The 70,434-nt window shown below is 50.9% G+C and overlaps 1 protein-coding gene across 1 annotated transcript; it reads left to right on the top strand.

Moving 5' to 3' along the window:
• Nucleotides 1-13,513: 13,513 nt before the first annotated feature.
• Trpv4 (transient receptor potential cation channel subfamily V member 4) lies at nucleotides 13,514-69,667 on the top strand. Its single transcript, XM_045132780.1, has 16 exons — nucleotides 13,514-13,525; nucleotides 28,582-28,999; nucleotides 34,403-34,575; nucleotides 41,209-41,361; nucleotides 43,788-43,928; nucleotides 46,101-46,399; nucleotides 52,070-52,249; nucleotides 54,405-54,563; nucleotides 54,841-54,933; nucleotides 55,192-55,265; nucleotides 56,499-56,664; nucleotides 56,866-56,932; nucleotides 61,014-61,330; nucleotides 66,070-66,197; nucleotides 68,188-68,309; nucleotides 69,069-69,667. The coding sequence occupies exons 2-16, from the start codon at nucleotides 28,614-28,616 to the stop codon at nucleotides 69,224-69,226; spliced, it is 2,616 nt and encodes an 871-aa protein (XP_044988715.1). The 5' UTR covers nucleotides 13,514-13,525; nucleotides 28,582-28,613; the 3' UTR covers nucleotides 69,227-69,667.
• The last annotated feature ends 767 nt before the right edge of the window (nucleotides 69,668-70,434 follow it).

The following is a 70,434-nucleotide window of genomic DNA, read 5'->3' as shown; positions in this document are numbered from 1 at the left end:
AAGCTCTAATTGCTTTTGAGGATTTTCCCTTTGGACTTCTTAGAAATAACAAAATTCTGCTAGTACAATAAGAGCTGTCGCTTCTTCCTTTCTTCCTTCCTACCTCCAATGTACTTTTTTTTTTTTTTCTTTTGGCTTTTTCAAGGTAGGGTTTCTGCTCTAGCTCAGGCTGACCTGGAATGCACTATGTAGTCCTAGGGTGGCCTTGAACTCACGGCGATCTTCCTACCTCTGCCTCCTGAGTGCTGGGATTAAAGGTGTGCACCACCACGCCCGGCTCTGTAATGTGCTGTGGTGAGATCTGGAGGGGACTTTTTCTTTTTTCCCTAAAAGGGAGTTTCCTTCACTCCAGGTGCCTGCTGGCACCAGGGACATTTGAGGTTTTGAATCCAGTAACTAAGCCTGCAAGTATGTCTGTATTTCCCTAGCTTGTCCTCACCAGAGTAGGGACTACATTCTGTCTGTGGCCGGGAAGAAAGAGTACACAGTGGTGCTGGGCGTGGAGGCGCACGCCTTTAATCCCAGCACTCAGGAGGCAGAGGTAGGAGGATCGCCGTGAGTTCAAGGCCACCCTGAGACTACATAGTGAATTCCAGGTCTGCATAGTGGGCACTGGTTGTGTACCAAGCAAAAGAACTTTAACCTCACCAGCCCAGGTATATGAGGGCATCAGGTGCTCCACTTAGCAGAGGGGAAACTGAACCCCGGAGGTGTGGCTCTTCTCCAGGGGAGGGGACTCGCCCAGCGTGACCCAGCCCGATGTGCCCCAGGGCTTCTCATCTGACTCGACCCCTCAGCTGCATCTGCTCTTCCTGCTGGTGTCGAGTCCATGGCCCTGGCACCCCTCCTACAGGGACTGACCCCCCACACTGCCTAGAAGCCCAAATGAACCCAAAGTTTGGCCAAGATTCACTCACTGAGCCCATGGGACACCATCTCAAACTCCGTCCACTCAATCTAAGTGACAAACCTTGCCGATACAGAGCCTCAGCTTCCTTGCCTTAACACAGAGGACTTGACAGCACCCACCCCACCCGGCTGCTTTTAGGTTCCCATTGAACTCTGCGGTGTTCATAAAGCAAGCAGGACAGTGTTTGAAGCGAAGGGGCTGCCCAGTAAGTGATGAGATTTAACGTGGGGGGAGTGTGTGGGGCTGGGATCATAATTACTAATCCAGTGGCCTTGAACAGGTCACTTTCCCTCTTTGGACTTCAGTTATTCAGCCATACGATGGGATATCAGCAGATCCGGGCTTGCAGACTCAATGGAACCACACAAACTTTTATTTTTATTTTTTCATTTTTTGATGTAGGGTCTCACTCTAGCCCAGGCTGACCTGGAATTCACTATGTAGTCTCAGGGTGGCCTCGAACTCCCGGAGATCCTCCTGAGGGCTGGGGATTAAAGGCGAGCACCTTGCAGAAGGTTCTAACCCAGCAGGAGTCCATATTCTCCCAAATTTACAGCAGGATGGTGCGCCTGCAGTTCCGCAGGTCCCTGTAGGTGGCGCTGCCGCACACACATGGAAGCCTCGTTCAGTGTGTGTATCAGCAAGCTGGGGTTGTGTCCCAGGGCGGGAGGGGGAGCCACCTTGAGCGCCTGGCAAAGACTGCAGCTCCTCCAAGCAGGTGCTTTGGGGTTCTGACTGCAGGCTGTCATACCCATGTGCCCTGTTGCTTCTACTACTACTGTTCCTGCCACCAGCGCCATTGGCACCTAGCTGTTCCTGGATTCAAGTCTGGATTATGTGACTTTGTAGCTACGTGATCCAGGGCAAATCAGTGCACCTCTAAGAGCCTCAGTTTCCCCATGGGCACAATGAGACCAGAGCACCTCTCCTTCCAGGATTATAGAAAACACTATGTGTAAAATGCCTGATACAGGGCTGGAGTGATGGCTTAGCGGATAAGGCGCTTGCCTGCAAAGCCAAAGGACCTCGGTTCGATATCCCAGGACCCATGTAAACCAGATGCACAAGGGGGCACATGAATCAAGTTCATTTGCAGGGGCTGGAAGCCCTGGCACGCCCATTCTCTCTCCTTCTCTCTCTCCCTCTGCCTCTTTCCCTCTCTCAAATAATAAATAAAAATAAGAAGCCGGGCGTGGTGGCGCACGCCTTTAATCCCAGCACTTGGGAGGCAGAGGTAGGAGGATCGCCGTGAGTTCGAGGCCACCCTGAGACTCCATAGTGAATTCCAGGTCAGCTTGGGCTAGAATGAGACCCTACCTTGAAAAATAAAAAATAAAATAAAATAAAATATTAAAAAATTTAAAAAATGCCTGGAGTGGTGGCGCACGCCTTTAATTCCAGCACTCAGGAGACAGAGGTAGGAGGATCACTATGAGATCAAGGCCATCCTGAGACTACATAGTGAATTCCAGGTCAGCCTGGGCTAGAGTGAGACCCTACCTCGAAAAACCAAAAAATAAAAAGTAAAAATAAATAAATAAATAAAAATGCTTGATACATGAAAAATACTTTTCTTTTTCGTGGTAATTAAAGGTATGTGCTACCACGCCCCATGAAAAGTATTTTTGTTAGTAGTGCATTTGTGGTGAGGCTGCCACAGCCCCTGATGCGATTAGCTAAACCACAGCATGTTCAAACACAGAGAGAATATATGGGCACACAGGGACTCTTGCCACTGCAAATGAACTTCAGATGTACACGTCACTTTGTGTACACATGATACTGAGGAATCGAACCCAGGCCAACCCAGGCTGATAGGCTTTGCAAGCAAGAGCCTTTAACCACCAAACTGTCTCCCCAGCCCATGTTCAGTTATTCTTTTATTTTTATTTTTTGTTTATTCTTATTTATTTATTTGAGAGCGACAGACAGAGAGAAAAGAGGCAGATAAGAGAGAGAGAGAATGGGCAGGCCAGGGCTTTCAGCCACTGCAAATGACGTGTGCGCCCTCTTGTGCATCTGGCTAATGGGTCCTGGGGAATCGAGCCTCGACCCGGGGTCCTTAGGCTTCACAGGCAAATGCTTAACCACTAAGCCATCTCTCCATCCCACTTATTCTTAAAGACACAGCAGAAACCATGGCAACATACCAATGAGGAACACATTCTGCAATCTGGCTGCTCTTGCTCACTCTGCCCCGATGTGTTGTGTGACTCTGGTTAACTCACTTCTCTCTGGGCCTTGGTTTTGTTATCCTTATTTATTTATTTAATCTTTTGTTTTTTATTTAGTTATTTGAGAGCAACTAACAGAGAAAGAGGCAGAGAGAGAGAGAGGGAGAGGGAAAGAGAGGGCGCACCAGGGCCTCCAGCCACTAGAAACGGACTCCAGATGCATGCACCACCTTGCGCATCTGGCTTTCATGGGTCCTGGGGAATTGAGCCTCGAACCGGGGTTTTTTGGCTTTGCAGGCAAGTGCCTTAATTGCTAAGCCATCCCTCCAGGCCCCATCTTTGTTTTTGTTTAATATTTATTTATTTATTTGACAGAGGAAGGGACAATGAGAGAATGGGCGTGCCAGGACCTCCAGCCACTGCAAACGAACTCCGACATGTGTGCCCCCTTGTGCATCTGGCTAACATGGATCCTGCAGAATCGAACCTGGGTCTTTTGGCTTTGCAGGTAAACACCTTAACCACTAAGCCATCCCTCAAACCCTTTTTCAAAAAATATATTTTAATTTATTTATTTGCAAGTAGAGAGAGACAGAGATGGATGGCCTCCAGCCTCTGCAAATGAACATCAGATGAATGCGCCACTTTTTGCATCTGGCTTTACATGGGTACTAGGTAATTAAACTCTGGTCATTAGGATTTGCAGGCAAGCTCATTAACTGCTAAGTCATCTCTTCAGCCCGGTTTTGTTATCTTTAAAACCAGGGCCTGGGCTGGAGAGATGGCTTAGCAGTTAAGACACTTCCCTGTGAAGCCTAAGGACTCTGGTTCGATTCCCCAGGACCCACATAAGCCAGATGCACAAAGTGGTACATGCATCTGGAGTTCATTTGCAGTGGCTGGAAGCCCTGGCATGCCCATTCTCTTTCTCTCTCTCTGCCTCTTTCTCTTTCTCAAGTAAATAAATGAATAAAATACATACATTAAAAAAACAACAATAGGGGCTTAGGTGTGTGTGGTGTGCCTGCTCAGCTCTAACAAGATGGACACTTTTAAGCTCTGCCATTAGCCTCTAGTTTGTCCTCCACACAGGGACAGCGGCCTTCTGCTTGTGGCAGGAGATGGGAACACACATGCAAAGCTCTCAGCACAGTCTTGGAGCCTAGTGGGGTCTGACAGTCCCCGCCCCTTGGTGATTAACCTTACATTAGCCTATGCTCTAAAATGACTGGGGCTGGAGAGATGGCTTAGCGGTTAAGGCGTTTGCCTGCAAAGCCAAAGGATCCCCTGGTTTGACTCTCCAGGGCCCACGTAAGCCAGATGCACAAGGGGCCACATGAAGCTGGAGTTGGTTTGCAGTGGTTGGAGGCCCTGGCATGCTCATTCTCTCTCTCTCTCTCTCTCTCTCTCTCAAATGAATAAATAAAATATATTTAAAATGACTGTCTGGAAGACAGAGTCCATCAGTTCCTGTTTGCTGAACACCTAGTATGTGTAAGGCTCCAGACACATAAAACCACCACTCTAAGGCCCAAAGGAGGAGATGTGTAATGGATCTAGAGACTGACGTGAGTTGGCGGAGAGGGAAGAATGATGGTAATAATTAATGGGGCCCTGATTTAGGCTGGGGGCTTGGACAAAGAGGAGTTCTCTGAAGAGGTGACATTAGAGCTGAGATCTGAAGGAACAGAGAGCAGGCTATGCAGAGAAGTTGGCTACAGCTAGGGAAGAGGGCCCGAGGAAGGGGAGGAAACAGAATCTTTGCTTTGTGGTCCTGGGATCAAACCTAGAACCTGCAGCAGTTAAAGGCACTTGCTTGCAAAGACTTCTAGCCAGGGTTCAATTCCCCAGTATCCCCATAAAGCCAGGTGTACAATGTGGCACTTGTGTCTGGAATCTGCAGCTTCAAGAAGCCCTGGTGTGTCCATACTCATTCATTTTCTCTCTCTTCCTCTCAAATAAATAAATCAATATTAAAAAAAAACCAGCCAGGTATGGTGACATACATCTTTAATCCCAGCACTTGGGAAGCAGAGATAGGAGGATCGCTGTGAGTTTGAAACCAACATGGCACTACAGAGTGAGTTCCAGGTCAGCCTGGAAAGCAAAACAAAACAAAACAAAAAACGTAAACAAACAAACAAACAAAAAACAAGAGAAAAACTAGAGCTGGGTGCTCTTACGTGCACCCACTGGACCACACTGCCCACGTGGGAAATCATATGTTTTTTTAAAATATTATTTATTTATTTATTTGAGAGCAACAGACACAGAGAGAAAGACAGATAGAGGGAGAGAGAGAGAGAATGTGTGCGCCAGGGCTTCCAGCCTCTGCAAACGAACTCCAGACGCGTGCGCCCCCTTGTGCATCTGGCTAACGTGGGACCTGGGGAACCGAGCCTCAAACCGGGGTCCTTAGGCTTCACAGGCAAGCGCTTAACTGCTAAGCCATCTGTCCAGCCCCATATGTTTTAAGTACAAAAAGAAGCTTAGAGAGCAAGGCAAGATGTAGCCTAGATCAGCAAGGTTAGCAGGAGTTTGACTTCTGTTTTTTTTTTTTTTTTTAAATTTTTATTTATTTGAGAGCAACAGACACAGAGAGAAGGACAGATAGAGGGAGAGAGAGAGAGAGAATGGGTACGCCAGGGCTTCCAGCCTCTTCAAACGAACTCCAGACGCGTGCGCCCCCTTGTGCATCTGGCTAACGTGGGACCTGGGGAACCGAGCCTCGAACCGGGGTCCTTAGGCTTCACAGGCAAGCGCTTAACCACTAAGCCATCTCTCCAGCCCTTGACTTCTGTTTTTGATATATTTTAATTTTATTTCTTTACTTGAGAGAGAGGAAAAGTCAGCTACAGAGAATGGGCATGCCAGGGCCTTTGGCCGTTGCAAACAAACTCCAGACATATGCGCCACCTTGTGCATCTGGTTTACATGGGTCTTGGGGAATTGAACCTGGGTCCTTTGGCTTTGCAGGCAAATGCTTTAACCACTAAGCTCCCTTTCCAGCCCCGGTTTCTGTTCTACAATAAAATCACAGTCCCTCCTGAGCAGATGGTGATAAAAGCAGTTCACAGTTTAAGAAGATGTTGTCCCTGGGCAAGTGTGAGGACCTGAGTTCAGGACCCCAAGACCCCCATGAATGCCCAAGCATAGTGGTGTGCACCTGCAATTCCAGTGCTGGGGAGGCAGAGGTAGGTGCATCCCTGGAGTAAGCTAGCTGGCTAGACTGGCTGAACTGGGGAGCTCTGGATTTAGTGAAGGACCGCCTCAATCATTAAGGTGGACAGCGATAGGGGAAGATCTGCAACATCAACCTGTGGTCTCCACACACACGTGCCTACACACAAAATTGTGCCCACACATGTATGAACACACATATACATGCATGTAGACCACATACGCATATACATATACATAAAAAGGAAATTAACTGAGCTGGGCGTGGTGGTGCACACCTTTAATCCCAGCACTCAGGAGGCAGAGGTAGGAGGATCACCGTGAGTCCGAGGCCACCCTGAGACTACATAGTGAATTCCAGGTCAGCCTGAGCTAGAGTGAGACCCTACTTTGAAAAAACAACAACAACAACAACAACAAAAATCAGCCAAAACAAACAAAAAAATTAACTGTTAGTTAGGATCTCAAGGGTCCCTTTTGCGAACTCAGAGAAGACATTGTGCCCTTCCTTATTCCAACCTGCTGAGAAGGGAGAATGTAACCACCTGCCTTCATGGCCAGACCCAGTAGGGACAGGGAGGTATCTTTCAGGTCATGCTCCTTGCTTCAAAGAGGGCTCATTCAGGGCCAGAGAGATGGCTTAGTGGTTAAGCACTTGCCTGTGAAGCCTAAGGGCCCAGGTTCAATTCTCCAGTACCCACATAAGCCAGATGCATAAGATGGCACATGTATCAGGAGTTCATTTGTAATGGCTAGACACCCTGGTGTGCCTATTCTCTTTCTTTCTATCTACTTCTTTCTCTCTCTCTGTAATAAGTAAATCAAAAAAAATATATATATTTTTTTTGTTTTTTGAAGTAGGGTCTCATTCTAGCTCAGGCTGACCTGGAATTCACTATGGAGTCTCAGGGTGGCCTCAAACTCACGGTGATCCTCCTACCTCTGCCTCCCGAGTGCTGGGATTAAAGGCATGCGCCACCACGCCCGGCTAGTAAATCAATTTTTAAAAAGTGTTGATTCATACTTCACACAGCGTCTGCAGTCTTCCCCACAGAACAGTGGCCCACCCGGAGACCCCCCACATGGAAGGCCCTGAAGTCCTCTGTTCTCACCAAGCCAAGGCTCAGACGCCCTTCCTCCCTGTTGTACAGCCTTCCAAAGACACCACCTTTGAAGTGTCCCTGGCCAGCTGTGGTGCAGACACACCCACAAGCTGCCAGGCCAGCTGCCCAAAGGAATGGAGTCACAGCCAGTGGCTAAGCCCTGAGAGTGGCTGTGCCCATGGCAACGGTCATCTGAGGAGAAGGGCTTCCACCCCACCTGGCCTCAGGTTTCTGCCCTAGGGAGAATTCCAGAAGAGCCTCATTGAAGCTTAGGTCCTTTCGGTCCTTGGCAGGGTTGGGCCTCTGGTCTCTGGGACCAAGGCCAGCTCTTTCTAAGACCAAGGTATACAAACCAACTCATTGTCTCCAACCTCCTTGTATGCTGTCTCCATGGCTTCTCAGAAAGGGGGAGATGACTTCATGGGGAGCCTGCTGGTCACTCTAGCTGAGGACGTCCACCTGCCCCCATCCCTTCTCAGGACAGGTGTCTTCCTCTGTCTGAGCATGCTTCCTCTCTTGTAGCTTGGCGGCATTCATGAAGTCAAAAGCTTCCTGGCACACAGCAAGTGCAGCATAAATGCATACTTGCAGCCTGGAGTGATGGCTCAGTGGTTAAGCTGCTTTGACTGCAAAGCCTAAAGACCCGAATTTGATTCCCCAGAACCCACAAAAAGCCAGATGCACAAAGTAGTGCATGCATCTCTAGTTCATTTTCAGTGGCTAGAGACCCTGGGACACCTGTTCTCCCTGTCTGTCTTCTCTCTCTTTCTGCTTGCAAATAAATAAAAATCTTTTTTTAAAAATTTTTTATTTTTAAATTAAAAAAAATTTTTTGTTGTTATTTTATTTATTTTAGAGCAACAGACAGAGAGAAAGAGGCAGAGATAGAGAGAATGGGCTTGCCAGGGCCTCCAGCCACTGCAAACGAACTCCAGACGCGTGTGTCCCCTTGTGCATCTGGATAACGTGGGTCCTGGGGAATCAAGCCTCGAACCGGGGTCCTTAGGCTTCACAGACAAGCGCTTAACCGCTAAGCCATCTCTCCAGCCCAAAATCTTTTATTAAAACTTTTTTTTTTTAAAGCTGGGAATGGTGGTGCATGCTTTTAATCTCATCACTAGGGAGGCAGAGGTAGGAGGATCGCCGTGAGTTCAAGGCCACCCTGAGACTCCATAGTGAATTCCAGGTCAGCCTGGGCCAGATTGAGACTCTACCTCGACAAACAAAACAAAACAAACAATACAAAAAAAGTAAAAATATATGAGCTAGTTTACTTATTCCTCTCAAAGAGTTTGTTTTTATAAATGTCATTGTACTGTGGTTTTATGAGGTACATTGTTTAGATTTAGGGATGAGAGAGGAGTCCTAATGTGATGAAACTCAAGGTTGCAAACATGCTAACTCTAAGTAAACACAGTTCTTTTATTGTTTTTAAGGACCTTATTTTGAGGCGTCTTTAGGAAAACACAAATTGCCTCTGCAGGCAGCTTGGGCTTTTTCAGTTGTTCAAGTTTCTTGACTCGGGCAACAGAAAAGTAGAACTGGATCCTGGGGTGAGAGGTTTCTTTCCATTCTCATGCGCCCTGAATTTCCCCTGCATTTCTTTTTCTTTTAAGTATTTTATTTATTTATTTGCTTATTTTGAGAGAGAGACATACACACACACACACACACACACAGGGAGAGAGAGAGAAAGAAAGAAAGAGAGTGCTTATCAGGGCCTGCAGCCACTGCAAAAGAATTCCAGACGCATGCACCGCCTTGTGCATCTGGTTTACATGAGTCCTGAGGAATCAAACCCGGGTCCTTTGGCTTTGCAGGCAAGAGCCTTAACCGCTAAGCCATCCCTCCAGCCTGTCTCTATCCTGCCTTAGTTCTGGCTATGTCCATAATTCCGGGAACTATTCCAGGCCCCCAGGCACTTGGTCACAGACCTCTGGTCCCAGTGTGGGGCTCCTGCTGGGCTGAGGGGTGCTGGGGAGGGACAAGGAAAGAGCAGGGCAGAGTAGCAGGGGACGAGAGAAAGGGTTCTGCTTGGGAAGAGGGTCGGCCATGTTTGCTGTCTTCCGAACTTGCCAGTTCACATCTGGACAACGGGGAGTTTAAGGCCAACGGCACAAGGTCGCTGGGAAGGATAGCGTTGAGCTGTGTCAGAAAGGGCCTTCTTATGGAATGCAGAGCTGGGTTCCCCCCTTGTAACCCAATGCCATTCCCAGTCACCAAAGACCATGACACAAAGGTTGTTCTTCCCGCCGCCTCTCGTCCTTCCAGGGTAGAGGTGGTGGGGGGCGGGAGGGGGGGCTTGTCAGCAATCAGACCAGGCAGCCCCATCCTAGGTAGGATTTAGTGACCCTGTCTTGTTTGCTCTTCCAACTCACTGATGTGGACAGATCTTCTTTCAGTTGACCCAGCCCTCCCCAGTTTTTATTTATTGTGGTAAAAATACCCATTCTCTACCTGAGGAAGCAGAGGCACTGAGAGACGAGCTTGCTTGATCCATCTCTAGCAACGAAGTGGAGTACAAGATAGGTGTCCTCCCTGCGTGGCGGGCGGGTACTCGGCCACCTAGTCTGAGAGGGGGTCCTCTGAGTGATTGTGATAGAGGACTCATGTCCCTTCCCCTGACAGTGAGTCCTCAGTCTCCACCCTGGCTCATCCCCCCCACCTGTAGCTGGCCAAGGTCCCCCGCTCCCGCTGCAGCAGGTTTTGCATCATGAAGGTGAGTCTGTGTGGGTGTGCACTCTGCTCCCCCGTCAAAGCTGTTGTCACTCTGCTGGAGGCCCTGTCACCCAGAGGGCAGCAGCCCATGCTCCTCTCCGGGCCTCAGTTTCCCACCTGAAGGTGGGCCCAGATGTCCTGACCTCAGACTTGGTAGGGAAGGAACTTTTACTTGACAAAGACACCATCAGCCCTGCTCAGGAATTTATTAAGATTCCTTTCTTTCCTTCCTTCTCTTCTTCCCTCCCTTCCTCCCTCCCTTTCTTCCTTCCTTCAATTTTGGCACACACCTTTAATCCCAGCACGTAGCAGGCAGAGTTAGGAGGATCACTGTGATTTCGAGGTCACCCTGAGATTACATTTTATTTATTGATTGATTTGAGAGGGTGAGGTGGGGGGGGAGAGAATGGGCACAACAGGGCCTCCAGCCACTGCAAACAAACTCCAGATGCATGTGCCACTTTGTGCATCTGGCTTACATGGCTCGTGGGGAATCAAACTAGGTCCTTTGGCTTTGGAGGCAAATGTTTTAACTGCTAAACCATCTCTCCAGCCCCTCTTTTAAAAAATTATTTATTTTGTTTCTTTTTTTAAAAAATTTTTATTAACATTTTCCATGTTATTTTGTTTCTTTATAAATGTTTCACACTATTGACTTGAACACATCACTTTTTTTTTCCCCCTGAGGTAGGATCTTGCTCTAGCCCAGGCTGACCTGGAATTCATTATGTACTCTGAGGGTGGCCGACAGACATCCTCCTACCGTTGCCTCCCAAGTGCTGGGATTAAAGACATGCGCCACCACACCGGCTTGAAGCCATCACTTCTGTTTAGCTCGCTCGCGCGCTCTCTCTCTCTCTCTTCTCTCTAGCGGCACATCACAGCCGCTGCACCCCTGGGCAGTACGCTGTTTGCAAGATGAAGGAGGGCCTGCCCCAGCGTCTTACCCACTACCTTAGCCCAATGAAAGCAATAATAGTGAAGGCAGGCGGCTGCTGGCCTGGGGCTCTGCCGGGCCTAGCATCTATCTGCGCGGCGTCGGTGGGGTGGAGCCTTAGTTCCCCACTCCCAAGTGAGGACACTGAGGCGCTGAGATGAAGGACTTGCTGGGGCCCGCGTGGCTGGTGGGCCGTAGAGTGACTTTGGGGCCCAGGAAGTCTGGTTGTAGCGCTCAGGTCCCCTGGGCCTTCCGCCCAGCCCTGATGAAAGGGGGGGGGGCATTCAAGTGTTAGAAGATGTCTCCCCCAGGTTGGGCAGGGAGCTGCCTGTGCGCAAGGACCCAGGCCCATTGGTGTCTAAGCGACTGTCTGTGGGAGGGAGGGAGGGATGAAGGGACGGAAAGAGGGAAGGATGGATGAATGGGTGGATGGCTGGATGGATGGGGACGAGCGATGCGGGGAGCCAGAGTGTCCACGAGCAGTTCCCGGGAGCCCCAGATGCCTGTTCTGGGATGCAGGCGACTGCGGCCCCCGCCCCGCCCCGTCCCGCCGGGTCCCGGGGAGCCGGGCTGGCGGGTGGGCGGGGTGCCGGCGGGGCGGCGCGGCTGGAACCTGAGCCTCGGGAGGAGGGACGCTCTTGCGGCGGGTCCAGCCGGCCGCCGCCGGGATTCAGGAAGCGCCGCGCTCCCGGCCGCCGGCGCCCAGCCGTCCCGAGGTGAGTGGGGTTGGGATCGGGAGGGAAGACCCCGCGGGGGTGCCGTGAGGTGCCCCCGGGGTCGACTCCGGGGTCCCTTCCGGCTCCGATGGGTCCCAAGACTGCGCCCAGCCGTCCCGCCCTCCCGGCGCGCGGGTAAGCGAGAGGCGCGCGAGGCGGGTCGGGGCGGCGGTGGCAGCTGCGCCCGGGTGCCCTTGGACCTGGCACCGCCTCGCGGGATGTCACCTGTGAGATGGGAGCCAACGTGGGCCTTGAGGGGTACAGATCCCTTGGGTCTCTGAGAACCCAAGTCCTGGATCCAAGGGTCAGGGGGCTTTCAGCTCCCCACTCCCCACCCCTGGGAAGAGTCCCACCTTGGGTGCTTGGCAGGCGATGGGGGGGGACTGGAGTTGGTCCTCCTCCTGGGCCGTGTTGCAAGGGACTGGGAACTTGGGACCTCCGCCCTCCCCATCGGCCTGAAAATACCAACCACAGACTCCAGATGGGGTTGCCCTTTCCACCCCAGCGCGGCCCCGGGCCAGCAATTCCCTGTCTGTCCCTTTGGGCATGAAGAAATCGACGCTTGGTAGCGAGGGGGTGGTTTTTTTTTTTTTTGGGGGGGTGGCTGGTGTAACCAAGTAGATTGAAACCCAAGGGCTGCCTGGCTCCTAAGCAGTCCCCACCACCCGAAGAGCTGGCCTGTCCCCAGCCAGCACTACAATAAGGGCCTGGTGTTGAGACCTGGTGACGGTGGAGTTGAGCCCTTAAGGATTGCGCTGGCTCCTCTGCTGGGGTGAGTGAAGTGGGGTGGCGTTGGGGGGGGCGGTGCTCCAAGTCCCTGCTTTAAGCACATGTCACGTGGGAGCTTTGCTCTGGGAGGTTAGAGCCCCCCCCTTTCCCCCCCGTGGAGCTGAGCTTGGCTGCCGGCCCGGGTGGGGGCAGCTCAGGCCTGGTGCTACCCAAGGTGAGGATGCTTGGCAGACATAGGTGCCCTCAGTCATCACCGGGCTATGGTGCCAAGTCTGGGTGGGCTCCAGGCAGGCTCTGCTTTCTCCTACAGTGTGAACTTGGCCTAGTCCTCTAGCTGTTGGAGCCTCATATGTAGTGCCATATGTGATCATACACGCATCATATATGATACAGGGTAGTAAGGAGACACTTTCAGGGCTGTCATGGGGACAAGGTACCCTGTTGAGGAGCCTGGCACCCAGCCACGACTGGACAGGGCCGGTTATTCCTAGCCCACGTTGCCAGCAGAAGTTAAAGTAGCGGGCTGTTTCCACAACCTTTCTAGTTCCTTCTGCTCGAGGAATATGGGACCTGAACTCTTGGGGGACAGGGCTTTCCTGCCTTCGTGGGGAGGGTCTCAGGCAGGAAGGGCCCCCAACCCAACAGGCAACCAGCTCTCCTGCTTCAGTTTGGTGGACTGTGAAATCATAGAGGTGGCTTGGACAGGAGTTTGCCAGGGCATGTAAAATCTTCCTGAGAGAAAAGGGTATGAGACCCCCATTGGAATGGAGATTTTATGTGAACCCTGTAAAGGTGCCTGGGTGACCTCAGGGGTATCCAGACACCTTACATCCGGGCAAGGGCAAGGGGATACCCTCTGTCTTCATCTGCCTCACCTCATCTGATGGAGCCAGGCCTCAGCTGCTGCCTCCCTGTCCCTAGCAGACCCTTCTGGAAAGCTCACTGGCCAGCACCTCTGGCCACTGGAGCACTTAGGTGCCTCAGACTAGCTCCACCCGGAGGGTGTGGACAGAAGATGATGTCCTCTCTCCTCCCCCTCCGTTAGCTGTCACCTCCAGGTAAGGCAGCACTCCCTCTTAGCTTGGGGGCCCCTCTCAGAGGGTGTACAGGTAGAAATGCTGTCGGATGCAAGGGAACTAGAGGAGGGTGCTGGGGGGCGGCGTAAGCCCAGGGCACATCAGGAAGTGGTTGATCTAGGTGGCCGTCAGGCCGCGCCTTGAAGAGTAAATGCTGAACTGGAGGAGAGGGCATTCCAACAAAGGGATCAGTGCTAGCTAAGACATGACTTCTGCTTGCTGGCGGCCAGGTTGGGAGAAGCTGCGTTGTGTGGAGTATGATGCCAACAGGCAGGGCCTGGAAGCCAGGAAACCCAGGTTAAGGCAGACCCACAACGGTCCTGTTGTTGCTCATGTGGTCTAGAAAGAGCCTTCTGGATACAGAGTAGGAACGGTTGCAGGGGCTGGTCTGGGAAGCCCATGGGGGCTCCGGGCTGGAGAGTTCAGAGGCAGCTGAGGAGAGATGCAAGAGAAATTGCAGCCTCCCGGTGCCTGACCCAGGGTAGCTGCTCCGTAAATCTCAGTTACATGGTTCACTGAACAAATCCAGTGTGTGGTGTGGTGTGGTGTGGTGGTGGTGGTGGTGTTGGGGATGGAACTCAAAGGATGCACTCCTCTATCCCTGAGCCATGTCCCAACCCCTGAGCAAACCCTTTCAAGATGACGGCAGTGTGAGCCGTATGTGCCTGAAGTGATGCGGCCCACGTGACATGGGCATCTCTACCCCTCACGGGCCCTGACCCTGATGTCTGCCTCAGTTTCCCCTTATGACTTTGGAGAAGACATTCTAGTCCCTTCTCTAGTAAGGACCAGGAGCCAGCTTTTTTGTGCTCACAGATAGGATCTGGGGAGCTGAGAGAACATTTGTTTCATGCCACAGAGCATGAATGCTCTAGAATGTTCCACATCACTGATTTGGAGTGGAATTCACCTGTTAAAGATTAATTGAGATATTGTGAGATATTTGTGGTCTCGGGTCCCATGGCTGCTGCTCTGACTGAACCCTGGGTGTAAGGTTCAGGCTGGCCTAGCTAAGTCTGAGCTGCATTGGTATTCAGGAAGGAAACGAGGAAGGATGGGAATATATATTTAAGACAGAGAAAGAGGCAGAGTGGGAGAGAGAGAATGGGCTTGCCAGGGCCTCCAGCCACGGCAAACAAACTCCAGATGCATGCGTCACCTTGTGCATCTGGCTAATGTGAGTCCTGGGGAATCAAACTCAAGTCCTTTGGCTTTGCAGGCAAGTGCCTTAACCACTAAGCCATCTCTCCCGCCCGAGTGCAACACTTTCTGTGGGTCAGGTGCTAAGGCAAATGCTCAGGGCGTTTGTATACAAACCTTGTGCCCATTTTTCAGGAGGAGGAGGAGGAGCAGGGTCTCCACGGGTGAAGTCATTTGCTTAGCTTCTCTCAGCAACAAAGGGACAGAGCTGAAATGTGGGTACCATTTGCCTGATTCCAAAATACTTGTCCCTTAACCTCCAAGTATCCTGTCCACGTTTATCAGGACCCTCTCTAGGGTGTCTGGAGTGTGTCAGGCCTCTGTGATCTTGGGAACACAGGTGTGAACAAAGCCAGTAGAAATTGCCTCCCGGGACTGAAGGGAAACGTCTCATGGCACAGAGAGAGGCTTGGTTCTTCCTGCAACCCCGAAGCCCGGGAAGTCATGGAGTCTGTCGAAGCCTGGCCTCCTTATCTGCCAACGGGTGTTTTAAGTCCCACTTTTCAAGGCCAACCCAAGGCCTACAGATGGGCCCCAGTGCTCAGTTCTTTTTGCTCATCGGGTGTGGGTTCCCTTGCCTCCCAGCCTGTGAGTCTTCCATGGCACCTTGAGAACTCTCTGTGCCACCTCGATGTGGCAAAGCGAGGCTTGCCCCCAGACGGAAGATGAAACTTTCTCAGCTGCAGTCTTTGTGGGTGCTGCGTGCCAGACACCCTCAGCCTTTCCTACTTTCCTCATTTTATTCTTAGAAGTCAGCTGCCCCAAGCTGTGAGCCCCAGCTCCACGGAGGTGCACAGGCTCCCCCGGCCTCTGTTTCCTCATCTGTACAATGGGGTGTGACACCCGCCTTGCCGAATAGCTGTGGACAGTCTCCATCCCTCCATGGGCTCTTTGGTTTGCAGCCAGCACCTGTCACCTGGTCACCTTCATGATAACCACAAGCCTCATGCCCACTGGAAGGATCAGGGATGGGAATTCAGAGACCCATCTTACAGCTGAGGAAACTGAGCCTCAGAGAGCGAACCAGTTTACAAGCCGGTTCATGGCAGTGTCAAGTGACTCTGGTTCCCCCTCAGTACTCAGCAGTGGGCTCAGCTTCTTATAGGCAAAGAAAGCTCTCCTGGGGCTGGAGAGATGGCTTAGTGTTCAAGGTGCTTGCCTGCGAAGTCTAAGGATCCATGTTTGACTCTCCAGGTCCCACGTAAGCCAGACACACAAAGTAATGCAAGTGTGCAAGGTCGCACATGCACACAAGGTTACACATGCACACAAGGTTACACATGCACAGAAGGTTACATGTGCACACAAGGTGGGTGGATTGCAGTGGCTAGAGGCCCTGATGTGTTAATTCTCTCTCTCTCTCTCTTGTTCTTGCTCTTTTGCATTGAGAGAAAAAGGAAAGAAAGAAAGAAAAAGAAAAAGAAAAAGAAAAAGAAAGCTATGCTGGAGTCACCACACCCCAGTTCTGTCACTCACTGCTGTGCAACTTTAGAAAGTGGCTTTGCTTCTCTGTTCCTGGTGCTGCCGACCAGGATTTGCTAGAGGTCAGAGTCCTGCCAAACTCAAGGAAGACTTTGTTATTCTGGCCACTCCTGCCCTGGTCTGTGCCCTTCTGCCTTGGGTGCCCTTGAGTCCTGTGAGCTGACTACTGGACCACTTGCTCTTGTGAGCTGGCCAAGCATGAAGGCCAGGACCTCATTGTCACCGGGGACTCTCACTTCCTTTCCACTCCCGAGCCCCTTTCTGGCCATCGCTTCCCCTTCCTGGCCTGGCTGAGTGAGCCCAGGCAGGTCACCCCACCTCTCTGGGCGTGTTCCCTTGGTGGTAAGGGAGGGTCACACCAGACCCAGCGAGGCACACAGGAAACCCTCACGGGTCTGTTGCAGATGAGGTCAGGGCACTGGAGAGGCCCCAGGAAGCACTGGAGCAGGGGTGGAGGGCAGGTCTTTAAGGCAACGGGAATTTTGGTGTTTTCTTTTGGATAGTGAGTAAGCTGTCCTTCCCATCCACAGCCTTGCCCCGCACAAAGGGTTTCCCAGTCCCCTGGGCGCCTGCTTTTCCTGAGGGCGGAGTGGCCCAGGGTCCAGTCGGATGACCAGGAGAGCCGACTGCCTTTGGGCAAGTCCGTGTGTGTGTGTGGGGGGGGGCGGTGGGGATAGGCCCATGGGCTCTGGGGAGACTCCAGCTGGTGACGATGTGACAGTGGGCTTGGGGCTGACCCTGCAGGTGAGGACTACATCCACCCCGTTCCCCTATCCTCCCCTGACCTCCTCTTTGGGGTGCAGGCACACCTGTGTGTAGGGGAGAAAAAGGAGAGAGGAAGAGGGCAAAGAAGATTTGGACAGACAGACAGCAAGGCTAGGCCATCAGAAGAACCCCTTTTGGATACATACTGATTCTAAGAATGAGTCGGCCTGGGCAAGTGCTCTGCCACATAGTCTCTTTCCTCATTGGCAAAAGGGGCTTATAATTGTTGCCCTGGGCATGCCCGTGTGGGCGGGGTGGGAGGCAGGTCAGGGGTGCATGCAGCAGGTGCTCAATAAATAACCTGTTCACAGACGGAATTAGATTAGTTAGTTACGTGGGTAAGGCTCAGCTTTAGAGAGAGTTCTCCCTGGGGAAAATGTCTATGTGTGTCTTTGACACCTTTCTTTATCCTCATTCATTTATTCAGCAGCCATATCTTATTCTTAATATTCCTCTTTTAATCTATTTATTTATTTGGGCGAGGGAAAGAGGCAGATAGAGAGAATGGTCACGCCCAGAGCCTGCAGCCACTGCAAATGAACTCCAGATGCATGTGCCACCTTGTGCATCTGGCTCAAGGTGGGTACTGGGGAATCGAACTTGGGTCCTTTGGCTTTGAAGGCAAGAGCTTTGACTGCTAAACCATCTCTCCAGCCCTCAGCATCAATCTCTTGAGCAGTTACTAGTTTCCAGGTCCCCTTCTGGCCACTGGGGACCCATCAGTGAAGAGAGGAGTGTCCCCACCTTCCTGGAGCTTTGCCCAAGTGACACCATTTTACACACAGTGTTTTGGGGCCACTTTAGGACTCCCCCCATCCCGGCAATGACTAAGCATGCAGCAGCACGTCCAGTGATCAGCTCCCTGTGAGAGATAAGGGACTTGAGGTTCAGACAGGTGAAGCCACCCAGCATGGGTCACAAAGTTAGTAGGCAGCAGAGCCAGGAGTTAGCTCCTTACCACCTACAATGCCAGCTACCAGGGACCCTGAGGGCTTGGCCTGTAGAAGTGTGGCTTCTGGAGAGGACTTTGTAACATTCAGGAAGAACCTCCATGGATTTAAAAACAGATGGGGGCTGGAGAGAGATGGCTTAGTGGTTAAGGTGCTTGCCTGCAAAGCCAAAGGACCTCGATTCGATTCCCCAGGACCCACATATGGCAGATGCACAAGGGGTCGCATGCCTTTGGAGTTTGTTTACAGTGGCTAGAAGCCCTGATGCGCCCATTCTCTCTCTTTCTGCTTCTTTCTCTCTCTCGAATAAATAAGAACAAAATGTTTTTTTAAAAAGCAGATGGTTATAATAGTAGCATGTTGTGAGCTCAGTTGAGTTTATGGGGGGGTTGGGCAGTGCTCCGAGCGTCCGACTCACCTGTGGGGTGGGGATCAGATCTTTGTCTGCCCCATGAAACTGATGTGAAAGTTCCCAGCACACATGGGTCTAGATAAATGTCACACCCTTCTTTTTATTTTATTTTATTTTATTTTATTTATTTATTTTTTTTGGTTTTTTCGAGGCAGGGTCTCACTCTGGCTCAGGCTGACCTGGAATTCACTATGTAGTCTCAGGGTGGCCTCGAACTCACGGCGATCCTCCTACCTCTGCCTCCCGAGTGCTGGGATTAAAGGCATGCGCCACCACGCCCGGCTTTTTATTTTATTTTTTTTCTCTCTCTCTCATGGGACTCAACTTACTCCCAGAGAAGGAGACTGCAGTACCTAACGTTGGGAGTTGTGACAGCCCACTACAGTAAGATGAGACTGCCTCAGTATGTGGCCTTTAGTGTCTGAACCGTGCCTGTCTTCACCACTAAGTAACACTGCCTCCCGTTGGCTCCCAGTGCTGGGGACTCCTGAGGATGCCCGTGTCCCAGAGGGGGGTTTTGCATGCCCTGTGAGACTCCTTCCAGCTCTCGCAGAATAACCGAGTGACTGCAGTGGCCCTCTGGCCTTGCTCTCCTCGGGGCCCAGTGAGTCACCCTAGACCTGCCCCGCCTGGGTGGTGTGAGCGCTGAGGGGGCCATCCTCCGGGCGGGGGACTGTGCAGGACACTGGACCTCTGTCTTCTCCGGACAGGCTGCTAGTGTGCAGCAAACAGGAAACGGGTTGGGCAGTGACCTGCTAGGTAAATACAGGCAGGGAGGGCACCTCATGGCGTGATGGCCCCACTGCCGCCTGCCAGGGCCACGGGCAGCCGCAACCTGGCAGGCAGCAGATCTTGCTTGGCCAAGGAACCAAGCTCCCTTCTAACTGCCTCCAGTGGCGCCTGCTCCAAACTGGCTGCCAGGGTCTGCGTCCCAGGCCCTGCCTGCCTCCTCTGGCCTTCACATACACCTGCCTCGGCTCTCATCAGGCCACCCGTTCCCTGATACTAGTGACCGCGGGAGAATGACCCTGAGGCTCTGAACAGCAGCCTGGCTTGACTGAGTCTCTGTCGTGGCTCAGCAGTGCTTGGCTGTGCTTAATGCATTGTCTCTCACTGCCAAGACAGTGTGCCCCGGCGAGGGTTCCGCTGCCAACACCATTCAAACCGAGGCCCAAGAATGCTGGGGGGGGGGGGCTGGAGAGATGGCTTAGCGGTTAAGCGCTTGCCTGTGAAGCCTAAGGACCCCGGTTCGAGGCTCGGTTCTCCAGGTCCCACGTTAGCCAGATGCACAAGGGGGCGCACGCGTCTGGAGTTCGTTTGCAGAGGCTGGAGGCCCTGGCGCGCCCATTCTCTCTCTCTCCCTCTATCTGTCTTTCTCTCTATGTCTGTCGCTCTCAAATAAATAAATAAATAAAAATTAAAAAAAAAAAAAAGAATGCTAGGGGGCAGTCTCAGAGTCACATAGTCCCTCAGCTCCTCCTTCCACCCCTCCCTTCCTGAGCCCCCCCCCCCCATCCTTCTAAAACATCCCATCAAAGACACAGGTCGAGGCTGGGAATGTAGTTCAGTTGGTAGAGTGCTTTCATAGCAAACACAAAACCTGGATTTGTCCTTAGCAAGAATAAATCAAGTGTTTATTCCCAGTACTCGGAAAGTGGAGGCAGGAAGGTTAAGAGTTCAAGGTCATTTTTTAGCTGCATATTGAATTAGAAGCCAGGGCAGAAGCTAACTTGGGCTACATAAGACCCTATCTTAAAAAGGGGGGGTTGCTGGAGAGATGGCTTAGTGACTAAGGCATTTGCCTGCAAAGCCAAAGGACCCAGGTTTGATTGCCCAGGACCCATGTAAACCAGATGCACAAGGGGTGCATGTCTGGAGTTCCTTTGCAGTGGTTAGAGGCCCCGGTGTGCCCATTCCCTCTCTGTCTCTCTTCTCTTTATATCTCTCTGCTCGCAAATAAATAAACAAAATTTATTTAAAAATTATAAAAAGAAAGAAAGAAGGGCTGGAGAGATGACTTAGCAGTTAAGGCACTTGCCTGTAAAACCTAATGACCTGGGTTCAATTCTTCAGTATCCACATAAAGGCCAGATGCACAGAGTGGTGCACGCATCTGGAGTTGATTTGCAGAAGCTGGAGGCTCTGGCATGCCCATTCTCTCTCTCTCTCTTTGCAAATAAATAAATAGATCAATAAAAAGTATTTTAAAAATTATTAAGGGAATGGAGAGATGGCTCAGCAGTTAAGGTGTTTGCCTGCAAAGCCTGAAGATCTGGGTTTGATTCCCCAGTACCTATGTAAAGCCAGATGCTCATGGTGAGGTACACATCTGGAGTTCATTGGCAGTGGCTAGAGACCCCGGCACACTTATTCTTTTACATATTTGAGAATGACAGACTGAGAGAGAGAGGCAGAGAGATAGGGAATGGGTGCGTGCGCCCCCTTGTGCATCTGGCTAACGTGGGTCCTGGGGAATCAAGCCTCAAACTGGGGTCCTTAGGCTTCACAGGCAAGTGCTTAACCCCTAAGCCATCTCGCCAGCCCCACACTTATTCTTTCTATCTGCCTCGTTCTTTCCAAGTCTCTCTCAAATAAACAAACAAATAACAGCAATAATAATGAAGAACCAGCTCCTGAAGCCATGGCTCCTGCTCCTGCCTCCCCAGCCCTGATCGAGGACACACAGACGCCGACTTTGCCTCTCTGTGCCTCAGTGTCCTTACTGACAAGGCGGAGGTCGTACACATCTGGTGCCTTGTCTCCAGCTATTTTCAAAGTCCTCACCGCCCCACCCCTCTCCCTCCAATACTGAACCAGACGGCAGGCACTAGAACCCGAGGTTATATTTATCTGAGGGTCCCACAGGAAGTGGAGGCCCCACAGATTGTACAAGGAACCCCAGGATGGGCAAATAAGGGAGCGCATGTCTAGGAACCTGGCACCTCCTTCCTACCCGCACAGCCCCTATCCGGCTCTCACTGGTGCCCACCCACCTCTGGTCTTCCTCCTTGCCTCTTTCCCCAATGCCTCAGGCCATACCTTTCCTTCATGTACCCACATGTTCCCATTCTGCCTTTATTTGTTTGTTTTATTTGGGAGAGAGAGATAGAGGTAGATAGTGTGAGAATGGGTGCACCGGGGCCTCCAGCCACTGCAAATGAACTCCAGACTCATGCGCCACCTTGTGCATCTGGCTAACCTTGGGTCCTGGGGTGTTGAGCTTGGGTCCTAAATCAGGAGTGGTGGCGCACGCCTTTAAACCCAGCACTCGGGAGGCAGAGGTAGGAGGATCACTGTGAGTTGGAGGCTAGCCTGAGGCTACATAGTGAATTCCAAGTCAGCCTGGGCTAGAGCAAGACAGAGATGTCTCAACATGTAAGCATGCAAGCCTGAAGGCCTGATATGCTCTGAGTTCTATTCCCCAGCATCCATGTAAACAGCTGGGCTTGGCCACACCAATCAAGCTTGTAACCCCAATCCTGCTGGGAGCAGTAATCAAGATTCACTGAGGCTCACTGGTTAGCCAGCCTTACCCAAAAGCCAAGTTCAGGGAAAGACTCTGTTTCCAGGAAATAAGCAGATAAGAGATAGAGGAGAGTAGTCAGTGTTCTCTATTATTCTCCTTTGGTCCCCGTGCCCACAAGTGGATCTAAACACACAAAGGATGATTCAGTATAATAATTTAATCACAGGGCTGGAGAGATGGCTCAGAGGTTAAGGCACTTGCCCATAAAGCCTAATGACCTGAGTTTGACTCCCCTGTGTCCTGGTAAAGCCAAATGCACAAAGTGCCACAGGCATCTGGAGTTCATTTGCAGTGGCTAGAGGCCCTGGTGTACCCACTCTTTCTCTCTCTGCCGGGGGCATGGTGGCACATGTCTTTAATCCCAGCACTAGGGAGGCAGAGGTAGGAGGATCACTGTGAGTTCGAGGCCAGCCTGAGACTACAGAGTGAATTCCAGGTCAGCTCGGGCTAGTGTGAAACTCTACCTCAGAAAACCAAAAAATGAAGAAAAAAAAAAAAAGAAATTAATTATGGTGAGAGCTATAAAGGAGGGTACATGTGGCTTTCAGGGTGACACATGACAGTGTCCTGTAAAAGGAGACCTGAGGAGCTGGGAGTGACTCAGTGTGGGACTAGCATGCATGGAAATTCCAGCCCCAGCAATGGAGAGAGAATAAGCAAGAAAACATGAGGCCCAAGCGTGCGTGGGAGCTGGCCAGATGGATCCGCTGGGCAGACGCAGGGAAGGGGCCTGGTGAAGACTGAAGAAAGTCCCAACCTTCTCTCCCATACTGGGTTTCTCTGTGGTTTATTCCTTTTGTCTATTTCAGAGTCCTACATGCAAGTGGCACCCAATATCTGCCCATTGGGCAGTACTGATCTAACAGGAAGGACCTAGGCTAGAGAGATGGCTTAGTGGTTGACTGTGAAACCTAAGGACCCAGGTTTGATTCCCCAGAACCCACATAAGCCAGATGCACATGGCGACGCATGTGTCTAGAGGTTCGTTTAGGGTGGCTAGAGGCCCTTATGTCCCCATTCTCTCTATATATATCTTCCTCCTTCTCTCTCTCTCTCTCTCAAATAAATAAATAAAAAGAAAATATTAAAAAAGTAGAAGGAAGGATCTGAGAGAAACCAGCCCCCTGGAGTCCTTCCCCCAGTGCGGAGAAGACCTGCACGCCCAAACCTGCTCTCTGGATTTAAGCAGCTTTCCTTGCTCACGTAATCAGATCGGTATTTGACAGGCTGGTGCCAGGGTTTCCATGAGGTCAGGCGAGGCCCCCGGAGCACCAGGGGCCCGGATCCCTCTTTTACCCTGAGCACGCAGGGCAGGTGATGGAGCCTGCCGTCCCCACAGCCAGGGTTCCCCATGAGCTCCACCTCCTTTATGCACCTTGCTGCCACACTGCCTTCATGCCCCAGGGAAGGCAAGAAAGCCAGGCACGGAGAGGCCAAGTAACTCATGCCAGCTCACCCTGCGAATGAGCAGAGAGGGGCCCGACCACCCCTGGATCTGTGTGGCATTAAACTCGTCCTCACAGCAGGATGCACAACTTTGGGCCTTGTCTCCTAAAAGCCTTTGTGGGGGCAGACAGGAAAGTGTGAAGACCCTGGCTCGGATCCCACACACCCCCCTTCCCTGGGCCATTCCTGAGGTCCCGGGGCCTAGATGCATCTCTTTTTTTTTTTTTTAATTTTTTATTTATTTATTTGAGAGCGACAGACAGAGAGAAAGACAGATAGAGGGAGAGAGAGAGAATGGGTGCGCCAGGGCTTCCAGCCTCTCCAGATGCGTGCGCCCCCCTGTGCATCTGGCTAACGTGGGACCTGGGGAGCCTAGCCTTGAACCGGGGTCCTTAGGCTTCACAGGCAAGTGCTTAACCGCTAAGCCATCTCTCCAGCCCTAGACACATCTCTTAACATGGCTCTGCTGGTTTGTGTATTTTGCTCTTTGCCACTAGGAAGGCAGTCTCCGGAGATGGTCCACCAGTTTTGTTCACATCTGTGTTCTTAGGACCGTGCGGACCAGGCACGCAGCAGGTGTCAAGACGCTGGGGTAGATGAGGAAATGCAAGCTTGTAGCCCTGTGCTATAAACCCTGGGCTTCGGATCCTCCTGAGTCCATTCTGCCACAACTGCCATCTGTGTGGGGGAAGGCGGGCAGGGAGGGCTTGAGCTCCTCAGTCTCCCAAGTGCTGGGATTACAGGCATTTTCCCTGGCTTTGATGATAGACTTTTTTTTAAAAGACATTTTTAAATTTTTTTTTTCTATTTATTTATTAGAGACAGAGATAGGGAGCGAGTGAGAATGGGCCTGCCAGGGCCTCCAGCCACCGCAAACAACTCCAGACCACCATGCGCCGCCATGTGCACCTGGCTTATGTGGGACCTGGAGAATTGAACCAGGGTCCTTAGGCTTCGCCTTAATCGCTAAGCCATCTCTCCAGCCCCCTATGGATGTTTTTTGTTTGTTGTTTGTTTTGCTTTAAAAGAGAGTTAGACCAACTAAAACATTTGAAAACTGCTGCTTTAAATGAACACAGTTGTACGGATGATATGTGAAGAGGCGTCACATGGGCGGCGCATTTCTGGTTTGTTCTTATGTATAGCTTGTGCCCTGGGAGGCAGCCATGAGCCAAGATGGCATGAAGGGCCCATGCTCACCCCAGACGCATGCATGGAGGAGGAGACATGGCCCCACCCCCACCCCTTTCCTGCAGGGCCCTCCCTGCTCAGCTGGCACGGGCTTGGAATGTGTAATAACAGCCTTTAGGGCAAATTAGAACAGAGAGTAAACTCTCCCCAGCCACAGGGAGGAGAGGAAGAACCTGGCAGTGTGTGTGTGTGTGTGTGTGTGTGTGTGTACAAGCATACTGGGTGAATGAAGTTGAAAAAATCCTTTTAGGGACCTGTTTCAGGGCCATTTCTTCCCTGCCTAAGTTTCCTCAGCTCTAAAATGGGAGCAGTAAACCAGGCATGGTGGCACACACTTTTAATCCCAGCACTCGGAGGCAGAGGTAAGAGGATCACCGTGAGTTCAAGGCCACCCTGAGATTACAGAGTGAATTCCAGGTCAGCTTGGGCCTGAGTGAGACCCCACCTCGAAAAACCAAAGATAATAAAATAAAATGGGAGCAGCATCTTAGCTTTGCTTCCCGAGGAACAAGGTCAAGGTTTGCTTCATCTTGTGCCATAAAATGGCAGTTGTGGGGCTGGAGAGATGGCTTAGTGGCTATGGCGCTTGCTTGCAAAGCTAAAGGACCCAGGTTCGATTCCTGGGGACCCACGTAAGCCAGATGCACAAGGGGCACATGTGTCAGGAGTTTGTTTGCAGTGGCTGGTGGCCCTGGTGTGCCCATTCTCTCTACCTGTCTCTCTTCTCTAAATAACTAAATAAAGATGCGGCGGGGGGGGGGGGCGGGATGGGGACATGGTGGGACTGTGTCACGGTGGTGATGATGACCAACTACCAGAAGTATTTGCCAGGTGAGACAGGGACCCATGTTGTCACAAGAGCCCTACAAGAGTTATTGCCACCTTCAGAGAGAAAGTGAGGCTTCGTGGAATTAGAATGGGCCAACAGTAATAATCCCTCCGTGGACTTCAAGCTCTGGTGGTGAGGTATCGGCTGGGGTCAGCTAAAGAGTTAAGTTAGCTGGGCTCTGAAATTCACATTTACTCTTGTGAATTTGCTTTATTTGAATTTAATTAATTTTATTTAAATCCCCCCCCCCCCAGGTAGGGTCTCACTGTAGCCCAGGCTGAGCTAGAATTCACGCTGTAGTTCCAGGCTGACCGCAAACTCCTCTGCCTCCCGAGAGTACTGGGATTAAAGGCGTGCGCCACCTGCTCTAGCTGTCCGACTTTGAATCCTGGCTAAGTCACTCACCTGCTCTGTGGCCTCAGGCAACTAACTTCACCTCTCGAGCCTCAGTTTGATTCTTCATCTGTAAAATAGGAGTTTGTAAGTAGCCTCTGCCTCCAGGGCAATTTCTCAATCTCAGGCCCCATTGACGTTTGGAGCCGGGTCTTTGCAGCCTGGGATCATCCTGTGCATTGGAGGAAGTTTCATGGCATCCCTGGCCACAGCTCACTAGACAGTGTGACAACCTAGTGTGTCACCAGATGGTGCTGGTTCAGTGTTATGGGGAGGATTGGGTAAGAATGCACGTATGAGGCACTTAGGGCCTGGTGCATAGAGCTACACACTTCTGAAGGTGGTTTTTTGAGGTGGGGTTTCACTCTAGTCTAGGCTGACCTGGAATTTCACTTTGTATTTTTAGGGTGGCCTCGAACTCATGGCGATCCTCCTACCTCTGCCTCCCGACGGCTGGGATTAAAGGTGTGCATCACCACGCCTGGCTTTTATTTCATTTTATTTTTCTTTTTGGTTTGTTGAGGTGGGCTCTCACTCTAGTTCAGGGTGGCCTGGAATACTCTATGTAGTCTCAGGGTGGCCTTGAACTCACAGCGCTCCTCCCACCGCTGCCTCCTGAGTGTTGGGATTAAAGGCGTGTGCCGCGAGGCCTGGTGGTGTTGGTTTATTAATTATCTCATCATGATTAGAATTCTAGTCATAATTGCTGTGGAATGTGCCAAGGTCATGGGCCTGGCCGGGCCGACTGACTTCAGGCCCCAGGAACCTAGATGCTGTCCAGGTTGGGGCTTCCCTGGAAGTGGGGCTGGAGCATCCTCATGGCTATCATATCTGGCCTTGCGAACTTCCCCATGGAGACCCGGGGATCAGGATTGACAGCAGTGGGCCTCTACCCAAACTTTAGGGTACCAGTGAGGCAGGCAGGGTTATGGCTCAGAAAGAACTTGGCTTCCTCTGATCCTAACTCCTAAGATATCCCCTCCTGTCTCAATTCCCCTTGTCACAGAGCAAAGACCCACCCAGGTGTGTCTTGACTTGGCAGGTGGATGAGGAACTGGCTCCAAGTGGTGCCTCACACACCCAGGGTCCCCAGGAGAACATGTGGTGGCTGGCCCCAGCTCTGCAAGTGTGAAAGCCAAGGTCTAGAGAGAGGAGTGTGGCCAGGCTTGACCTCATCATTACTGCTGCGGCCCTCTGAAGAAGCTGCTACCGTTGTGCCCATTTCACAGGGGGCACCAGCCTCCAGAGCACCAAGTGACTTGTCCGTGGCCACGCTCCACATTGACAGCAGAGCTAGGATTAGAACCCAGGCCCGAGTGACTCCAAAGCCCAGCCTGTCCCTCCCTACTGGAGTCCAGAGAGGAGCCAGCCTCCAGCAGGAACTCTGACTCTCTGGGTGTCCTGCTGAACCTGCCAAGAGAGTCCCTTTTCATGTCCCCAAACCGGGCGAGCCTTCCTTCCTGGCAGCCGCAGAGCAAACAAGGCAGGCACCAGTTTGCTGCTATTCTGCACGTGTGGGGCAGAGCGGGGGAGAGAGACAAGGGAAAGCTTTCTGAACATGCTCTGGGGTGACAAGTCAAAAAGTTCCAGAACCCTGGTCCCAGGAACCCAGTCACACAAGGACAGCAAGGTGCTGCAGAGGGCAGGAACCACAGCTAGGCAGCTGGGGCCCAGCTGTAGGCTGAGCTCACTTGGGGTTCCAGAGCCAGAGAGACTTCTCCCCACAAGGAGCGTGTTCACTTCTGTGGAAGCCTCAGTTTACTTGTCTGATAAGTGGGAGCAAAGGACACCATTGTCTTTGTACTCTTTTATTTTATTTTATTTTATTTTTTAGTTCTACTTATTTAAAAGAGAAAGAGTTGGGGGTGTTGAGAGAACGGGCACATCAGGGCCTCCAGCCACTGCAAACGAACGAGAGAGGCATGTGCTATTTTGTGCATCTAGCTTTACGTGGGCACTGGGGAATCAAACTCGGGTTCTTCAGCTTTGCAGTCAAGCGCCTTAACCGCTGAGCCATCTCTCCAGCCCGTCTTTGTATCCTTTGTTCCTTTGGGGACTTGGGGGTAGATGTGTTCACTGTCCGGGGCATTGTGGCCTGGGAGCCCAAGAATGCAGTTGGAGGGCCAGGGAGGTCTGCTCAGGGAAAAGGACAAGGGCACGTATGTGAGCAGGGGACAACCAGTCAGAGGAGACGGAAGGGCCAGCGCTTGGCCCTGTGGAGCAGAGGCTGTGGCCGGGGATGCCGGCGAGGGGTCACGGTGGTAGTGGAGGAGGAGAGAGGACCATTGGCCTCGCAGTGGGCTCGTGTGGACACTGTGGGCACCTACTGGGGCTGAGGCACATGGCTTGGGTATGTTGGGCACTGGCCTGTGTCCTCTGGCAGCTCTCCCGTGAGGCTTAGCCAGCCCCATTTTACAGATGTCACAGCTGAGGCTGTGAAATGCTGATGGGCTTAGTGTCGTGGTGAGGTAGCTGGGTAGAGCTTTGCTGCGAACTCCGATCTCCCAGAGCTTCTGCAACCGGTCCATTTGGACCAGTCAGTCCCCCAGGCCGAGATCCGGGATCCCAGGGCTGTCTCCCAAGCCCTTCGCATCCAGCCAGTGCCCAGGGTGGTTGGACTCGAGGCAGACCCGCGTCTCCAGGTTCCTGAAAGAGGCCCCTGTTGCAGTTCCCGCCCGAAGCTGGCCGCCAACCACATCTGGGAGTGGTCACCCCAGCCCCTGTCATTACAACGGTGGCTTTGAAGCAGCTGGCAGTGGTGCTGTTTGCCCACGTGGGAGGGGGCTTGCTGGCGCCCTCACCACTGGCCTGGCTCTGCCTGACCCTCCCTCAACTCCCCGGCAGGCTGAGCAGTGCGGACGGGGCCCAGGGCCAGCATGGCGGATCCCGGAGATGGCCCCCGCGCCGCGCCTGGGGAGACGGCGGAGGTCCCCGGAGAGGACAGTGGCACCTCTGGTGGGGAGGCCTTCCCTCTCTCCTCCCTCGCCAACCTGTTCGAGGGGGAGGAAGGCTCCCCCTCACTCTCACCTGCTGATGCTGGCCGTCCTGCTGGCCCCGGGGACAGCCGGCCAAACCTTCGCATGAAGTTCCAGGGTGCCTTCCGCAAGGGGGTGCCCAACCCCATCGATCTGCTGGAGTCCACCCTGTATGAGTCCTCGGTGGTGCCGGGGCCCAAGAAAGCACCCATGGACTCGCTCTTTGACTACGGCACCTATCGTCACCACCCCAGTGACAACAAGAGGTGGAGGAGAAAGGTGGCAGAGTGAGTATGCCTGGCGTCCTGTCAGCGGGTTTCTGCTCTGTGTTGAGTCCGTCCGTCCGTCCGTCCGTCCGTCCGCCCATCCACCCATCTCTTCGTCCATTCAAATGTCCATCCACCTTCCAACTCTCCATCTATTCATCTACCATCCACTCCTTTATACAACTACTTTTCTCAGTGTTTTTTTTTTTCAAAAAAATATTTTATTTATTTATTTATTTGAGAGAGAGAGAAGCAGATAGAGAGAATGGGTGTGCCAGAGCCTCTAGCAACTGCAAACAAACTCCACATGGAGGCGTTACTTTGTGCATGTGGCTTTACATGGGTACTGGAGAATTGAACCTGGGTCCTTTGGTTTTTGCCAGCAAGTGCCTTGACCGATAAGCCATCCAGCCTGCCCCCCACCCCTTTTGTTGAGGTAGGGTCTTTGCTCTATCCCAGGCTGACCTGGAATTCACTATGGAGTCTCAGGGTGGCCTTGAACTCACAGCGATCCTCCTACCTCTGCCTCCCGAGTGCTGGGATTAAAGGCGTGCGCCACCACGCTTGGCTCCTTTATACAAGTATTTACCCATATATCTCTTCAGCCTTTTCACCTACCTGCCTATCTATCTGCTTGCCTGTCCATCCACCACCTCCCACATGCCCAATAGTCCATTTGTTCATTATCTTCTACTTGTTTCTATCCATCTGCACACCCAGTATCTATTTGTGCATCACCCAAGTTCCCATCTTTCTGCTTGTCCAGTCTATGCATCCACCAATGAGTCATTCAGATATCTACCCATTTGTTGATCCCTCTGTCCTCTATCCAGCTGTCCATCCAGAATGCCAACCTCTCACCCACTTGCCATTTAGGTATCCAAGTGTCTGCATCCTGCAGTCCACACCACCACTCAGCTGCTTCTCAGAAGTCATCCATTCATTTTCTTTGTCTCCTTCCTTCTTCTCTCCCTTCCCTCCATCCCTTCCTTCCTTCTTTCCTTCCTGCCTTTCATCTGGGTCTTTCTGTGTAACCCAGATTGGCTCTGAACTGGTGAGCTTCCTGCCTCAGCCTCTTGAGTGCTGGAGTTAATAGGCATGCACCACTGTGCCCCACTCATTCTTTTTTCTTTTCTTTCTTTTTTCTTTTTGGTTTTTCATGTAGGATTTCACAGTAGCCCAAGCTGACTTGGAATTCACTATGTGGTCTCAAGTTGGCCTCGAACTCACGGTGATCCTTCTATCTCAGTGTTGCAGTCAGGTTCGCACTGCTGGCAGAAATCACCTGAGCAAAAGCAGCTTGTGGGAAAAAGGGCTTATTTTGGTTTACAGACTCCAGGGGAAGCTCCATGATGGCAAGGAAAAACAATGGCATGAGCAGAGGGTGGACGTCACCTCCAACAGCAACAGGAGAGTGTGCCAAACACTGGCAAGGGGAAGCTGGCTATAACACCCATAAGCCCGCCCCCAACAATGCACTCCCTCCAGGAGGCGTTAATTTCCCATCAGCTGGGAACCTAGCATTCAAAAGTTTATAGGGGACACCTGAATCAAACCACCACACTCACCTCCCAAGTGCTAGAGTTAAAGGCATGAGCCACCACCATGCCTGGCTCATTACGTTTTTAACTTTTTTAAAATTATTTTTTAGAGAGGGAGAGAGAGAATTGGCACGCCAGAGCCTCAGCCACTACACTTGAACTCCAGACGCTCGCACCACCTAGTGGGCATGTGCAACCTTATGCTTGCCTCACTTTGGTGCATCTGGCTTATGGGGAATCTGGAGAGAGATCGAACCTGGGTCCTTAGGCTTCGCAAGCAAGCGCCTAACCAGTAAGCCATCTTGTCAGTCCCTCATTATATTTTCAATCCTCCCTCTTTCCCTCTCCCTCCCTTCTCTCTTCTAACCATCAATTCATTCATCTAGCTGTCTATCTGTTCATTTTCTTCATCACTGATTCATTCATTCCTTATCTTTCCATTCATTTCCCCATGTGTTCATACACCTGTACTGATAGAAACCCCAGTTGCCTGTCCATCCCATTACTTCCATCACTTTCATCCCAGAGTGCATTGTTTCTGGGCTCATTCAGAGTTGGAAGCCTTGAAGCATTAACCCTTTCTCTACCATGAAGAAGGCTGGGCTGAAAGACATGCAGTGGTGAGAAGGCTCAGGGGTGACAGTGCTTGGCCCCTCAGGATGCATTCACTGTCAGCCCCAGCTGAGGACAGGAGCCTCCAGCCCCAGTTGTTCTTGTTCTTGTTCTTGTTCTTGTTCTTGTTCTTGTTCTTGTTCTTGTTCTTGTTCTTGTTCTTGTTCTTGTTCTCGTTCTCCTTCTCCTTCTCCTTCTCCTTCCTCTTCTCCTTCCTCTTCTCCTTCCTCTTCTCCTTCTCCTTCTTCTTCTCCTCCTCCTCTTCTTCCTCATTATTATTATTATTATCAGGGTCCATCCTTCTCAGGGCTCTGCTGATCTGAATCCTGTCTGTTACCTGCATCTCCTCTTGTCTGCAGAGTAGACCCCTTCTTCCCAGCCCACGAGAAGCCAGCATTTCCGGGGCTGCGAGCCCCTGTCACCTGCTAAACAAATGGTTCAGTCCTTCCTGGGTCTTGCCTTGCTGTCCCGAATGTGCCTCAAACTGACCCAGACTTTGGATGCCAGCCTCTTTCTTCCCTGGAAACCCCTCTGGGTTGTGTCCTGGTGTGCAGAGCTGAAGTCTGGAGACTTCTGGGGGCCTTCACTGGTCTGGGACTGGTTAACACTGATGGATGGAGCCTACTCCCCTTCTCCATTCTTCTGTGGCTGGCAACTAACCCTTTGTACCCTGAGCCACTGGCGGTTCTTGAGCACCTACTATATGCCAGACAGTGGGATTGGCCCTGGGCTCCTGGGAGAAAGTGAGACTAGGATCCTGTCCCTACCGAGAGGCCCCTTCAACTTAGAGGAGGGGACAGGCTATGGGCAAGAGAGCAAGCATATGAGTTCCAAGTGCGCATGCCCTGAGGGTGGAGAGGGGAGGCGGGGCTGAGAGGCTTTGCAGAGGTCTTCTTGGAGGAAGTGACATTTAGGCAGGCCAGGCAGCCCAGAGCCAGAGGCTAGAGAGAATGACAGACACTTCAGGATCAGGGCCTTGTGGTCCACGGCATGCTGGGGCCAGTCTATCTAACTACTGTTCAGGGTGGCAGGGAGCCCCAGTGTCCCCTCCCTTCTGACTCAAGTCCCTAAGGTCCTGGAGGCTCTTAGGCCCAGGGCTTGTCTCCTCAGCTGCTCCTTCATGCCTCACCCCCACCCGCAAACCAGGAGGGCTGAGCTGGAGGTGCTGGAGGGGCCCTCAGAGAACTGGGCACAGCTGAGTGGCCGAGACTGTTTCAGTGGGATCTGGCGTGGCAGTGTTCTTTTATAAAATTAATTAATTGATTAATTTATGGGAGCGGGGAGAGAATGGGCACGCCAGGGCCTTCAGCCACTGCAAATGAACTCCAGACTCATGCGCCCCCTTGTGCATCTGGCTTACGTGGGTCCTGGGGAGTCGGACCTGGGTCCTTTGGCTTTGCAGGCAGGCGCCTTAACCACTAAGCCATCTTTCCAGCCCTGCCGTGTTTGTTTTATCTGGGGCCCAAATGTTCAAGTTCAAGAAGTGGGTGTTCTTACTGGAGGCTGTTCCAGTTCCTGCCCCACGGACAGCAAGGAACCTTTTAAGCTCCCGTCTATGCCCAGCACCCTCTTTTCTTGGGGCTCTCTTTGAGCCTTGTGCAGAGGCTTAAGGGAGAGTGTGGCTGGGCCCTTCCCACACAAGTTGGGCTGGGTACAGCCAGATGCTGGCCTTACCCCAGATCTCCTCAGCTGCCTCCCTTCCCCTCACCCCACAGCAGCTCTGTTCTTGTCTCTCCTCCCTTCCAGAATCTCTGCCTCCATCATGCTCCCCTCGGTCCTCTCCTCTCGTTTACTAGTTTACTTAGCGCATTCTGATGCATCCCGTCCATACAGCCCTGGGCTGGGCAGGAACATGCTGAGAACATTCCTTCCCTAATGAATCGTTCTCTATCAGAACCTCACATGCAATAGGTACCCAATTAATGTTGAGTGGCTGAGTGATTGTGTCCAAGCCTTAGGGCCTGCTTGTCCCTCTCCTTCCCTTCCTTCTTCCCTCCCTCCCTCCCTCCCTCCCTCCCTCCCTCCTTCTCCCTCTCTCTCCTTCTCCCTCCCTCTCTCTCACGCTCTCTCTCCCTCCTCCCCCCCCTCTTTCCTTCTTTCTTTTCAAGGTAGGGTCTCACTCTAGCCCAGGCTGACCTGGAATTCACTGTGTTGGCTCAGGCTGGCCTCAAACTCACGGCGATCCTCCTACCTCTGCCTCCCAAGTGCTGGGATTAAAGGCGTGCGCCACCACGCTCGTCCCTCTTTCTGTCCCTCTTCTGCTTCCAGACCTTTCTGGATCCCGGTCCCCTTCCACCTGCTGCTAGCTCAGCACCCCTTCCCATGCACACACAGGTTCCACACACAGCTGGCTCTCAGAATGATGGCTGCTGCAGCCAGCACTTACTGTATACTTACTGTGGAGTGGGCCCTGGGCTAAGTCCCCATGAACATGGCCTCATCTGTGTAAAGCATTTCTTGAGTGTGTGGATGGGATGAACGTGATGCAACCTTTTACCTTTGCTGTTCCTTCTACCCTGCTGTCTTTCAGTCTTTGACCTTGGAAAGTATTCAGTAAACCGGGTGTGGTGGTGCGCACCTTTAATCCCAGCACTCAGGAGGTAGAGGCCGTGAGTTCAAGGCCACCCTGAGACTACATAGTGAGTTCCAGGTCGGCCTGGGCTATAGAAAGACCCTACCTCAAAAAAAAAAACAAAAAAAACAAAAAAACAAGGGCTGGAGAGATGGCTTAGTGGTTGAGGCGCTTGCCTGTGAAGCCTAAGGACCCAGGTTCGATTCTCCAGGTCCATGTAAGCCAGATGCACATGGTGGCACATGCATTTGGAGTGCCTAGAGGCCCTGGCATGCCCATTCTCTCTCTCTCTCTCTCTCTGTCTCTAATAAATAAAAATTAAAATGTCGTTAAAATAAACAAAACAAACAAAAGCAAAGAAAGTATTCAGTAAATGGTGACAGGCAGACGGGCAGATGGGGTGGCCGTGTGGGTCGATGGAGGGGTGAGTGGATGGATGGATGGAGGCGCAGGGAGGTGGTGGGCAGAGGAGTGGACGGCGGGCAGATGGCTGGATGCGTGGCTGGGTAGGCATGTGGGAGTGTGCTTTTCTTTCTTTGGTCCCCCTCAACACATAGTAGATACTGGCTTACAGTTTTCTTGCCAACACATTCCTTGGTTCCCCACTCTCCTCCCCGGGCTCCCAACCTGCAGCTCCCCAAGGCCACAGGGGGGTGGCAGGCAGCGGCCGAGCCTCCTTGACCCTCTTCCCCCCTCCAGGAAGCAGCCGCAGAACGTCAAGGCTCCGGCAGCTCAGCCGCCCCCCATCCTGAAAGTCTTCAACCGGCCCATTCTCTTTGACATCGTGTCCCGGGGCTCCACCGCTGACCTGGACGGACTGCTCCCTTTCCTGCTGACCCATAAGAAACGCCTGACTGATGAGGAGTTCCGGGGTGAGCCACCCAGGTGGGCGTAGTGGAGGAGGGGGGTCTGCCTGACATTTGTGGGGGCTCCCTTTTCCCCTCAGCAACTCAACTCCCCTCGTGCCAGTGGATTGCCGAAGAGCACTGAGCAGAGTGGGGTCCTGTGTGTGTGTGTGTGTGTGTGTGTGTGTGTGTGTGTGTGTGAGAGAGAGAGAGAGAGAGAGAGAGAGAGAGAGAGAGAGAGAGAGAGGGAGAAGGGGGACTGGAGGATGGCAGGGCCACAGGCTGGGTCTGTCCCACCCATCCCTGCCAGCTCTCCTCCTTGCTTTATGCCCCCGCCCCACCACCCCAGCGTTCCCTTTGGGCCTCTGGCCCTGTCCACACCCACATCCCTCTCAGGCTTCCAGCTCCCTTGTGCTGCCCGAGCTGGTACCTCTGAGCCCCTCCTCCAAGGCAGCGCGCGCAGGCCCCACGAGCTGGTGCACGCGGCCGAGGGTCTCCCCGCTACCCGCGAGGGCTGGTCTCAGCAAGGCTGCCTGGGTTGGCCCGCAGGTGGATCTGAGGAACTTCCGGAGCATCACCATCTAGATACTCTTCTTTCGAGATGCAGGGACTCAGTAAATTCAGTGCCAAAGCAGGGAGGGGATGGGGGAGGCAGGGAGTCCCGTTCCACATAGACTTCACTGAGCTGATTTTTTTAAATTAAAAAATATTTTTACTTTTATTTTGTTTTCATCCGTCCGATTCTGTCTTTAAAAATTTATTATTTATTTGCAAGCAGAGAGAGAAAAGAGACAAGACAGAATGTGCGCACCAGGGCTTCCAGCTGTTGCAAGCGAACTCCAGATGCATGCGTCTTGTGCATCTGGCTTTATGTGGGTACGGGAAATCAAACCTGGGTCCTTTGGAAGTCGAAGGCCCTTCCTGCACTCAGAATGTCTGTGTGAAGAATGTGGGTCCACACCTCCCCCACTCCCCCCCCCTCTCGTCCATACCCATACCTCCCGCAAGGTGGGGTGTGGGCCCCAGCAGATCAAGTGTGATACGGCCATACAGAGCAGGGCATAGTAGAGCCAAGCTGACCTACCTCACAAGGCTTCTCTGGGGTTCAAGGTTGAGTGGGTGGGTGGGGGCTCTGTCGTGTGACGGTGTGAACACAGGAGGGGAGCTCAGGTAGGTTTGGGAGTGGGCCCTGTGGTCCCAGTATTCATGTACTGGATTGCTAATGAAGTGGTGGGGTGCAGACTTGCTTAGCCCTCTTCTAAGGTCCTGTACACACCTCTGTATTCTTTGAAAATAGTTTTATTTATTTATTGGAGAGAGAATGAGAATGGGTGTACTAGGGTCCCCAGCTACTGCAAACGAATTCCAGATGCATGTGCGACCTTATGCAGCTAGCTTACGCAGGGACTGGGGAATTGACCCTGGGTCCTTAGGCTTTGCAGGCAAGTGTCTTAACTGCTAAACCATCTCTCCAGCCCAACTTTTGTGTTCTTTTTAATTTTTTTGTTTTATTTGAGAGCAACAGAGAAAGAGGGAAAGGGGAGGTTGAATGGTCGCATCAGGGCCTCCAGCCACCACAAAGGAACTCCAGGTACATGTGCCACCTTGTGCATCTGGCTTATGTGGGTACTGGGGAGTCGAGTCTCGAACCAGGGTCCTTAGGCAAGGGCTTAACCACTAAGCCATCACTCCAGCCTCAACTTTTGTATTCTTAATTGTTCAGGGCCCCCAAATTGTACAAACCTCAGGCTCCAGAAAACCTGGACACGCCCCTTCATGTTGTTCGGTTCTGGCTAAAGGCTCATGAACTCATCTAATTTTCAGGGGAGTCTGGGAGCAGACACTCCTCCCACCTCACCATTTCGCATCCTCTGGCTGGGCAATTCAGAGCCCCTGGCTCCAGCAGGTCCCACGGCCATAGCCACGTTGCCACCTGGTGGTCGGTGCTGGAACTGCGTGTCCCGCTCCATCCGCAAGACACTGCTTAGGCAGCTTCTGGGCTGTTATAACCTGAGAGTGTGGGAGCCCAAACCCAGAGTTTCGCTGCGGGTGGCTATGGTTTGGCGCTGTCTGGATTGGCAACTTCCTCTTTCAGAAAATGTCATGAAGGCTCAAGCGCTGTGCTGGGGTGGGGGGTGTGATGCTTGAACAGTTGAGTTGATGAACAAGGCAGAAAGTTGATCTGAGTGGGGCTGGAGAGATGGCTCAGCAGTTAAGAAGTTTGCCTGCGATGCCTAATGACCCAGGTTCGATCCCCCACTACCCATGTAAAGGCAGATGCATAAAGTGGTGGATGTATCTGGAGTTTGTTTGCAGTGGCTAGAGGCCCTGGTGCACCCATTCTCTCTTCTTACAAATAAATACATAATTTTGTTTTGTTTTCTTCAGATAGGGTCTCACTCTAGTCCATGCTGACCTGGAATTCGCTATGTAGTCTCAGGGTGGTCTCGAACTCACGGCGATCCTCCTACCTCTACCTCTCCAGTTCTGGGATTAAAGGCGTGCTCCACCATGCCCAGCTCATAAAATATTTTTCTTTTTAAAAAAATTTTTTTTTGGTTTTATTTTTATTTATTTATTTATTTGAGAGCGACAGACAGAGAGAGAGAGAGAGAGAGAATGGGCGTGCCAGGGCTTCCAGCCACTGCAGATGAATTCCAGATGTGTGCGCCTCCTTATGCATCTGGCTAATGTGGGTCCTGGGGAATCGAGCCTCGAACCCGGGTCCGTAGGCTTCACAGGCAAGTGCTTAACCGCTAAGCCATCTCTCCAGCCCTATTTTTCGAGGTAGGGTCTCACTCTAGCCCAGGCTGACTTGGAATTCCCTATGTAATCTCAGGCTGGCCTCAGACTCACAGTGATTCTTCTACCTCTGCCTCCCAAGTGCTGGGATTGAAGGCCTGCACCATCACACGCAGCCAGATAAAATATTTAAAAATATTTTTTATTTATTTGCAAGAAGAGAGAGGTAGAGAGAAGAGAGACAGACTGGGTGCTCCAGGGTCTCTAGCTGCTACAAAAAAATCCAGATGCATGCCCCACTTTGTGCATCTGGCTTTATGTGGGCACTTTGGAATCAAACTCAGGTCTTTATGCTTTGCAGGTAAGTGCCTTAGCTGCTGAACCATCTCTCCAGCACATACAAAATACCTTTTTAAAAAAAAAAAAAAAAAACTTATTTGAGTGAGAGAGAGGGAGGGAGGGAGGGAGGGAGAGAGGAAGGGAGGGGGGGGAGAGAGAGAGAGAGAGAGAGAGAGAGAGAGAGAGAGAGAGAGAGAGGGAGAGAGAGGGAGAGAGAATAGGCATGTCAGGGCCTTCAGCTGCTACAAACAAACTCCAGGTCCTAGGGAATTGAACCTGGGTCCTTTGGCTTCACAGGCAAACACCTTAACCACTAAGCCATCTCTCCAGCCCTAAAAATATATTTTTTTAAAAGTTGATCTTAGGCTCCTGAGACTGGCATTGATCAATCAACCACAGAAATAAACACTCAGTTAGAAACTAATTGGTGTCAACAGAGGAGGATTTGTGCTAGTCATGACAGATCTAGGAGAGGGCTAGAGAGACGACTTGGTAGTTAAAGGTTCTTGCTTGAAAATTTAGGAGAGCTTCCAGGAGGAGCTGAGTGAGTGAGTTGAATGGACCAGGTAAAATGAGGAGCAGGAGGGCTGGAGAGATGGCTTAGTGGTTAAGTGTGCTTCTGGCACAAGCATGGGGGCTGGAGACCACCTGAGTCACAATCTCCAGCACCCACATTAAACAGCTGGGCATGGCCACACATGCTTGTAACTCCAGTCCTGCAGGGGAGCAGAGATCCTGGAATCATGGGAGCTCACAGAAAAAAATGACAAGCTCTTTGACCCTGCTCAAACAAGACAGGGCAGAAGAGCAATAATACGGGACACCTGACATCCCACTCCGGTCACTGCAGGCTAGTGCCAAAAGGGCACATACACAAGCAGACAACACCCACATTCACACAAGCAACAACAAAAAGGAAGCTGGGCGTGGTGGCACACGCCTTTAATACCAGCAGTAAGAGAACCACAGTGAGTTTGAGGCCACCCTGAAGCTACATAGTTAATTCCAGGTCAGTCTGGGCTAGATCAAGACCCTCCCTTAAAAAATCAAAAAATAATTTAAAACAACAGCAACACAAAGAGAACAGAGAAATGTATCAGACTTGGGAGGAGTGAAGGAACAGCATGTGCAAAGGCCCTGTGGCCTATTGTGGCTGATCGCACCTCTGAAGTGGCTGTTAGCCTCCTCAGGAAGCCTCTGTGTAGAAAGTGGGTGAAGGAAGGCCACAGAGTCTGGGGGCAACCAGGTAGGTGTGCTGAGCCTGCGAGAGACAGTGGCTAGGCCAACGTGATGGCCGTGGAGATGGTAGAGCCATGGAAGGATTGGAGAAAGAGGTCAGCTAGACATGCTGAGGGGACCTGCTGTGTGTGGGGCCGGGGTGGAGAGATGGCTTAGCAGTTAAGCGCTTGCCTGTGAAGCCTAAGGACCCCGGTTCAAGGCTCGATTCCCCAGGACCCAAATATGCCAGATGCACAAGGGGGCACATGCATCTGGATTTCCTTTTCAGTAGCTGGAGGCCCTGGCATGCCCATTCTCTCTCTCTCCCTCTGCCTCTTTCTCTCCCTGTCTGTAGCTCTCAAATAAATAAATAAAAATAAACAAAAGTATTTTTAAAAAAAAGAAGCTGGGGCCACTGATTCATTCAGTAACCCATTACCTAGCAGTGCCCCTTGCCTGGGGCACAGCAGGAAAAAGGGGCTTGGGCTGGAAACCAGTCTTAGCTCCGGATTCTCCGTGTTGGTACCTGGCATCTGGGGCAATGACCCTGCAGGCCCTCCTGTGGCGTACTGACCACCACTATGACAGTTACGAAGGTCTCCTCGCCGCCTGTGATGTGGGCACTGGAGAATAACGCCTGGGACCCTAGGCTTTGCAGGCAAGTGCCTTAACAGCCAAGCCATCTCTTCAGCCCTGTTTTTATTATTAATGTTTTGGTGCTAGAGATGGAAGCTGAGCTTTGAGTGTACTAGGTAAGCATTCCACCACTGCACTACATACTTAGCCTGGTTCATGTTGTTTAACCTGCATGGCCATTGACTAGATTGCAAATCCCTTAAAAAAAATTCCCTCCTGGGGAGCCGGAGGGATGGCTTAACAGTTAAAGCATTTGCCTGCAAAGCCACAGGACCCAGGTTCGATTCCCCAGGACCCGCATAAGCCAGATGCAAAAGGTGGCACATGCATCTGGAGTTTGTTTTGCAGTGGATAAAGGCCCTGGCATGCCCATTCTCTCTCTCTCTAAGAAATAAAAATAGCTGGGTGTGGTAGCACACACCTTTGACCCCAGAACTCAAGAGGCAGAGGTAGGAGGATCGCTGTGAGTTTGAGGCCACTCTGAGACTACAAATGAGTTCCAGGTCAGCCTGAGCTACAGTGAGACCCTACCTCGAAATACCAACCAACCAACCAACAAACAACAACAACAAAACAAAAAGAAATAATAATAAATAAATAATTCCCTCCTGGGGGCTGGAGAGATTGCTTAGTGGTTATGGCACTAGCCTGCAAAGCCTAAGGACTCAGGTTCCATTCTCCGGCACCCACATAAGCCAGATGTGCAAGGTGACACGTGTCTAGAGTTCATTTGCAGAGGCCCTGGCATGCCCATTCTCTCCCTCCCTCCCTCTTTTTCTCTCTATGCCTCTTTCTCACTCTCTGGTAATTTTTTTTTTTTTAAGGTAGGGCCTCGCTCTAGCTCAGGTGGCCTTGAACTCACAGCGATTTTCCTACCTCTTATCTTTCAAGTAAACAAATAATATACTTAAAACAATTCCCTCTGGGTTTGGTGGCTCCTACCTATAGTCCTAGCACTCAGGATGCTGAGGTAGGAGTATCACTGTGGGTTCAAGGTCAGCCTGGGCTACAGTGAGACCCTTCCTCACAATAAAAAAGAAATTCCTCCAATACTGGGTATTATGTGTTCTTGGAATTCCAGCACTCTGGAAGCTGAGCTGGGAGGATGGAGAATTTAAGGGCAGCCTGGGCTATATAGCGAGACCCTATCTCCCAAATAGAGAATGGGCAAGCCAGGACTTCCAAACTCTGCAAACAAACTCCAGACCCATGTGTCACTTTGTGCATCTGACTTTATGTGGGTACTGGGGAATCAAACTCTCATCACCTTGCTTTGCAGGCAAGCACCTTAACCACTAAGCCATCTCTCCAACCCTAAAAATATTTTTATTTATTTGTAAGCAGAAGAGAGAGAGGGAGAAAGAGGGGTGTCGGGGAGAGAATGGACATACCAAGGTCCTCCAGCCACTGCAAATGAATTCCAGATGCATGCATCACCCTGTGCATCTGGCTTTACATGGGTACTGGGGAATCAAACCCAGGCCATCAGGCTTTGCAAACAAGCTCCTTAACTGCTGAGCCATCTCTCCAGCCTTGCCCTCCCCTCCCGTATTTTAAAACATCGCCATGCCAGTGAGTTCACTGATACCATGAGCACCATGGAGGAGACGAAGCAGCCCCGTCTCCATCAGAGAGCAAGCGTGGTAGCTGGGCAGGGGGCTTCCTGTCCCAGGCCGTCAGCAGCAGTCCATGGTCAGGCCTGCATCTTCTCACCATCTCTCTCAGAACCGTCCACGGGGAAGACCTGCCTGCCCAAGGCCCTGCTGAACCTGAGCAACGGCCGCAATGACACCATCCCGGTCCTGCTGGACATTGCAGAGCGCACGGGCAACATGCGGGAGTTCATCAACTCGCCCTTCCGGGACATCTACTACCGAGGTGGGTCTGGCGGGCTCGGGGGAGATGTGCCCACGCACTGCCTGTTGAAGGAACGAGGCAGTAGTGACTGTCTGTTGAAGGTATGACGTGGTAGTAACTGTTGTTGTTACTGTCTCATTGCTGAGATAAAGCACCCTACCAAAAGCAGCTTGTGGGAGGAAAGGATTGATTCTGGCTTGCAGATTAGAGGGAGGCTCCATGATAGCAGGGGAAAACGTGGCATGTGCAAGGCTGGACATCACCTTTTGGCCAGTAGCAGATGGACAAAAGTGGCAGGAGAGTGTGCCAAACACTGGCAAGATGAAACTGGCCATAACACCCATAAGCCCACCCCCAACAACAGATCTCCAACAAAGCTCCAGGTCCCAAATTGCTTTCAGCTAGGGTCCAAGCATTCAAAATAATTCCAGCCGGGCTGGGCTGGAGAAATGGCTTAGCAGTTAAAGTGCTTGCCTGCAAAGCCTAAGAACTCATGTTCAAATCTCCAATTCCCACATATGCAGACGCACAGTGACACAAGTGTTCAATGCTGCACATGTGCACAAGGGGGCACAGGCATCTGGAGTTTGTTGGCAGTGGTTGAAAGCCCTGGAGCACCCATTCTCTCTGTCTCTCTCTCTCAAAATAAATAAATAATAATAATAATAAAAAATAATCCCAGCCCTCAGGAGGCAGAGGTAGCAGGATCACTGTTAATTTGAGGCCAGCCTGGGATTTAGAGTGAGTTCCATGGCAGCCTGGGTTACAGTGAGACTCAACCTGGAGAAAACCAAAAGAGAAAAAGAACACATGAACTTATGAGGGACACCTCATAAACACCACACTGCCCCTTCCACTTTGAGATTCCAAGTTTCAGAATATAAGATTCTGAACCCCTAGGATGCCGTGACCCCCTGACTGTCAAGCTGGAGTTGCTAGCCTAAGTAGTGATGGAGGGCTGGAGAGATGGCCTAGCAGTTAAGGCACTTGCCTGCAAAGCCAAAGGACCCAGGTTCAATTCCCCAGATCCCACGTAAAGCCAGATGCATAAGGTGGTGCATGCCTCTGGAGTTTGTTTGCAGTGACTGCAGGCCTTGGTGCACCCATTCTCTCTCTTTTGATCTGTCCCTTTCTCTGTCAAATAAATAAATAAGTAATGTTTATTAAAAAAAAAAGTGATGGAGTGAGACACTCAGGGGCTGGGCTAGCACACACCCAACCTCTCTGATTTCTCAGTTTGAAATCCTATGAACCTCAGCTGGCCATTCAGGCTCCTGGGTGTCAAGACTCAGTCTATGATGCTCATGGATGCGAGGGGGTCATGCTGGGACACCCGTCACCACACTGATCATTGCGTTGATTTGGCTGGTCTGGCTTGAATGTCACTTTCCTTCCCCATGACACTAGGGGTGCTCTTCCAAACCCTGAAAGCTAGGTGGGAATGTCTGTTCTTCCTTCACGGGTACAGGAGAAGCGGGGAGCTAGATGCTCCAAACAAGCCCTTAACGTCTGTGAACTCCGTATCCCATTGTCAAAATTCTGTGAGGCCAGGAGACCATTGTTTCCTTTGGGATTAAGGCAGCATGTGTCTCTGAGAACAGGAACCCACCAGTTTTCCCTCATTAGAGCTTAAAATTTGAAGCCACTCTGTACTCTCAGGGAGGCCTCAAACTCATGGTGATCCTCCTGCATCTGCCTTCTGAGTGCTGGGTTTAAAGGTGTGTGCTACCATACCCAGCTCCAAATTAATTTTTAAAATAAAAATATAATTCGGTTCTATAATGCAGCTGACCCAAAGCTTCATGAACTCCAAATTCCACCTCCCCCAAGAGACATCTGAAACCCTGCTTTTGGATGTTGCTGGCCAAGGCTGTGCCTTAGGACCCCTACCCTCTTTTGAATATTTTTAATTTTTTAAAAAAAATAATTTTTAAGATTTACTTTAATTTTTATTTATTTATTAGAGAGAGAGAATGGACACACCAGGGCTTCTAGCCACTGCAAACAAACTCCAGATGCATGCGCCACCATGCACATCTGGCTTACGTGGGACCTGGAGAATCGAACTTGGGTCCTTAAGCTTTGCAGGCAAGTGCCTTAATCACTAAGCCATTTCTCCAGCCCAAATTTTATTTATTTATTTGCAAGCAGAGAGAGATAGACAGAAGAGAGACAGACAGAGAGAATGGGCAAGCCAGGGTCTATAGCCACTGCCAATGAACTCTAGACACATGCGGCCCCTTGTGCATCTGGCTTTATGTGGGTCCTGGGGAATTGAACCTGGGTCCTTTGGTTTCGCAGGCAAACGCCTTCACTGCTAAGCCATCTCTCCAGCCCTCGTTTGCATATTCATTTTTTTCTTTTGCATATTTTGTACCCCACTCTGTAACGCAAAGCCAGCCTGACAGGGTCCCTGCCCTGACAGAGCTGGGTGACTGTCCCTCCAGGCCAGACTGCCCTGCACATCGCCATCGAGCGCCGCTGCAAGCACTACGTGGAGCTGCTGGTGGCCGAGGGGGCCGACGTGCACGCCCAGGCGCGCGGACGCTTCTTCCAGCCCAAAGATGAAGGCGGCTACTTCTACTTTGGTGAGTAGGGGGTCTGCAAAAGCTAGGCTAGAAGACCTGGGCAGTTTGGCATTCACGTGCCTGGCAGCTTTCCCAAACACTGAGAGCTGTGCTGACCGCGGACCCAGACCCACACTGTCTGTAGCGTGAGCTCTGCGGGGGTCCTGTCTTGCCTCCAAGGGGGACAGATCTGGAGATAGCGCAGTCGGAACTGGGGTTCAGAGCCTCACCTTGCAACTCCCCAGGACTTCTTGAGCCTCCGCTTTTTCGTCTACACACAGGGATCAGGGAAACCCCAGGAGCTGGAATAGGGCCCAGCAGCCAGGATCCTACCGTGCAAGAATCCTTGCATCCAATTCACAGTGGGACTTCCTGGTGCAAACCACTGCCATGTGGTCACAGTCGAAGCAGTGAAATTCTCCAAACGCAGGGTTTGGGAGATGGTTCAGCAGATAAAGGGCTTGGCATGCAAATATGAAGATCTGAGTTTGGGTTTCCAGTGCCCATGTAAATAAATGCCAGGTGGGCGTGGTGGCCCATGTGTAACCCAGAGCTCAAGAAGTGGGCAGGGCTGGCCGTGGTGGCGCATGCTTTTAATCCCAGCACTTGGGAGACAGAGGTAGGAGGACTGCCACGAGTTTAAACCCACCCTGAGACTGCATAGTGAATTCCAGGTTAGCCTGGGCTAGAGTGAGACCCTACCTCAAAAAACAAAAAACAAGAATAAAAAAGAAAAAGAAAAAGTGGGCTAGCTCGATTGCCCAAGTCGGCAAACTCTTGGTTCACTTAAGACAGCTTGTCTCAAATAAGGGGAAGAGCAGTTAAGGAAGACACCCACCATCAGTCTCTGCCTTCCACATGCATGCACACGCATGGGCACATACAGCCATCTACACACATGCATGCAATGCATGCCATGAGCATATACATGCAATATCATGTATTGCTCCTTGACGGGAGTAGCACATTGTGCTAAGTGTTAAGTCTGAATTGTTTCATTTTATTTTGGGACCAACCCGGTGAAGAATGCGTTCAAGATAATTAAAGAGCTGGGGTGTGCTCAGTGGTACGGGCCAGGAGTGCAATAGCTAACACGCTTACATAGCAAAGTGCACACTCTACCTAATCCTCATACCTGTGTGATGTAGACGGTAACACCTGCATTTTACAGATGAGAAAACTGATAGTGTAGGAACTTTTATTACACTCTGAATTCACAGGGCTGAAAGAAAGAGATACGAAGTTTGCGGAATGTCTTGTACCAAGGTGTATTTTTTTTTTTTTTTTGCCGGTGATAGACTTTTGGCATCACAGTTGAGATGTCTGGTTGAGCGCCTTTAGTCCCAGCGCTCGGAAGGCAGAGGTAGGAGGATCGCTGTGAGTCCGAGGCCACCCTGAGACTGCATAGTGAATCCCAGGTCAGCCTGGGCCAGAGTGAGAAAATACCTCGAAAAACAATTAAGACGTGTAGAACACAGATACCCAGAAACATGCTGAGCTCTTCATAAGATACGCTTCACAGATGTATCAAATGACCGTGCATGGCAAGCACCAGTATTCCTTTATTATTAATAATGATTTTAAAATTTTTTTTTAAATTTTATTAACATTTTCCATGATTATAAAAAAAATCCCATGGTAATTCCCTCCCTCCCCACCCCCACACTTTCCCCTTTGAAATTCCATTCTCCATCATATTACCTCCCCATTACAATCATTGTACTTACATATATACAATATCAACCTATTAAGTATCCTCCTCCTTTCCTTTCTCTTCCCTTAATAATGATTTTTTAGACATGACCTCAATATGTTGTTCACACTGGTCTCAAATTCCTGGGTTCAAGTAATCATCCAGTATCAGCCTACTGAGTGCTAGGACTCTGGAGATACATATATATGTGTGTGTGTATACACATATACATACATACATATACATATGTGTGTGTGTGTGTATATATATATATATATATATATACGCATATATATATGCAAACATGTATATTGAATGTCACTCAGTTTATACTTCATATTATGTGGGGTTCAGAGCCAAAGTCACATCCGGCCATCATATGAGTCCACTCCTACACAACCTCTGCGTCGCCGCAGTGTGGCCGACCCGTGCCTCAGGCAGAGGGCCCTGCTGCCCCCCACCCCGCGCTGACCTCCCGTGGTCCCCTTGCACCCCCCCAGGGGAGCTGCCCCTGTCGCTGGCTGCCTGCACCAACCAGCCGCACATCGTCAACTACCTGACGGAGAACCCGCACAAGAAGGCCGACATGCGCAGGCAGGACTCCCGCGGCAACACCGTGCTGCACGCGCTCGTGGCCATCGCCGACAACACCCGCGAGAACACCAAGTTCGTCACCAAGATGTACGACCTGCTGCTGCTCAAGTGCGCGCGGCTCTTCCCCGACAGCAACCTGGAGGCCGTGCTCAACAACGACGGCCTCTCGCCCCTCATGATGGCGGCCAAGACCGGCAAGATCGGGGTGAGCGGGACGCACATGCGCATGCGCTGGCGCACGCGCGCGCGCGCGCGCGCGCGCACACACACACAGGGTGGAGACAGTTTAAGAACCTGCTATGGCTCCTGAGAGAGTCCAAACTTTCTAGATTTTTTTCTTTTCCCTTCTTTCCCCCCTCCCTCCTTCCCTCCCTCCCTCCGTCCTTCCCTCCCTCCCTCCCTTCCTTCCTTCTCTCTCTTTCTCTCTTTTATTGACAACTTCCATGATTGTAAACAATATCCCATGGTAATGCCCTCCCTCCCCCCGCCCACTTCCCCTTTGAAACTCCATTCTCCATCATATCCCCTCTCCCTATCAATCAGTCTCTCTTTTATTTTTTTTTTAATTTTTTTTCTTCTTTTTGTCTCTCTTTTGTTTTGATGTCATGATCTTTTCCTCCTCTTATGATGGTCTTGTGTAGGTAGTGTCAGGCACTGTGAGGTCATGGATATCCAGGCCATTTTGTGTCTAGAGGTAGCACGTTGTAAGGACTCCTACCCTTCCTTTGGCTCTTACATTCTTTTTGCTGCCTCTTCTGCAATGGACCCTGAGCCTTGGAAGGTGTGATAGAGATATTTCAGTGCTGAGCACTCCTCTGTCACTTCTTCCCAGCACTATGATGCCTTCTGCATGATGCCTTCTGAGTCATCCCAAGGTCACTGCCATCTGAAAAGAGAAGGTTCTCTAACCAAAAGTAAGAGTAGCATTAATATATGGGTATGAATATTAAGAGGTGGGAGTTTGGTGAGCATAGTATACACATTTAGTCAGACACTAGCAGGCATTACACCCCTAGGGCTCATGACTACCCCTGTTGTAGGTTTTCAGTATCAGGGATGTATTCCCTCCCATGGAGCGGGCCTCCAGTCAAATTAGAGAGCGGTTGGTTTCCCCCATAACAGACATGCCACTATTGCATCCATTGGCTCATTTGGCCTGGCTGGCCAAATATAAGGCTTGCAGTGTCCACTGTTGGGTATCTTCACTGGTGATTTCTCTCTCTCCCATTGAACTGTATGCAGCATGGCTTTTTCCAGCTTTCTGTCAGCTGGTCTACATGGAGGAAGTTTTCAGTTCAGCTCCAGCAGGATTTCTCAGTGACCTTGCAGCCCAACTATGTGGAGTTTTCAGCAATAGGGTCTCACCATCTATTCCTGGTGGGAAACCAAGGGCCTCGGCAATGGCCTGTAATGTTTTGGGGCATCAGGAACCTCCCTGGCCAACAACTCACTGGAAGGTATTCCATCCCTGGCACTGAAAATTTTCTAGTAACAATCTATGGCTCCTGTGTGTTCTATTGTCCCAAAAAGTAGGTTTCCATATGACTTATTTATATCCTCTTAGATTTTGATTAGCCCTCTCTCCACCTTTCCTCTACTCAATCTCTTCCCCTGACCTCACTTAGGCCTTTTCACCCCATTAATCTGCTCTTCTACTTACATATATACAATGCCATCCTATTAAGACCCCCCCTCCCTTTCTATTCCCTTTATATCTCCTTTCTAGCTTACTGGCCTTTGCTACTGAGTTTTTTTCCTACTCACACAGAAGTCCAATCATCTGTAGCTAGGATCCACACATATGAGAGAGAACATGTGATGTTTGGCTTTCTGGGCCTGGGTTACCTCAATTAGAGGTTTTTGTTTTTTGTTGTTGTTGGGGGTGGGTTTTTTTTTTTTTTTCCCTTTTTTCGAGATATGGTCTCACTCTAGCACAGGCTGACTTGGAATTCACTCTGTAGTCTCAGGGTGGCCTCAAACTCATGGTGATCCTCCTACCTCTGCCTCCTGAGTGTGTACCACCACGCCTGGCAAACTTCCTAGTTTTATCCAGGACTTCTTACATCATACCCGCTTGGTGCTCCTTGCCCGTAGCAGTCAGCTTCACGTGGCTGGGACAGACATCCCACCAGAAGCGTTTATGTGAGGAAAAGGGTTTCTTTCAGGCTTACAGAGTCCAGGAGAAGTTCCATCATGGCAGAAGAAGCTGGCTCACTCCAGCATATATCACAGCATAGAAAAAGAGAGGGGAACTGGAGAGATGGTTCAGTGGTTAAGGCAGTTGCCTGAAAAGCCTAATGGCCCAGGTTTGATTCCTCAGTGCCCATAGAAAGCCAGATGCACATGGTGGCACATGCATCTGGGTTGTTTGCAGTGGCTAGAGGCCCTGATGCACTGTTGCAGTCAGGTTTGTATTGCTGGCAGAAATCACCCAACCAAGAGCAGTTTTTGGGGAAAAAGGGTTTGTTTTGGCTTGTAGACTTGAGGGGAAGCTCCACGATGGCAGGAGAAAATGATGGCATGAGCAGAGGGTGGACATCACCCCCTGGCCAACATCAGGTGGACAATAGCAACAGGAGAGTGTGCCAAACACTGGCAAGGGGAAACTGGCTATACCACCCATAAGCTTGTCCCCAACAGTACACCACCTCCAGGAGGTGTTAATTCCCAAATCTCCACCAGCTGGGAACCTAGCATTCAGAACACCTAAATTTATAGGGGACAACTGAATCAAATCACCACATGCACCTATCCTCCCCCTCTCCTTAAAAATAAATAAAATTATAAAATAAAAAATAAGAGGGCTGGAGATATGGCTTAGTGTTTAAGGTGCTTGCCTGCAAACCCTAAGGACCCAGGTTCGATTCCCTGGATCCCATGTAAGCCAGATGCACAGAGTGACATGTGGGCAAGGTCGCACATGTGCACATGGTAGCACACGCATCTGGAGTTCAACTGCAGTGGCTGGAGGCTCTGGTACACCACTTCTCTCTCTCTTGTTCTCACAAAACAAAACAAAACAAAAGTAAAAGAAGCCAGGTGTGGTGGCACACGCCTTTAGTTCCAGCACTCGGGAGGCAGAGGTAGGAGGATCACCATGAGTTCGAGGCCACCTTGAGACTACATAGTGAATTCCAGATTACCCTGGGCTAAGCGAGATCCTTCCTTGAAGCCCCACCCCACCAAAATAGTAAAATTTAAAAACACAAAAGAGAGAGAGAGAGAGAGAGAGAGCGCGCAAGCAAAGCCAATGCCAGCAAACACTAATAAGCACCAGCTGCCAGAGCTCCAAAAACTGTTCTCCACACACCTTAGGTCTAGACTTATGATCCACCCCAAACACACCTCAGGGCTTCCACTCTAGAGACTCAAGATTGAAGCCCGAGTCTATGGGGCCACACATTCAAACTGCCACACAGCCACTGATAGGCCCCTGATGTAAAACTGAGTCCCAAGGCTTTAGCCCTACAGAGCTCCCACAGCAAGGCCAGCCTCTCCCTGGGCCTCATGGCGCGAAGCTGTGAGCGTGTGCGTGCCTGTGTAGGGGGCGGAGGGGGCGCTTCTTTGCTGTTGGCCTGTTCTGTTCATGATGGAACGTTCTGGTCTTGACCCAGTAGGTACCAGGAGCACGCCCCACACTTTGTGACAACTGAAAATGTCCGCAGATACTGATGGACTGTCAGGGGTGGGCCTGGGCACCAGCCCTGGTTCTGCATCTTCCCAGTGTGGGCTCTAGGCCCTGCCCATTCCCTCTGGGTACAGGGTTCCTTTTTTACAAATGGGATGATAGTAGTGCCCTCTAGTGGAATGTTTGTGACCAATCAAGGTGATGGGACACACACACAGCTATTAATAAAGAGTCCGACTGGAGAGATGGCCCACCCCTCTTTCTGTCTCTCAAAAAAATCCCGTAAATAAAATATTAAATAAAGAGCTGGGGTCTATGTAAGTACCAGGAAATGCTCAACAAAGAATAAAGGACTATTAACAGCCTGTAACCCCACTGATTTTGGTATGCTGATGTAGGAGACTTCAAGTTCAAGGCTACTGGCTAACTTAGTGAGACCTTGCTTCAAAATAATAAAAAAAAATAAGTCGGGTGTGGTGGCGCATGCCTTTAATCCCAGCACTTGGGAGGCAGAGGTAGGAGGATCACTGTGAGTTGGAGGCCACCCTGAGACTGCATAGTGAATTTCAGGTCAGTCTGGGCTAGAGCGAGACCCTACCTCAAAAACAAACAATAAAAACATAAAAAATTAAATTTAATTTAAAAATTGAAAAAAAAATTGAAAGAGAGTTGAATGTGTAGCTTAATGATGTAGCTCAGTGGTAGAGCTCTTACTGAAATATATAGGTAATGTGTATGTATTTATAACATAGATCATATATATAATATAGGTCTATATATGTATATAATATATTTTTATTTTTATTTGCAAGCAAAGAGAGAGCAAAAGAAATAAAATGGGCAACCAGGGCCTATTGCCACTGCAAACAAACCCCAGATTCATTCATGTGCCATTTTGTACATCTGGCTTTACATGGGTACTGGGGAATTGAACCCAGGCAAACAAGCACTTGAACTGCTGAGCCATCTCTCCAGGCCCCATGTGTAAAATATAGGCCTATAGATGTATATATAATGTAGATACTATATGTATATGTAATATATACAGATAATACATGTATATGTAATATAGATAATATATGTATATGCAATATATGTAAAGAAGGCTGGAGAAATGGCTTAACGCTTAAGGCACTTACCTGTAAAGCCAAAGGACTTTCCCCAGTACCCATGTAAAACCAGATGCATAGGCTGGCACATGCATCTGGAATTCATTTGCAGTGGCTAGAGGCCCTGGTGTGTCCATTCTCTCTCTCTCTCTATCTGCCTCTTTCTCTCTCAAATAAGTAAGTAAATTATTTTTAAAAGAAGATAATATAGGGGCTGGGGAGATGGCTCAGTGGTGAAGGCGCTTACCTACAAAGCCTAACAACCTGGGTTCAATTCCCCAGTACCCACATAAAGCCAAATGTATGAAATGACACATGTATCTGGGGTTCATTTACAGTGGCTAGAGGCCCTGGCATGCCCATTCTCTATCTGTTTCTCCTTGCAAGTAAATAAAAAAAAGTTTTTTTTTTTTTTTAAGAAGAAGATAGGGCTGGAGAGATGGCTTAGCAGTTAAGGAGCATGCCTGTGAAGCTAAAGGACCCAGATTCTATTCTCCAGGTCCCATATAAGCCAGATACACATGGTAGTGCATGCGTCTGGAGTTCATTTGTAGTGGCTAGAGGTCTGGCATGCCCATTCTCACTCACTATCTTTCTCTCTGTGGCTAGTAAATAAATAAAAACAAGTCTTTTTAAAAAAGAAGATAGGCTGGTTGTGGTGGTGCACACTTTTAATCCCAGCACTCAGGAGGCAGAGGTAGGAGGATTGCCATGAGTTCAAAGCCACCCTGAGACTACATAGTGAATTCCAGGTCAGCCCAGGGCCAGGGTAACACTCTACCTCAAAAAATAAACAAACAAACAAAAAAAAAAACACAAAGGGCTGGAGAGATGGCTTAGCGGCTAAGCACTTGCCTGTGAAGCCTAAGGTCCCCAGTTCGAGGCTCGGTTCCCCAGGTCCCACGTTAGCCAGATGCACAAGGGGGCGCACGCGTCTGGAGTTTGTTTGCAGAGGCTGGAAGCCCTGGTGCGCCCATTCTCTCTCTCTCCCTCTATCTGTCTTTCTGTCTGTGTCTGTCGCTCTCAAATAAATAAAAAAAAAATTTTTAAAAGATACTATAGCTAACATATGTAATGTAATATAAATCATATATGTAATATAGATTAATCTATGACATGCATATGGTCCCCTCTGCAGATCTTTCAGCACATCATCCGGCGGGAGGTGACGGACGAAGACACACGGCACCTCTCACGCAAGTTCAAGGACTGGGCCTACGGACCCGTTTACTCCTCGCTCTATGACCTCTCCTCTCTGGACACGTGTGGGGAAGAGGCATCCGTGCTGGAAATCCTGGTGTACAACAGCAAGATCGAGGTGGGCGCTGGGCTGGGGAAGGAGGCTGGGGCTGGGGGCGGGGGTGCCTCTGTGATCCCAAGTAGGGGGTCTGTGCAAATTCAACACTCAACACTCAACACTGTGTCCAGCACTTGGGGGAAGTAGGCAAGGCTTGTGGGAGGATAAGCTCTCTGCCAGTTAGAGCTTGGTTGGGATCCTGCCTCTGTCATGTACATGCGGAGTGAACTCAGCTTCCTCATTTAAAATGTGAGGATAGCATATATCCCACAGGGCCACTGGGACATCTAGACGAGTTAACACCGGAACAGCTCGTGTCAGCTGTGATTGTTAGCGGTCATTCTAGGGAGCTTTCTGGAATCCCTTCCTTTCCCCTCAGCAGTATTTTGTGAACGTCATTTTGCCCCATTGCATATTGTTATGGAACATCCATACTGCATGTAATACACAGTGCTGTTCTAACGAACTGTTTCTCTGTTGCTGGCAACTTGCTCAGTTATGAAGAGCATGCTACATGGGCTGGAGAGATGGCTTAGTGGTTAAGGCACTTGCCAGCAAAGCCAAAGGACCCAGGTTCAGTTCCCTAGTACCCATGTAAAACTGAATATACAAGGTGGCGCATGTATCTGGAGTTCATTTGCAGGAGCTAGAGGCCGTTGTGTGTCCATTCTCTCTCTATATATCTGCCTCTTTCTCTCTCAAATAAATAAATATAAAAAATATGCTACAGTAACATCTGTGTGACTCCATTGTCACACAAATTCACAGTTATAAAGACATCCAAGTCAGCCAGGCGTGGTGGCGCATGCCTTTAATCCCAGCACTCGGGAGGCAGAGGAAGGAGGATTGCCGTGAGTTTGAGGCCATCCTGAGGCTACATAGTGAATTCCAGGTCAGCCTGGGCCTGAGTGAGACCCTACCTAGAAAAAACAAAACAACAACAACAACAAAAAACCCCAAAAGACATCCAAGTCATTAACAAGAAAGGATGCTGTTCAAATGGGGGGCATGCTAAAGAGTGGGTGCAGGTGGCCTCCCCTCTATCTTTGCCTTGTGTGTGGCTCACTAGCTCTGTCAGCCAGGCACCATCCTCGAAATGTGTCCAGTTGATTTAGCTTAGAGTTTGCAGGTTTAGCATCTCTGGGGTAAACTCTGAGCAACTGCTAGTGCCTGCCAAGGGGAGCTGTATACAGCATGATTGTACAGGGCTCAACTATTGATGTCTGTTTTGGGCCCAGAATTGGAGAACTGTGGTAAGTGAATCATTTATTATGGAAATGTCCGAGTCCTGCTCCTCCAACCTGAAGTTCTGAGCGTGGGGCTGAAGGGAGTTTTCCACTCAGAGCTGGGTGATGGCTGCCGTGGGGACCTCCTGCTGCTGCAGACTCCAGACATGCGCCACTCTATGCATCTGGCTTCGCATGGGCACTGGAGAACGGAGAACCAAACCCAGACCTACAGGCTTTGCAGACAAGTGTCTTCAACTGCAGAGCCGTTTCATTTCTCCCGTCCCTAGAATGAATGTTCTTTTTTTTTTAACTTTTTTTTTTTTGTTTATTTTCATTTATTTGAGAGCAACAGACAGAGAATGAGGCAGAGAGAGAGAGAGAGAGGGAGAGAGAATATGGGCGTGTCAGGGCCTCCAGCCACTGCAAAGGAACTCCAGACACCTGTGTCCCCTTATGCATCTGGCTAACGTGGGTCCTGGGGAATCGAGCCTCAAACCAGGGTTCTTAGGCTTCATAGGCAAGCTCTTAACCGCTAAGCCATCTCTCCAGCCCTAGAGTGAATGTCCTTTAAGGGGCTTTCCAGCTCTGGTTCTGGAACAGGAGGGCAGGGCAAAAATTGAGCAGAACGCTGGCCATGGTGACGCATGCCTTTAATCCCAGCACTCTGGAGGCTCACCGTGAGTTCGAGGCCACTCTGAGACTCCGTAGTGAATTCCAGGTCAGCCTGGGCTAGAGCGAGACCCTACCTTGAAAAACAACAACAAAAATAAATAAGTAAATAAATGAAACAAAACATGCAGAGCTTTGAACGGTGAGCCCAGGAGTTTGGGGCTGGTCCTAAATACCTACTTAGCTCTCTGTGGATCCCAGAGTGTGGCTCCGCTGGGGAAGATCTCTGGGAGCGGAGGGGAGGGAAGTGTGACCCCCAAGTCCCCTACCTCTCACAGAACCGCCACGAGATGCTGGCCGTGGAGCCCATCAACGAGCTGCTGCGGGATAAGTGGCGCAAGTTCGGGGCCGTCTCCTTCTACATCAACGTGGTCTCCTATCTGTGCGCCATGGTCATCTTCACCCTCACTGCCTACTACCAGCCGCTGGAGGGCACTGTGAGTACCCCTGAGAGCCGGGCAGGGAGCGGAGCCTGGGAGGATTGGAGCCCAGCCGGGTCCTCTTGGGTCCTCCTAGGGAGGGACTGGAGAAGGCTGAAGAGTGGTGAGGAAGGTGACCCCAAATATCCGGGGGGCCCCGAGCCATGAGGCCAGGAGGGAGACAGCAAGAAAGAGGAGGCTGCATGGAATCCATATGTTTGGGACGGGGGGGGGGAACATCTGGACGGGGTCAGATGTTAGAGGGGCCCGTGAGAACTTTGCACGCGCTCTGCAGCCGCCCTACCCTTACCGCACTACCATGGACTACCTGAGGCTGGCCGGCGAGGTCATCACGCTCTTCACCGGGGTCCTGTTCTTCCTCACCAATGTGAGTGCCTGTACCCGGTGCCATCCACCTGCCAGGCTTCCTTCTCCTCTCCCTCCTTCCCTCTCTCTCTTCTCCCTTCTCCTCCTCTTCCTCCTTGGGCTCCACCTATATTCCCTTCTCTGCTCTTTCCTACCTGGCAACGATGGAGCCTCCCCGCTTTTCACACTCCCATACTCCGACCTCCCTCCTTCTTCTGTGCCCTCCTCTCCTGTCCTCCTTCTGGCTCCTCCCCGTCACAGGCCTCCTCCGCTCTTCCAGATCAAAGACTTGTTCATGAAGAAATGTCCCGGAGTGAATTCTCTCTTCATTGATGGCTCCTTCCAGCTGCTGTAGTGAGTAGAGGTCCCTGGACATCAGCTTCTGAGTGGAGATGTTCATCGAGATGCCAGGGGAGGGGATGCTATGGGGAGTGAGTTCATGTAGCAGAGCACCCCTAATTGCAAAGGCACCATAAGGCCAAGGTCAGGCAACAGGGTCTTCTGGTTAAAGAAACAGGCTGGGGGCTGGAGGGATGGCTTAGCAGTTAAGGCGCTTGCCTGCAAAGCCAAAGGACCCAGGTTCAATTCCCCAGGACCCACAGTAGCCAGATGCACAAGGGGCGCACGCGTCTGGAGTTCGTTTGCAGTGGCTGGAGGCCCTGGTGCGCCCATTCTCTTTCTCTCTCTCTCTTTCCCTCTTTCTCTGTTAAATAAAATTAAAAAGAAAAAGAAATAGGCTAGTAGCTAGGGAGGGAGTTATGTAGACACCATGGATAGAAATAATCTTGCTAATGACTACTTCAAGTGTTATGGTTGAGAAATTTGAAACTGTCTTTGTTGACTGGGGAGACGTTCTGTGACTGCTTAGTGATGCCTGCCTAGATATGGGCATTACTGTATGTGTGTTGTGTCTTTTCCATTCCTCTTAAATTAGAGCCCTGTGAGATTTATTTAGTCACAAAATCTCTACCAAACACTGAATCTTTCTTTCTCCCTTCCTTCCTTTCTTTTCTTTTTTCTTTCTTTTTTTTTTTTTTTAGATACAGTCTCACTCTAGCCCAGGCTGACCTGGAATTTACTATGTAGTCTCAGGGTGGCCCTCCAACTCACAGTGAACCTCCTACCTGTGCCTCCTGAGTACTGGGATTATAGGCATGCACCATCACGCCCAGCTTTCTTTAGCAATTCTCAAAGAATGTTACTTTGGGAGTCTTGTAGGGCCTCAGAGCCAATTCATAAAGAGCCCAGCTACTCCATTACTCTTCTGGGATTTGAAATTATTTTATTTATTTATGAGAGAGAGAGAGAATGGGCGTGCCAGGGCCTCCAGCCACTGCAAACAGACTCCAGATGCGTGCAGCCCCTTGTGCATCTGGCTTATGTGGGTCCTGGGGAGTCAAACTTGGGTGCTTTGGCTTTGCAGGCAAATGCCTTAACCACTAAGCCATCCCTCCAGCCCTTTTCTGGGATTTAGAAAGCACTGGGATGTCCTGGTCCCCTGGAGGCCTGGGGAACATAATCTCCCTCCCTGAGGTCTCATTGCCCCTCCCTCCTCTGGCCCCTCTTTCGGGGGTGGCTGCCCAATAGCTTCATCTACTCGGTGCTGGTGATAGTGTGCGCGGCCCTGTACCTGGCGGGAATCGAGGCCTACCTGGCTGTCATGGTCTTCGCTCTGGTCCTGGGCTGGATGAACGCCCTTTACTTCACTCGCGGCCTGAAACTGACAGGGACCTACAGCATCATGATCCAGAAGGTATGGAGGGGGATGGGCGCACCATACCTACCATGCACCTGTCTTACGTGCCAGCAGACCTGAGGACATAGGCATGGTGGGCAGCAGGCCCAGTCCAGCGTGGGGACAAGGGTGGGCAAGAAGTGTGGGATGGAGGAGGGGTGCACAGTAAGGAACCCATGCTCGCTCTTCTCCTCCGCAATCTCCCCTGGACGGCGTTAGATCCTCTTCAAAGACCTCTTCCGCTTCTTGCTCGTCTACCTGCTCTTCATGATTGGCTACGCTTCAGGTGAGCCGTGGTGCCCGGGCGGGCTGGCGGCAGTGGGGGTGGCGCTGGTGGATCACGAGACCTGGCCCAGTAGCCCTCATGGAGTAAGGACAAGGAGCAGCACTGGGGAGCTCCCAGGGTCGCGTCGAGACCACACCTGACTCATTCCTGCGCCCAGCCAGCTGCAAGGCAATATCAACCCCTTTCATTGACAAGGAAACTGGGGTGTAGAGAACTTGACCAAGCTGTTCATGTTTCAGAGCTAGTTAGGGGGCTGGAGAGATGGCCTAGCGACTAAGGTGCTTGCCTACGAAGCCTGAGGACCCAGGTTCGATTCCCCGGGACCCACATAAGTCAGATGCATTTGGTGACACATGCATCTGGAATTTGTTTGCAATGGCTAGAGGCCCATTCTCTCTCTCTCTGTCTCTTTTCTTCTTCTTCTTTTTTTTTTTTTTTTTTTCAGTTTTTCGAGGTAGGGTCTCACTCTGGTCCAGGCTGACCTGGAATTCACTATGTAGTCAGGGTGGCCTCGAACTCACGGTGATCCTCCTACCTCTGCCTCCCGAGTGCTGGGATTAAAGGCGTGTGCCACCACGCCCAGCCCATTCTCTCTTTGTAATAAATAAATAAATGTTTTTTTTTAAAGAGCTAGTTAGTATAAAGCTGGCTTTGTTATGGGATAGGGGTTGTGTTGGGAGTTCAGGAATGGAGTTCTTGAACCCCAAACCCTGAGTACGTGTTTGTATTCAACCAAAGAATCGGGCAAACCAGACTGAGAAGAATAATTATTAAATTATTATATTTATTTAGGGAAGTATAAAAACCAAGGGAAGGAAAATTGATACACCCCCATGCTGTGAGAGCCCAAGTGGGTCTGGAAGAAATGTGAAGAGAGATTTAGAGAGAAAAGAAAAGAAAGTGGAGGGCAGGAGTGGGTAGAGAAAGGTGTGTGTGTGGGGGGGTTCTCCCCTTGTCTCAGCCCAGCCGGGACAGTCATCAGAACCTGGAAGTTCAGGAATGAAGAATGGGCAGCCAAGAGAGCCTTTGTCCCTGGTAAGAATCTATTTAGAAGCTTATTGTAGTGGGCTTCACCCTGAGGCTCAGGGGAGCCAGAGTGAGGACAGGCTGGTCTGGGCTAGGGGCTAGCTCTAGAAGAGGCCATCCGTAATGTATCCGACCACAGTGTCAGGATCAGATTTAAATTCTGGGAAGGGGGACTCTTCCCTCCCAGGAGAGAGCTCAGGTTGTTTGTGGAAGAAATGGATCTAGGGAACTCTTTAGGTCAGAGACAAGTCAGATCATCCTTTGATCTCTAGCAAAGTGGAGACAGCAAGGGCAGACATTCCTGCCTGTACCTTTGGGGCCCAGTCACCCTAAGCTACCTAACGAAGCTACCTGACTCCTTCTCGGCACATGAGCTGTTTTTCAAAGGAAGCTACGAGAACACAGTCGCGTGTGAAATGCCCACGGGTATCACCGGGTCAGCGGAGCAGCGCTGATGGAATGAGGCGTGGCTGACCTTTGGATGGTCCCCATGTCAGTGGCCAGCCAGCTGGACTAGAGGGATGGTCTCAGCTGGGGGACGTGGCTGTCTTTACCTGCGGTCACTCAGCCTCCCAAGGGCAAGCTCTGGCTCATTCATGTGGGAGGCTTCCGGTCCCACTACCGCATTGAATGAAGCCCAGCCTGGCCCAGCGTCGCTGTGTTGGCCAAAGCAAGTGCCAGGCCAGTCCCCATTCAGCCGGACTTAAGTAGATCCCATCCCCCGGAGGCACAGGCTGCACTGATAGAATGCTGATCTGTCCCTTCAGATGTCTCTCAATGGCACCAGGATGCCACAATGAGGCATTCAAGGACTGCCGCGACATAGGCCGTGTGCAGAGGACGAGGCCAGTCCCTGAAAACTGGGTGGTCAATGCCGTGTACGTAAGGAGGGAAGTGGGCAGCGAAGGAGGCACCAGGCCACAGACCCGTCTGGGCAGGTTCACGCGGGGACTGGCTTGGCAGCTGGGATGGGATAAAAGCAATATTTTAACCAGATGGGGGCGTGCAGCCCTGTTTGAATTATTTGGGGCAAGCACATGGGGAGATAGGAAGAGGGTCAGTGTTCCCCTCCCAGGGGGAAGGCCAGTGAGAACTAGTCAGGGTTCAGCAAAGTGGGAAGTCGGCCCTACTCCCTTGTCCAGATATGGGAACGGAGGCAGAAGAAACGGGACTAAAGGGCTGGAGAGATGGCTCAGAGGTTAAGGCACTTGCCTGCAAAGCCTAAGGACCCAGGTTCGAGTCTCCAGTACCCACATAAAGCCCGATGCACTAGGTGGCTCATGCTCCTGGAGTTCATTTGCAGTAGCTGGAGGCCCTAGCATGCCCATACTCTTTCTCCATCCATCTCATTCTCTCTTCTCTCTAAAAAAGAAAGGAAGGCAGAAAATTTAAAAAGAAATGAGGCCTAAAGCTGCGATATAGTGGTCAACTTTGTCCCTGGCCTTCTGTTAGAGCACACTGGGGCCTGATATAACAGGGTCAGGTCCCCCTGTTGTGTCCACAGCAGACATTCCTGATGGATCACAGGATGCTTTTTTCTGACCAGGTCTCAGACTCACAGTGTTCCAGCACCCCACCCGTTACACACAGATAGCATTGCTGTGTGAACCGAAACACGTTGATCGCAGTCTCTGGGTGGAGATTGTATGATATTGTATGCTCGAACCTCCCCACTCCCCATGCCCTAGGGACAGCTTGTTGCTGCTAAAATTTTGAAGCTCCAGCTACAGGATATGTGGCCAAGATCATCTTGAGATGTCTGCAGGCTCGAGGGCCTCAGAGAGCGTAGTTGCTGGGATGGGCAGGATGGGTGCCTGGTTTCAGCCTCGTATGGCCCTCCTGGGTCACTGTGGAGGGGTTAGCAAGAGCCTGGGTGGCAGCTTGTCCTCAGGAGTGCCCCCAAGACTTCTGCAAACTGAGACAGTTGTTGATGACATGTGAGGCGGGATAGATCTGCCCACAGGTACCAGTATGCCTGCCTCTCCAGCTATACCCAGTAGTAATTTCTTTCCTTCTTTTTCTTTTTTTTTTTTAGGGGGTGGGAAGTTTTTTATTTATTTGAAAGAGAGAGAGAGAGAGAGAGAGAGAGAGAGGAGGGAGGAGAGAATAGGCATGTCAGTGCCTCCAGCTATTGCAAGCAAACTCCAGATGCATGCGCCACTTTGTGCATCTGGCTTACATGGGTACTGGGGAATCAAACCTGGGTCCTTAGGCTTCAAAGGCAAGTGCCTTAACCATCCCAGTCCTGTTTATTTGTGCTTTTTAAATTTTTATTTATTTATGAGAGAGAGAGGGAGAGGGAGAGAGAAGAAGGTAACAAGAGAGAATGGCCATGCCAGGTACTCCAGCTAATGCAAATGAACTCCAGATGCATGTACCACCTTGTGTATCTAGCTTATGTGGGTCCTGGGGTATCCAAGTTGGGTCCTTTGGTTTTCAAACAAGCTCCTTAACAACTAAGACGTATCTCCAGCCTGTTTTTTTTTTTTAATTTAATTTTTTAAGATATTTATTTATTTATTTTTTATTAACATTTTCCATGGTTATAAAAAAATATCCCATGGTAATACCCTCCCCCCACACTTTCCTCTTTGAAATTCCATTCTCCATCATATTACCTCCCCCCAATTTTTTTTTTTTTTTTTTTTGAAGTAGGGTCTCACTGTAGTCCAGGCTGGCCTGTAATTTGACTCCGGAGTCTCCAGCTGGCCTTGAATTCACAGCGATCCTCCTACCTCTCCCTGCCTTCTAAATGCTGGGATTAAAGGCATGCATCACCATGCCCAGCCCCAGTTGTAACAACTCTGGATCTTGCCACATGTGCCTTGGGGGAAACTGGCCCTGATTAGGCAGGACTGGACCCCTAACTTCTCAGTAAGGTTGGGGAAAGAAGAAAGACTTCTGAGTGCTGAGGACCTACCTGTGCCTCCTGGCTTGCCTTTCCACTGGGTGAACTGGGCCAGCCTCAGCTTTCCTCCCCTTTCATCCAGTGGGAATGCCACCATCACGTTTCACCCTCAGCAAAGCCCTCTCCACCCCACCGCCCCTCCTGCAGCCCTGGTCACACTCCTGAACCCATGTGCCAACATGAAGGTGTGTGACGAGGATCAGACCAACTGCACGGTGCCCACATACCCGGCGTGCCGTGACAGCGAGACCTTCAGCACTTTCCTGCTGGACCTCTTCAAGCTGACCATCGGCATGGGCGACCTGGAGATGCTGAGCAGCGCCAAGTACCCCGTGGTCTTCATCCTCCTGCTGGTCACCTACATCATCCTCACCTTCGTGCTCCTGCTGAACATGCTCATCGCCCTCATGGGCGAGACCGTGGGCCAGGTCTCCAAAGAGAGCAAACACATCTGGAAGCTTCAGGTAAGGCCAGGGCCAGGCTGGGCTTCCCCCAGTTCCGCTCACGCCACGCTGCCTCCACCGCCCCCCCCCCCACCAGGCTGTGAAATTGTCTCAGAGCCGGTGTGTGTGTGTGTGTGTGTGTGTGTGTCTGTGTGAGATATGAAGTGCGTTGTGCACAAGGAGGATGTTGGCTTTTCTCCTCTGTCACCTTAATCATCTGGAGCAGAGCTTCTTTCTGAACCTAGCGCTTGCTGTTTTCTGGTTAGACTGGCTGATCAGGGAACCCCAGCAATCCTCCTGCCTCTGCCCACCTCAGTGCTGGAATTAAAAACCATGCCTGGCTTAAAAAAAAAGTTTAATTAATTTTTTTTTTTTTTACTTTTTAAAAACATTTTATTTATTTGAGAGAGAGAGAGAGAGAGAGAGAGAGGAGGGGAGGGAGAAGAGGCAGAGAGAGAGAGAATGGGTGAAGGGCCTCCAGCCACTGCAAACAAACTCCACATGCATGCACCACCTCATGCTTCTAGCTTATGTGGGTACTGGGGAATCAAACCTGAGTCCTTAGGCTTCACAGGCAAGCACCTTAACTGCTAAGCCTTCTCCAACCCCTAATTTTTATTTTTATTTTTTAAATTGATTTATAAACACACACACATGGAGAGAGAGAGAAAGGGAGAGAATGGGCACACCAGGGCCTCTAGCCACTGCAAACACATTCCCAGACACATGTACCACCTTGTGCATCTGGCTTATGTGGGATCTCCAGCCCTAGTTTTTTTTTTTTTTTAGATGATGGCAATGATTTTCATATATTCCAAACCCATCTCCTCTTTTATTAGCATATTTCATTAGTATGGTACATTCACTGCAATTACTGAACACATATTCAGCCCTAGTTTTTTAAAAAAGATATTTTGCTGGGCTGGAGAGATGGCTTAGTGGTTAAGGTGCTTGCCTGTAAAGCCAAAGGACCCAGGTTCAATTCCCCAGGACCCATGTAAGCCAGGTGGTGCATGCATCTGGAGTTCATCTGCAGCAGCTGGAGCTGGCATACCCATTCTCTCATTCCCTCCCTCTGCCTCTTTCTTTCAAATAAAAAAATATTAATTTATTTGAGAGAAGGAGGGGAGAGAGAAAGAGAGAGGGAGAGAGAGAATGAGAGTGGGTGCATCAGGGCCTCCGGCCACTGCAAACAAACTCCAGATGTCTGCTCGCCTTGTGCATCTGGCTTTACGTGGGTCCTGGGGAATGAAACCTGGGTCCTTTGGCTCAGCTGGCAAGCGCCTTAACTGCTAAGCCATCTCTCCAGCCCCCATGCCTAGCTTCTTATGGGAGTGCTAAGGGTTAAACTTATGTCTTCTGCTTGCACAGTAAGTGCTTTCCTACTCAGTCATCTCCCGAGCCCTTGTTTCATTTATTTACTTTTCCGAGTGCTCTCAGCTTCATCTGCGGTCCAGCTGTTGGGACCCAGTTGGCTCCAGCTAGTATGAATGCATGACTGGTGTTTGCACAAAAAGCATGCTCAGAGTATCCTTCCAATTCTCTCTCTCAAGTAAAAAAAAAAAAGAAAGAAAGAAAGAAAATAAAAGAAAAAAGGCATTGAGAGATGGCTTAGCGGTTAAGGCACTTGCCTGCGAAGCCTAAGGACTCATGTTCGACTCTCCAGATTCCACATAAGCCAGATGCACAAAGGTGAGGTAAGTGCAAGGTTGCACATGCCCATTAGGTGGCACAAGTGTATGGCGTTAGATTTCAGTAGCTGAGGTCCTGGTGTGCAAATTCTCTCTCTCTAAAATAAATAAATAGGGCTGGAGAGATGGCTTAGCGGTTAAGCGCTTGCCTGTGAAGCCTAAGGACCCCGGTTCAAGGCTCGGTTCCCCAGGTCCCACATTAGCCAGATGCACAAGGGGGTGCATGCGTCTGGAGTTCGTTTGCAGAGGCTGGAAGCCCTGGTGCGCCCATTCTCTCTCTCTCCCTCTATCTGTCTTTCTCTCTGTGTCTGTCGCTTTCAAATAAATAAATAAAAATTTAAAAAAAATTGTTAAAATAAATAAATAAATCGTTGAGGCCCAGATTTAGAAAAGATAGAAGTTCATTTGCTGATGGTTTTGGAGGTCTGAGACTGTGACACCGTATCTTGCAAGGGCTTCTGCTCATCCTGTCCTGGCAGAGGGCATGCTTGGCGAGACTGCAGCATCTCTCAGAGCAAGGCTATCTCTTCGCTTTCTTGTAATGGCATTAAGGCTGCCATGGGGGCTCGGCCTAGGCTATATGTTAACACTAAACTACCAACTCTACTGAACCTGGGCCAGCAGGCTTTACACACAAGAGACTTTAACCACTGAGCCATCTCCCCAACATTCAAACCACAGCAGAAAAGATCCACATTTTTTTTTTTTTGTTATTTATTTTTGAGAGCGAGAAAGAGAGAGAGAATGGGCGCACCAAGGCCTTTCAGGGAACGAACTCCAGGTGCTTGCGTCCCTTGTGCGCATGTGCAGCATTGCGTGCTTGCATCACTTCATCTGGCTGCATGGGACCTGGAGATTTGAACATGCATTATTAAGCTTCGCAGGCAAGTGCCTTAACCACTAAGCCATCTCTCCAACCTAGCATTCACACTTTAATGGGGGGGGGGAGTTCCATGCTAAGCCTATGCCCCACTGTGACTCAAAACCCTATGAGCCACCCTCCTCTGCATTCTGGTGGTGGTGGTGGGGTGCGGGGCACGCAGCATTTACTGGGCACCCTGAGCATGGTGTCACCATGGAGCACACAGCCCAGAAGCTGCTGACTGGACTTTTCCAAGGGTTTCTTTGCGGTTCTGGAAGGCAGAGGCTCCCGCACAGGGTGTTTTCCCCAAACCAGACAGTCACCGTAAATGGGTGCCGTCACAGGGCAGGCACAGCAGAGTCCACGTTTACTCAGCATGCTTCAAGGAAATAATGCCGGGAGGCAAAAGAAGCCCCCAAGGTCAACCCCCAAAGTCCTGCTCTCTGGGCATGAGGGGAAACTGCCCAGGCCTGCCGGCGAGCTTTACCCACACTGCTTTCCCTTCTGGGGCCTCAGTTTCCCCCAGGCCACCCTATTTCCAAATAAGATGCTAAGAGATTCCTTGGGGAGATGGCTCAGTCAGAAGGTGCTTGGTGGACTGGAGGGATGGATTAGTGGTTAAGGTGCTTGCCTGGGAAGCCTAAGGATCCAGGTTTGATTCCCTAGAATCCATGTAAACCAGATGCACATAGTGACATTAGGTTTCTGGAGTTCATTTGCAGTGGCCAGAGGCCCTGGTTCACCCATTGTCTCTCTCTCAAACATATATATATATTTAAGAAATTGCTTGCTGTGTAAGCATGAGGACTTGAGACCAGATCCTTCGCAGTTGCTCTACTCAGGAGGCAGAAGTAGAAGGATCACTGTGAGTTTGAGGCCACCCTGAGACTACATAGTGAAGTCCAGGTCAGCCTGGGCTAGAGTGAGACCCTACCTCGAAAAACCAAAAATCAAAAATCAAAATAAATCATAACAATAATGTGGAGTATAACAGAGGAAAACACCTAACACTAACTTCTGGCCTCTGCGTGCACATCTCCACACACATATGAACGTGCATACACACCACACCACACACACAAACATGGGAAAAGTGAAAGAGAGAGAGGAAAAGAGAGATTCCTTATAAAAGTCCTGATTCCTGGCCTTCTGTGAAATACCGAGGCTGGGCAAGACAAGGTCAACCTTGTGGCCTGGTAGCCTTAGATCGGGTTGGGTTGGATCAGGTGAGAGGTCGCTCTCCCTACTCCTGGCATCTGCTCTCTGCTGAGCCCAGACCGTGCCCTCCTCAGCCCCCGTGTTCTCAACACCAGGTGGCCACACCTGCGTGTGATGCAGACCTGGCTGGAGGCCATGCTGCCCCTGGTTCTGACTCTTTTTCTTGGTGGTCTTCCTGCCGGCCGCCAGGGTCAGTTTTCTGCCCACCCTCATCTGCTGCCTGACTTCTGCCATCTTTAAAATATTTTATTTATTTATTTGAAGAGGGAGGGAGGGAGGAGAGAGAGAGAGAAAGAAACCAATACAAAGAGAGAGGGCTGGAGAGATGGTTTAGTGGTTAAGGGTTTGCCTGCAAAGCCAAAGGACCCACGTTCGATTCCCCATGACCCAGGTAAATCAGATGCACAAGGTGGAGCATGTGTCTGGCTGGAGTTCCTTTACAGTGGCCAAAGGCCCTGGTATGCCCATTGTCTCTTTCAAATTAATAAAACAAAATAAATTAGAAAGAGAGATGGTGCATCAGGGCCTCTAGCCTCTGCAAACATACTCCAGATGCATGTGCCACCTTGTGCCTCTGGCTTACGTGGGTACTGGGGAATCAAACATGGATCCTTATAAAGAATCAAAGTTTTCTCGGTGTGGTAGCACACGCCTTTAATCCCAGCACTTGGAAGGTTGAGATAGGAGGATTGCTGTGAGTTCGAGGCCACCCTGAGACTACATAGTGAATTCCAGGTCAGCCTGAGCTAGAGTGAGACCCTACCAAAAAGAAAGAAAGAAAGAAAGAAAGAAAGAAAGAAGGGAGGGAGGGAGGGAGGGAGGGAGGGAGGGAGGAAGGAAGGAAGGAAGGAAGGAAGGAAGGAAGGAAGGAAGGAAGGAAGGAAGGAAGGAAGAAAAGAAAGAACCGAGTTTACTTGGTTCAAGGCTCCCATGCATCTGGGGCAGGCTGGGAGGGTAACAGGCACCCTTCCCTCCACCCGTCTCTGCAGTGGGCCACCACCATCCTGGACATTGAACGCTCCTTCCCCGTGTTCCTGAGGAAAGCTTTCCGCTCCGGGGAGATGGTGACCGTGGGCAAAAGCTCGGATGGCACTCCGGATCGCAGATGGTGCTTCAGGTGAGGCCGGGCTGGCAGAACTCAACCACCCAGGAAGGTGGGAGCCGGGCTGCATCCACTCGGGGCAGAGGCTCAGCTCCCCTGGTGGCTGCTCCCGGGGCCCCGCCCATCAGTCTTGGGTCAGTCAGCCTGCTTCCATGGCCTCAGTCCCTTTGCCTGTGAAATGGGAGCAGTGACAGCACTGCCTCCAAGGCCAGCTGTACAACTGGGTTGGCACTGAGAAGTCTCTGCCCAGCATCCCTCACCCATTGGGACGCTCGCTCACTCTTCTGATCCTTGCTGAGGGTGGCAGAGACCTGGCGCAGGTGCCCCAACGCATTGCCCTCTGTCCACCAACAATGGGCGAGAGCCTATGTGGTGGCTGAGGAGATCAGCCTGGGATAGAGTGAGACCAAAAAAAAAAAAAAAATAATAATAATAATAATTTTTTTTTAAAAAAAAAGAAAAAAAATCAGATCCCAGGGCTTGGAACTTTTTCAACTCTTTTTTTGGGGAGGAGGGGGTTTGAGGTAGGGTCTCACTCTAGCCCAAGCTGACTTGGAACTCACCCTAGTCCCAGACTAGCCTCGAACGCATAGATCCTCCTACCTCTGCTTTCAGAGTTCCGGGATTAAAGGCAATCACACTCTAGATGTCTTGCCTTTGAAGGCCACGTATACCTTGTAAAGAGGTCGCCAGCATGTGGCATAAACCTGACCTTTGCAGTCAGGCCGAGTCAGTTTCCGCATCTGTTGAGTGGGGCAGTAATCATCCGCCTCCGCAAGTGACTAGGCAGTTCTGCTCAGTCTGAATTCAGAGTTCAAATGCTAACTCTGTGTCATATCAGCTTTGTGACCTTGGAAACGCAGCCTAACAACAAGCCTCACGGTCGTCATCTGTATAATGGGAACAGCAAATGTACCTTCTTGCTGAGTCCTGGCACGCAGACGCTGCTCGAAAAACAGAGGTTGTGTGGGCTGTGACAGAACCCATGTAAAAGTAAGACGCTGTTGCAGGTATCTGAAATCCCAGCATGCCCCTGGCAAGAAGGGAAGTGGAGAGCAGCCAGGCGTGGTGGCGTACGCCCTTAATCCCAGCACTCAGGAGGCAGAGGTAGGAGGATCGCCATGAGTTCAAGGCCACCCTGAGACTCCATAGTGAATTCCAGGTCAGCCTGGACTAGTGTGAGATCCTACCTAAAAAAAAAAAAAAAGAAAGAAAAAAAAAGAGGAAATTATGTCAAGGAACGTGTCTGCCAAAGAAGGAATGGATCAAGTATGGTAGGTCTGTATAGTGGTATAATATTTGGCCATTAAGAGGAATGCAGTTTGAATCCCTGCTATAGGGTGGATGAACCTTATAAACATTATGCTAAGTAAAAAAAAAAAAAAGAAGCCAGTCACCCAAGGTATGGTTTCATTAATAGGAAATCTCCAGCAGAGGCAGGGGGTAGGGGAGGGGAGAGGGAGTCATTGTTTAATGGGTACAGAAAATGTTTGGAAGTCGATGGTGGCACTTGCTTGTTGCTCCACATTGTGACTGTGGGTCATGATGCTGGGTTGTATACTTAAAGGTGATTAGAATGGCAAATTTTGCTATGTATAAATATATGTGTATGTGTGTGTGTATATATATGTATATATATAATATTTTATTAATTTATTTGAGAGCGAGAGAGAAAGAGAGAATGAGAGAAGCAGATAGAAAGGGAGAGAGAATGGGTGCCCCATGGCCTCCAGCCACTGCAGACAAGCCCTAAGTCCATGTGCCACCTTGTACATCTGGCGTATGTGGGTCCTGGGGAATCGAACCCGGGTCGTTAGGCTTCACTTGCAAGTGCCTTCATTGCTAAACTATCTCTCCAACCCCTGTTATGCAAATTTTATCATTATAGGACAAAACCAGGAGGTATGCTGGGAGCGATAGTGCAGAGAGGCCATCTGGAGGTGGGGACAGGAAGCCATGGGGGGGGTTCCTCTGACCCTCTGCTCCCCCCATCCCCGCACCACAGGGTGGATGAGGTGAACTGGTCGCACTGGAACCAGAACCTGGGCATTATCAACGAAGATCCGGGCAAGAACGACACGTACCAGTACTACGGTTTCTCGCACACTGTGGGCCGCCTCCGGAGGGGTGAGCTGGGGGCTCAGTGTGTATGGGGAGGGCTTAGTGTCCATGTGTGCAGAATGGGGAGGTGGGGTGGGTTGCCAGTGGACTCCCGTGTGGCATGTGAATGCCTGGGGCAACCTACTTTTGTGGCTTCAGCCTGACTCTATACACCCAGCCAAGAGGTGGCGGTGAGAAATCAAGAGGAGATTCTCCCTGAACCCCATGGTGGAGAAGCCCTTCCTATTTTCCCACTGCACTTTGAGGGCAAGAGAGGCCAAGGAAGAGGACATGGCACCCAGGGCACTCTGACTTAAGTTTAAATCCTTGTTCCTCCCTGCACCCCTGTGGGCTCTTGGGCAGACATCTTGATCTCTAAGAGCATGTTTTTTTTTTTTTTTTTTTGCCTCTTTAAAATGGGCATAATAGTTATGTGCCTATTTTTCTTCTTTATTTTTATTTATTTATTTGGGAGCAACAGACAGAGAGAGAAAGAAGCAGATAGAGAGAGAGAGAGAGAGAATGGGTGTGCCAGGGGCTTCTAGCCACTGCAAACGAACTCCAGACGCGTGCGCCACCTTGTTTATCTGGCTAACGTGGGTCCTGGGGAATCAAGCTTCGAACCAGGGTCCTTAGGCTACACAGGTAAGCACTTAACCGCTAAGCCATCTCTCCAGCGCAGTTATGTGCCTGTTTTAGATCACTGTAGCGTTCCAAGTACACAGTGGTGCGCAATGCGTACACAGGCTCTGTGCCAACTCTCACCCCCCCATACTCACTGTCCAGATCGCTGGTCATCCGTGGTGCCCCGCGTGGTGGAGCTGAACAAGAACTCGAGCCCAGACGAGGTGGTGGTACCCCTGGACAACCTAGGGAACCCCAGCTGTGATGGCCCCCAGCAGAGTTATCACCCCAAATGGAGGACTGAAGATGCCCCGCTCTAGGGGCCGCAACAGGGGCCAGGCCCCTGCCCCACCCACTTCTGTCCACCTGCAGTCCGGCAGCCTTGCTGCGTGTGTCCCCGGAGGTGAGGGCCCGCGGAGATGCTGGGGAGGCCCCAGGACCCTCTGGTCCCTAAGCTTCCGGTCCCCTGGCTCCACCTCCTCCCATGGGGCTCCTGGGACCTGTGTCACTCCCATGGAGTCACCTAAACCAGTGCCTTCAGGACTCTGGGCCCCCTGCCCCGTCTCGCCGTTATTTATTGCTCTGCGCTCAGGAAAGTGGCACAGCAGGACCCCACCCCTGGCTGGAACCTGGTGAAGCCTTGGCCGGGCCTGTGCACATCAGTGGCATGGGGCTCTGTGCAGCCCAGTCTGGGGTGGGCACGCCTTCTGGGCTGTGTAGAGTCTGGGGCTGTTGGTGCTCAATAAACGTTCATTCATCCATGGTGGGCGTGGTGGGGCTGCCGGGAGGTGGGGAGCGGGGGTAGAGGCAGGCATGGGTGATGCAGGCCTTTAATCCCAGCACTCGGGAGGCAGAGGTAGGAGGATCGCCATGAGTTCGAGGCCACCCTGAGACTCCATAGTGAATTCCAGCCTGGGCGAGAGTAAAACCCTAAGACCCTCTGTCAAAACAAAACAAAACAAAACAAACAAACAAAAGGTGGTTTCTTGAGATGAGGGTGAGATTGGAGTGGCACCGTGGGAGGCCGAGCTGAAGGGAAGAGGGAAGGGAGTGATTCTGATGGGGAGAGGTGACACTGGTCAGGGCGGAGTAAGAGTGAAGGGGAGGCCTGGGGAGATGGCTCAGTGGTTCAGGCACTTGCCTGCTAAAGCCTGAGGACTCATGTTCAACTCCTCAGATCCCATGTAAGCCAGACGCACGAGGTGACACAAGCGGGCAAGGTCTCACATACGCACAAGGTGACACGCGTCTGGAACTTGATTACAGTGGCTGGAGGCCCTGGCATGCCAATTCTCTCTCTCTCTCTGACATAAAAAAAGACCAGTTTGTTGGGCTTGCTTACGAGAGAGAGAGAGAGAGAGAGAGGGAGAGAGTGAAGGGAACAGTAATGCCAGCGAGGAGTGATTAGACTGGTCAGGGAAGAGTAAAGGTGGTGGCTGGTCCCAGGAGAGGCAAGAGTAACATTGCTGGGGGACAGTGGTGTTGGGCTAATGCCGGAGGGGCCACTGCAGGCTCCTGACACAAGGAG

Source organism: Jaculus jaculus, chromosome 13 (assembly GCF_020740685.1).
Source record: "Jaculus jaculus isolate mJacJac1 chromosome 13, mJacJac1.mat.Y.cur, whole genome shotgun sequence".
NCBI classification, from domain to species: Eukaryota; Metazoa; Chordata; class Mammalia; order Rodentia; family Dipodidae; genus Jaculus; species Jaculus jaculus.
The sequence above is the reverse complement of the archived record's forward strand: the minus strand, read 5'-3'. Positions and strand labels throughout refer to the sequence as shown.

Coding starts and splice junctions, on each gene's coding strand:
- Trpv4 (XM_045132780.1), top strand. CDS start 28,614: ATGGCGGATCCCGGAGATGGCCCCCGCGCCGCGCCTGGGGAGACGGCG. Junction 54,934..55,191: donor TCCTGTTCTTCCTCACCAAT/GTGAGTGCCTGT, acceptor CCGCTCTTCCAG/ATCAAAGACTTGTTCATGAA. Junction 68,310..69,068: donor TGTGGGCCGCCTCCGGAGGG/GTGAGCTGGGGG, acceptor CTCACTGTCCAG/ATCGCTGGTCATCCGTGGTG.